Below are 72,089 nucleotides of genomic sequence, written 5' to 3'. Positions count from 1 at the left end.
ATGATACCATCTAGTCAAATTCTGTTTCAAAATACTCTTCTGAAGAAGTTGAAAGGCCTCCAAAGTGTTAAGCACCATGCAGGCTCCATGGGACATGTGGCTCTCCTCAATGTCCATCCACAGGGCACAGGCTGTCCCTAATGCGGCAGGCAAAAGGTGGGACACCAAGAACAACAGGCAGTGCCAGTAGAAGGTTGGCTGTCATCTTCTTAGACTTGCTCTGAGGAAGGTCACCCAGTCCAGGATCAGCCACCATTAGAGGCCCACATCAGCCTCACGGCACCCACAGCACCTGACACACTAGCCATGGGGACCAAGATCCTGAAAGGTTCCTGGTAGTGCAGGTATTGGGGAACATGAGAAAATGCTGATGGAAGGGCGCAAACTGCCAGAGAAAATGTGAGTAAGCACTGAGGATCAATTTGACAATAGGTAACAATGTCACCCTGTCTGTCTGAATTTGCTTAAGAAGACCTTAAATGTTCTAACACCACACAAACACAACAGACAACAATGTTATGTAATATCAAGTCAAGACAGTGTAATGTAAATATACATAATTTATTTGTTAATTATAAATCATTAATCTAAAGACAGAGGAATAAGGAGAGAGAAAATGGTGGAGGGTCCACACCATACAATTCTATCATCAAATTAGACTTTAGGAATCTAAGAATGGACCGAGAAGCTGGTGTGCTTCTACATATACAAAAAGGGATCCTGTTGAGTCTCGAGTCTCTGGTATATGGGAAATTCTCATTATATAAAGAGCTAAGGATGAATAAATAAGTACATATGTCGACCAGTACTATCATATGGATAACTGTTGATGCCTAATTAAATTTCTATGGTCATCTCTTCCACAAGAAGATCTTTGCAGGTATCTGTGTAATGCTGGACAAAAATGCAATCCATGTCCATGGAAAAAGCTTGATTCATAAATATATTTTCTTCATCTGACAAACTGACTTCCTCATACAATTGCAAGGGATGTCATTCCAGTCCCATTTGGAAGATAGATGACGTATTACAACACATTCTTCATTGTTCTTGTCATTGTTGGGCTCACCCGGGTGCCAGAACCTGGAAGGGAGGAAAGAGCATCAGGGTATTTCCCACAATAATGCTGGGAAAGAGAACACAAGAGAAAGCAAGCCTGAGGATGCAGTGGGAATTTGCAGAAATCAGATTCAGGTGTGTAAAAATCAACCATTCTCCACCACCCAAGACTGACACATCCCTGAAAAACAGGGTCCACCACACTCAATATTCTCTTAGCCTGTTACTTACCTGTTCTCCAAGAACACATCCCAGAGGCTACTTTATTCTACTTCATCCCTAGGTCTTGGTACCCAGGGACTGTCATTCCATGTGCTTCCTTACTTGACGAAAAGGTCTCTCCTTATTCTTGTGTTTTAATACAGAGGTTTTTTTTCATTTTACAAGAGTCTTATTTTAGAGACTGAAAAGATGTTTAAAATATCTAGATAATCTACTTATTTCTAATATCTAGGACAAGTAATTAAACATCCTCGATTCCTACTTTTCTTCTCTGAAGACTGAGAATGAGAATAACATTACTACCTATATCTCACAACAGAAATAAGGATAGAATGTGGGAACGTACTAAGATATTAGAGTTTATAAATACTTACAAAATTCAACACATAACAATATCAGAATGCAGGCTTTTGATTAAAAAGAAATAATCAGTTACATTCTTTTTTTTTTTTTTTTTTTTGGTTTTTTCGAGACAGGGTTTCTCTGTGTAGCTTTGCGCCTTTCCTGGAGCTCACTTGGTAGCCCAGGCTGGCCTCGAACTCACAAAGATCTGCCTGGCTCAGCCTCCCGAGTGCTGGGATTAAAGGCACGCGCCACCACGCCCAGCTTCAGTTACATTCTTGACATTAATTTTTATTATAACACTATAAATGAGAGCTGGGGAGAGGACTCAGAAATTAAAAGTGCTTGTGATTTTGCAGAAAGTGTGCAAGTTCTGTTCCCAGCACATAGATTGGTGCAGTCACACCATTGTGACCTCAGCTCTATGGAATTCAACACCCTCTCCTGGGCTCCATGGGCACCCACATACACATGGCACACACTCAAGAGAGACACAGATGTACACACAAATAAAAATAAATTAAATCCTATTGTTAAATGTAGAGAGAGACTGAAAGGATAATGAAAACCACTATGGTGTAGCACATTGGTTGGGTGCCTTGGGTACTTATCATCCTACACTCTTCAAACTCTCTCCTGGATTATCAGTGACATGTGTGTCACAGGACTCCTTGATGAGGGAATGGACATAAAGTAACTCCATTCCCAGTAGTCACACCAGGAGTGAGCTGTTTTAGTTTCATAACCAAGAGCTGGAACACCCTAAAGTCTTCTCATGCAACAGGACCCAGGACTCCTCTAGGCAACTCTGGACTCACGTGGCACTTTCATTGTATGGTGTCTGATCAACCCAGCGCCACTGTCGGTGACCTGCATCCGAAAGGCCAATATAATAAGCAGCTTGAGAATCCAGGGTCTTGGTAATGAAATCCTAAGAGGAAAGAAAGACACAGCATTCAGCCTGGATGGAATGCTTCTTTTTCTGTTATAGAATTTATATAAGATCTTTTAAAAGTTATTTTAACTATACAAAAGTATAGATCCAATGTGATGCACATATGGAAATACATAATAATCAAACCCTATTCATCTCTCTAGGTCCATCAACAGTTTTCAAATTATAGACTGAACTCAAGTATACATTTTAGAGGTACACTGTGATACTTTTACTGACTTTCTTCTGGTCACACACAGATGAGAAGACAAAGAAAGGATCAAGGAATAGAAGAGCCACCCCCACCCCCAGGAGTGCCATCTTCTCTGGCTGACCAGGACACAAAGTCATCACTCAGAGGCCTGATTTCCATGACACTGGAAACAATCTCTGTCCATGATCATAATGAATTCTCATCTCAGAATCACTCCCCTCTTTTCTTCCCCAGCACCATTCTTGAATGTTGTGCATGAGAGAATTTAGCAGATGTAAGCATTCTCCATTCACAACCTCAGATATTTCATTTCTGATGGTTGGCTGTGACTCTCCTGATTTGATATCCTTTCCCTAGTCAGCTCTGCGCCCTCCTCTGTTAGGCAGTGGGTACTACAGGAAGCATTAGAGTGCTGAAATCAAAGTGCTCTTTCAAGCAGAAACATTTCATCCTTCCCTCCACCTCAGAGGTTGCATTTCTGTTGCCATGGTTCCTTGTGAGTTGTTCGCTTCATTGAAGCAGGGACAAGGTGTAGAATGCCAAGGCTGAAGCAACCTTTCCAGCTTCCTGATGGCTTCTGCCACATCAGCAACACCCATGTCAACACAACTCCCTCTTAGTAAAAAGAGGCAGACAGCAGGCCAGGCCCAGGCCCCACTCTCTCCCAGGATGCACCTGCTCTTCCTGGCTGTGGATCACCATCAGATGAGCACCCATGCTGGAGCACTTCTCCTCACTCTCGCTCCAAGATGCTGAGTCAGTGGAAATGAAGTAGCAGTGGGAACTAAATGGCTTCCAATGCTTCGGGCAACAGCTCCAGACTTTGTCTTTGGAGGAAGAAGGAAATGTAAGTGCAATGTCATAAAGTCATTTTAAAATCTGCTTGATGTGAAGATCACATGGAAGCTGGGACTCCCCACTTTATACATGAAAACAATAAATGCCATTAACCAAGGCAGCAAAATTTCAGATTTAGAAGACAGATATTTTTAATTAGTGATAATAAAAGTGGTAGTCAATATATTACAACAAGCAAGATAACAAAACTATAGGTTTATCTAAAAACTTTAAAATGCCCATGATAGGTGTTACAAGAAGAAAACAAAAACATTCTGGAAACAACTTTTAAAAATATATAAATCATCAACAAAGAAAGATGTAAAGAACTGAATGGAAATTTTTATCTGAAAAATATATTTGAAATATTCCAGGTTGTTAATTGCATCCTGAAGGCAACACAGATATCAGTGAACACTCAAGGAAGAAAAACTGAAATGAAACAGAAAAATAAAGTCTCACGTTAAAACCTTAAATGTCTACAGATGAATGAAGTCCCCATAGGAATTCCAAGATTCTTCATCGATAAATGAACAAAACAATCTCAAAAATCATATGGAAGTGAAAAAAACCCTGGATAGCCAAAACAACCCTGAAGGAAAAAGAATGATGTTGGAGGTATCACCAGACCTGACTTCAGGCTATGCTATAGAGCATGGTACGACAACAAAAGTACACACATTGATCAATGAACACAAAAGACAGCCACAAACATGAACCCACACAGCTACAGCCACAGGACTTTTCACTAGAAATACATATTGGAGGAAGATAGGCTCTTCAACAAACTGTACTGGGAAAACTAGGTACCGATGTGCGGAAGAATGAAGCTAGATCCATAGCCATTCTGTGTTAAAATTGAATCTAAAATAGAGTCTAAATGGATTAAACACCTTACTGTGACGCTTGGAACCCTGAAATTATTACAAAAAAAAGTAAAGACAACATTTCGAGATGTGGGCATAGGGAAAGATTTTCTGAATAAGATTGCAATCTTCTTCACAGCAAAGGATCAAGTGAGTGAAGAGAGAAGAGATCTGCTGAGAAAGACAGGAACCCCAGACAAGCTCAAATGGTCTAGGGAAACATGTGTTTCCCAAAAGGTCTGTTGACAAAGACAGTAAACAAATTGTCTATTTAGGGCCAAAAGATGTATTCCAAACACACCTCAATTACAGATGTCAAAGACAGTCGAGAATCTTTGCTTATTGGAGGCCAATGTGACAGATAGTGTTAAGCACTTCTCTCTCTTTCCGAAATCTAAGTAATACTCATTCATCAGTCCACCTTCCAGCTTAGTTTACTAGAAAAACAAATTCTCTATTCAAATCTTGAGTAAATTACACTTTGTAGACACTGTAACTGAGAATGAAACAAGATCACCTCGCACACACACATACACATACACAACAAGATCATTACACACACTCATACACACACACACACAACAAGATCTTTACACACACTCATACACACACACACACACACACACACACACACACACACACACACAGAGTTATGAAAACACTTAAGGGACTACAGAAATGGCTCTGTGGTTAAGAGTGAGTACTGCTCTCACAGAGGACTGGAGTTCAGTTCCCAGCACCCACAACCTGTGACTCACAGCCACATCTAACTCCAGCTCCTGGGATCTGACTCCTTTTTCTGCCTCTGCAAGCAATGCACTCACCTACACCAACCCACACACAGTAACATGCATATATACGTATATTAATTAAAAATGAAATCTTAAACACACACCATTGAGCATGACTCCCTGGAGACGCTCACATTCACATCATCACATTGTCTTTATTCTTTCTGGAGCTCCTTTCTGTTTCTAATAAAATTCTACTCAGCCACGTATTGCTTCTCCCTCCCTGAAACTCGGCTTTATTGACACTAGGGGGGCACACATCCCAATTATGCCTGATTGGAGACCTCTAAAAATGAATCCACAGGCAGCTGATATTGAGTGTGTGATATGAAGTCTTGTCTCCATAGTGTTCATTGCTGATGGATCGAGCTGAGGATCTTGTTGGAAATGCTGATTTTAGGCACATTAAGTTTTACCTTTCAAGAGTGGATGCTGTTTTGTACACTCCAATTCAGTGTGATTCAGTTCTTTTGTAATTGCTTTTTCATCAAGAAACTGAGAATGTTTTTGAAACAAAGCTGTAAAACAGAACAAAAACAATTCATTTTCCTAGTAGTGCTAAGACTTTCTTTCTTTCTTTTTTTTTTTTACTTTTACATTCTTACATTCTTTGTAGAAACACAATCAATAAATGTCCAATTGCCTGAGTCATTAGAACCTGAGTGGGAAAGATTCCCCATCACTACAGAGTGTGGAGGCTGTGGCCCTAGGCCTTGGGAATTAGAATGAGAAAGAATGGAAGTTTCAGGTCATCCTTAACTATACAAGTTACTATACTTGGTTGGTTGGTTGGTTGGTTTAGCTAGCTAGTAAGTTTAGTTTAGTTGGATGGTTGGTTAACTTAGTTGGTAACTTAGTTGTTGGTTAGTTGATTAATTAGAAAGTTAGTTAGCTAGTTAGTTAGTTAGTTAGTTAGTTAGTTAGTTAGTTCATAGCTAGCCTAGGCTACATGAGACCTTACCACAAAGAGATATTTCTCCAATTCCTCACAGACAGTATTACCCTGCTCCTAGTGATTTATGACCACAGATATTTTCAGGAAGAGCTGGAAGGACAGGACAGAACCATGACCCTGGACACTCTTCAACATTTCATGGAGGGCACACTGAAGACTACATCTTAGGTGATAAGTTCTATTCAGTATGTGCATAGCCCAGGAATAGTGAGGGAGAAATGAGCTAATCCAGAGCAGTTCCAGGTTACCTGAGCACGGAAGTTATAAAAGCCCAACACTGATCAAAAGGACTTTGTTTTCGTCCTCTTTCCTGTATCTCCCCCCCCCCCAGCTAGTTCTGACTTCCCAGTGTCCTCACACTTTCATGGAGTTCCTAACTTAAAACTAACTCACCTTTCCTCGAGAAATTGAATTTTCTTTCTTCTCTTCCTCATCTCCCACTTGTTCCTGGAGTCACTAGATTCCGGCTTTCACTTCTGCTAATTTACCAAACATTCCTGAACTAGATGTCAATGGCTCCTCATGTCCACTGATCAGTCATCTTCCTGTGGGACTTCTCACATGACCCTGCCCATTTCTCTTCCTCCTTAACTGGTGGGAGACAGTGGCTCCCTCTGGTTTTGCCTGGTCCTGTTTGCTGCTGTTTCCTATGCTCTTTCCTACCTGTTTCCTTCTATACCCACCTCTCTTAAAACGGAACATTGCACTCAGTTCCTTCTGCATCTCTCTTTCTCCTCCAAATTCCTCTTCCTTAGTGATATTCATTGTCCTGGGTTGGCAGGGTGGGGGTGAGGAGTAGAAGTGGTTGTTTTGTTTTTTAGTCTGTTTTTGTTATCTGCTGCCTATAAGCAAAGGTCTTCTAAAATGTACACCTCTTTCCTAAAACATGTTAATATGCATCACTAAACTGTGCATCTGATATTTAGGTGAACATAAACAAAACTTAAATCATTATATGTGGGGCGTTTACCCACACCCCCACAGTTCCCCAGAGTTTTCTTGAGTGCGAGCAGCAGGAAATATTAGATAGAAAGATTTATATTGTGGAGAATCTTGCGGAGATAAACAGATAGAAAATAAAGGATAGCCTTGAGAAGGCCTGGAACCTTTTCCAATTGGCCCCGACTGTCTCTGCCCCAGGGTTTTTATAGAGACGCCAAGGGGTGGAGCAAAAGTCCTCCTCCCCACAGCACAGCCAAGTGCAGACAATCTCAGACACCTTAACTCAGGCCCATGGTCCTAATCATCCTCTATGTGGACCTGCTGGGTAAAGCTACAAGGAACCCGAGAACTGGCTCCCACAGGTCCCCCCTTCTTAATATATATATAAAAAAATAACTATTAATGGCTTACAGCAATCTCCATAGCTGTTACACCTCCCAGTATGGGAGTAAAGGATGATATAAATGGCATTTCTCTTTTGAATTAGGTCCAAGGTGACTACAGAACTCTTAGCTGCCTCAAGCCCTTTCTAAACTAAAAACTCTTAAGGCGACTACAAACTTAAAGAATCCCTTAGCTTCATCATTACCATTAACAGGTTAACATAAATATTGCTATATATAGTCACAATTCTCTCAATCTTACAACTCAAAGCAAAATCTTAACAGAACCATTTGAATTAGCATATATGGTGCTATATATAGTTAACAATTTTCTCTGTCTTACAACTTTAACTCAATCATTTGAGTTTTCTTGCTAACAGAACATAGGAAAAACTTCGATGTATTCACATCAAACTTAAATATTTCCTTAACTCCACAAAACCAGGGTGCATTAATATCAATAGGTTTCTGCAAACATAATTCAATCTCTTAACTCTTCCTTTTCTTTATAATTTTTTAAACAAAATCTCAAACCTAGTTAGAGGAACCCAAACTTATACAATTCCTACAAACCCATATTGAAAAGCAATATTTTCAATCTAACCGTTAACACTTTGAAAATTTTTAGCAAAACATCCAAAAGCAGTTTCTTAAAAAACTCTTTACATACTTTAAAAGTAGTCTCTTAGTATACCCCATTTGCATTTTGTACTAACAAAACATGACACTAATCCACTCAAAGAAAATATTTTTTAAATTAAATAGACTAAGGAATATTAACTCTCCCTTTTATAATTTTTTAAGCAAAATCTCAAGCCTAGTTATAAAACCCAAACTTCTGTTTGAACAGTTTCATTTATAACCCAATTCCAGCAAACAGTTCCTAGGTCATTACTATGAATAAACTCAAAATTGTCCCATTGCAATGAAATATCTATTGTTTACTTCATTTCTTAAGTCTTAAAATTCAAATGATAAATTCTGGTACTAGCCTTCCAAATATGAGAAATCCATAATCAAAATCTTTTTGTAATTTTATCTCATTTTAAGTTCAAAAAGTTCAAACAAGAAATAAATTCTGGTATAGGCTTTCACTTCCAAATATGAAGAGATGTTTTTCAACCAAAACTTTTGCAGTTAACAATTTTAGTTCAAACAAGTGTCTCTGCAACTTTTATTCTCAAGCCAGAGACCTTTTTAAGTACAGTAGTATTCTAAACCGCACCGTTTTTTTTGTTAGCTCAGGTTTTTCTGTGTTGTGTCGATTTTCCACGGATCTCAGCTTTAGATGCCTTGTGCTGGTTCTAGTGTCTGCCATTCTTAGCTTCTTAGCGGCTTCTGGAACTATTGAAAACCGCTCAGACTGCCTGCTTTGCCGTCTGCTAGGACACTAACTTCTGTATCTCAGGTTTTTTTTTTACCATATACATTAAGCATAGATTCACACTTAACATTTACACTTTTTTACAAACTCACATATAACATGTTTTGCCTTTCAAAGCATTTAGACTCACATTCAACATTTACACGTTTTTTTACAAACTCACATACAACGTATTAACATCTACTTATTTATACTCCTTAAGAAAGCTATAGAACTACTTTAACAAATATATTTCTTAACTACCTATATACTTATATTCATTCCATCTTATTCTTATTTAAAGTTACATTTACAACTGGCATCTTTACTTCTTACAAGCTTATTACTACATGTCTTAAGACTACCTTAGATACTTCTTGCAAGCTTATATTCTTAAAGGAACTCTATAGATCTATTTTACAAACTTATATAGGGCTACCATTAGCATATATTTAACATAGAAAACACCTAAAGATTTCTTAACACAGAGATCTAACAAGAGAATTTTTACAAACTCACATATCTTATTTTCGTCTTTCTACTTCTCTCTCTTAATTATTATCACCATGTCTATTAGAAAGATTCTCTTAACTAGACAGGAAGTATGTACATCATTTCTAAAGTTTAGATCAGCTTTGTTATAAAGCACTGGGATTTAGTGAGTGTTGTCATTATAGAGTTGTGATACTTGTTGCTAGGGGATTGTAACATTCTCAATACCAAGCCACATCCCAAAGTTGCCTAGTTCTCTCAGCCTTTCTGGGACCGGCAGAGATGCACTGTCAGTGGTAGACGGTTTTTAACTAGAGGCTGTCCCTTCACCCAAATTCATAATACTTCCCCTGAATGCCTCAATTCAGATGAATGTTTCTATTACAGCAGTACTTTTGGTTTGTTCTACCGAAAAACTTCACTTCACGCTGAGGGTGAAATTACCGTATTTAGCTGCTGTAAAGCTCTTCGCCAAATACTGCACAGCTATTAGGTGATATAAAGTATTTTTCTAAAGGAGCCAGTAAAACCAAAAGCGGCACAGCTCTGAACTCTATTTCCTCACTGTTTGCATTCACCAGTGACAAAACCTCAGAAATACTAATCGAGCCACTTTCATTTTGGTTCCTTTATAGGAAATGTCATTGGAGCTGACCCTTTCTTAGTTTCACGCTCCTTACCAGACACTCTGGTAACCACCGATCTTCATTCTCCTCTTGTGAAAAAACACAAACATGCCCTCGGCCCCATATTAACACAGGATCGGGACCCTCCCATAATCCCGAGCAGGGATCTTTCCATCTTAAACTTTTGCTATTTTGATGAAGAGCATGTGACTGTTGAGCCATTTCCACTTGGAATAATGCTCAGCCATTGCATTACCCTCAGCTAAAGGATGAGGAAGAGTGGAGTGAGCTCTAATATGGCCCACAAAGCATGGAAGCTTTCTTTTGTGAATAATGTCTTGAATTTGTTGAAACATTTTGACTTGATTGTTGCTAGTTCCAATATTTTCACCAAAACTGTTACTATTCAAAGGAGTCAAGAACATAGATGTTCTTTCATGAAACTTATCCTTCATTAGCTTACTCTGAGAAAAAGCATTTTCAGGATTTAGTATTTTCACTTCATTAGCTTTAACTCCTAATGTTATTAGCAGCTGCAATATTTAGCATTGATTTCTTATAAGGAACTTTCAGGTGAAGCAACTCTTTTGTAAGACAGCTAGTTTTTCTGAAGTTTGTTTCCCATCTAGAAAGCAGTCATTTCTTTTTTGAATGCCTGTTTCCTTGTCTCCTTATTAGATTTGCAAAGAAATTACTCATTGCAGGCAGTTTGTTCAAAAGGCAAAGAGCCTTTTTAATTTCAACATAAGTTTCTTCATATCTAAGACAACGTTCAGTGTATAAACTGCTTTCCCTTGTTTTAAGGATTTTAAAGTGCCTTGTTTGCTCTTGTAGGTAGCTTTTTTTGTCATCCAACTACCGTAAAAAACTTTGCACAACTATTAGGGTAAATAAGGCATTTTACCAATGGAGCCCCAAACCGTGAAGCTCCTAGTTTCGTATCCTTTCAATTTTTCATTGGAACTGACACTTAAACCTTTAGACGATTTTCCTCCTTATTCTTTTAAAAGCTGTATTTTAATTTTAGAGCTGACAAAAGTGTTTCAAGGCAATGTTGCCATCTTTAGCGGAAATACTACCTTTCCCAGAATGCATTTCCCTTATATCAGTCCATAATAATATCAGTCCCTTATATCATTTTCCATATTTCTTTTCGGGTCTGAGAGTCAACTGGTTCTCTTTTACTAGACTTGCCTGGAAAGTTTGAACAAAGTCTCTTGCCTTTGCAACCGGAGATTTGAACAAGCATTTTACATCTTCAGTTATGGCACATTGGGAGATTTCTATTCTCTCCTCAGCTGGCTTCAACAGGTGTCTCTCCTTCATTTGACACTGGCCCCAAATCAGAACCGCACCTGCCTCATTAGCGCGCATTGAGGCTGGCATTTCTGATAGCAACTTTCCTCGGGGCTTGTGTTTGCCTTAGCCAGTCAGTGAAAAGCAAGATCATGTACAACAGCTTTTCCATAGCTCCTTCAGAGAGATTTTCTCCCACTGATCTTATTCTCATTATTATATCCCATAACACTGGCATGCCTTTCCACTGGCAGGGCTGACCCACACTTTTGCCAAAAACTCTGTACTAAAACTATTATTTTTCTTTATCTTTAGTCCCTATTACTTTGTCTTTAGTCCCTGTTCATTTGTATTTAGTCCTCTTTTTTTTAGTTCCACCTATTTTTTCTTTAGTCCCTTTTTTTTCTTTTTTCTTTAGTCACTGTTCATGGCGCCATTCTGTGGGGCATTTACCCACCACTCCCACAGTTCCCCCAGAGTTTTCTTGAGTGCCAGCAGCAGGAAATATTAGATAGAAATATTTATATTGCAGAGAATCTTGCGGAGATAAACACACAGAAAATAAAGGATAGCCTCGAGAGGGCCTGGAACCTTTTCCAATGGGCCCAGGCTGTCTCTTCCTCAGGGTTTTTATAGAGATGCCAAGGGGTGGAGCAAAAGACCTCCTCCTCCAGCACAGCCCAGTGCAGACCATCTCAAACACCTGCACTTCGGCCTTGGTCCTAATCATCCTCTATGTGGACCTGCTGGGTAAAGGTACAAGGAACCCAAAAATGGGCTACCACAGTTATACTCCAACTCAAACCTGCTACTCATCTTCTTCCTCTTCAAATAACTTCATAATTGCTGACTTTATAAAATCAGAATATTAAAGTCATTATCTCACTCAGTGTGTCCTAATTCTCAGCTATCAATAATTGAAAAAAATGTCACCTCCTTTTGGTCCAATTTCTCTCCTCTCCTGTGCATCACTCACATGATCCTTGGATTAAATCCCTAGTGCTGCTCAAACGGATTCTGAATCAACGTCCAATTTCTCCTTCCCTTCGTTTTCACACTCTGTAAGAGCAAACTTCTCTAAGTCAGTTTTAATTTTATCACGGCCTGCTTCAGATTCTTCAGTGAATCTCCATGACTGGGACACACTGCCAAACTGGACACACTTCTTATCCTTCCATATATGAATATCCACTTGGACAATGCCTTTGCAGTTCCCTTTTCAAGAGACTGCTCTATGTCTCCATCACCTCATCTGAGCTGCCTTTAAGAGTTCTTTAGCCACTAAAATACACAAAGGGAAATGTGTGTGTGCTCCATGTTGGGCTTGGCTTACTGCCACCATCCATCCTGAAAGTCTGAAGTTACCATGGGAAGCTGGGTTGTCTGTTACTGATGTATGACTCCATGAGAATGAGTAAGTTCACCTAGGATCATCGGAATCTTCCAAGACAGACCAGTCTCAGCCAAGCCACCAAGAAAAAATAAAATAGTTGAATTAACCTACTAAGTTTTAAGTTGGTTAGTGGTTGAGCAACAGCTACTAATTAAAATAACATTAAGGGGGATGCCCATGAGATATGGTATGCACTGTTGTGTGATCTGAGTCCAGTTTTGTCTGCCCCTACAGTTTCATGCTTAGTTCTCCATTGTTGGAGCCCATGTAGGTTTCCTAGCAGCTTTACCCAGCAGGTCTGCATAAAGAGGATGATTGGATCACGGAACTTAGTACCAGGTGTCTGGGATGGTCTCCACTTGGCTGTGCTGAGGAAGCCTTTTGCTCCACCCCTGGGCATTTCTTTAAAAACTCTAGGGCAGAGCCAGTAAGGGCCCGATGGATTAGGATCCAGGCCCTCTCAAGGATGTCCTATATTTTCTATCTTTTTCTCTCCCCTCTGTCCTTCTATCTAATATTTTCCGCTGCTTCTACTCAGGAGCACTCTGGGGAAATGTGGGGGTGTGATGACCCCCACACTCCATGTAGCACTATACATGACAGTAATGTGTACTTATATTTGCCCATGTTTTCCATGCCCCCACATGTCTAGGACATTGCTGGCACACACAGGTCTAGGTGTCATCTGCTCCAAGCTTTTCTTAGCCCCTGTGTTTACATCTTACTTCTCATCTGCACAGCAATTCCCATGCAATATTTAAGCACTGGTTCACTTGACTATTCTCTAAATTTCCTGAGACTGGGAACTGTAGCTATTTCTGAACACTCTACATGCTGCCCAATATATAGTAAACGGATATTACTAATTATTGCATGAATGAATAAAATTTCTACATAAAAATATAATTTATGCTTTTTAGTTTTTGATAAATTTAAACGCCAATCTATAAAGAATTCCACTATTTTCTAAATTAGCTTTCAGGTCTCACACAATCTAGAAGAAAAAATAAATGATTAGAAGGAACTCCACTGGAGCACTGTCCCTGGAATAGCTCTGTCCATGTCTTTTAATCCCTCTTCTCATTCCAAAATACAGGTGTCTATGTGTCCAAATGCTGCTGATGAGGAAATACAGGTTTGTCCTCATTACTGAAGTCTAACACAGATGTCCCAGGATTTCAGTCTGTGACACCAACAAACAAATGCATGCTTCTCCAGTGAGAATGAATGACTTTGACAGAAGAGTTATTCTGAAACAGAGAGAAATTCCCAATATCATCCATCCCTCCAGAGAGTGTCTGTCTCAGGTTTCTGGGTCACTCATCTTCTGAGTCACTTTCCTTCTCTGTGTTTAATTCTCCCAGGGACATACTTACTGATCAGAGCAACTGAGAATAAGATTTTCAATAGCAGTAAAAGTATTATGAATGAGGTGAAGAGCAACTTGGAGAATTTCTGACAACTTTCATGACTCATGGTCTTCTTTTGAGGAGCTGAAAGACAAACCAAATTCATGTCTTGAGCTCTGTTCCTATTTCCTCTTCTTTCTCCTATTCTACTCTTTTTTGCATAATAAACACTAGTAACATGATGTTCAAATAATAGGAAAATACAAACAGGAAATACCAGGTTAATTATAGAAACATAACAATATGTACAAAATCACTCATTCCTGACCCTCAGAATGATTGTTGTCAATATTTTGGTATGGATCTTTCCAACAAGTTTAAAGCTTTTACATATAAATGTATATTTTCCACAATTGGAACATCATAAACAATAATTTGTTACCATCATTTTCTTTGACATTATATCATGATTTTTTTTATTTTATGGGGTTTTTTTGTTTTGGTTTTGAGACAGGGTCTTGGTAAATACCGCAGGCAGACTTTGAATGCATTATGTAGTCCAAGATGGCCTCAAACTCACACCAACCCCACTGACTCTAAGTCCTGATTTTTGTGACTACAGACTTGTGCCAGCACATCTGGATGAACATTATTCTATATCATCTCTTCTTTATCATTTTTATTATGGTTGCATAGTATTTTATTATATGCTTTTAAAGTCTTCCAGCTTGCTTCCAACTTCAAATATGCAATAGTCAAGAAGTCACATTTTATGATAAAGTCACCAGGGTTTTAGTCACCACTTCTAAAAGAGTTACAATACTTCCCAACCATGGATGAGGTCCTGGGTTCTGTCCCCATCACGAGAGGGAGAGAGTCAAGAAGACACTCAACACCTGGATGCCAACAGACTATGACATGTCACCAGATAGAGGGGGAAATCATTATGACATGGTTTAACTTTTAAACAATTGGCTACACATATTTATTTGTGTTTATCTGTAGAAAAGATACAATAACATGGGTGGTGGGATTTTCTCTACATGGTAGAAGACAACACCTTCCTTCTCCATTGTACAATCCCACAACCTTTCACATCTGTCTACAGGCAACACACTTGGTTGAGACTCCAGTGACCTAGAGGCTTGGCCCACAGCTAAGATCGTCTTTGTCTTTTACATCATCACTCAGTAGGAGCAGGAGAAAATGCTTTCTTACCTCGAGGAGAGTCTGCATCCATGTCTGAGAAGTCAAATTTATTCATGAGGCTCTTGTTAGTATAAATGTTTTCTGAAAACGTGTTATGAAGAAATCTTCCCCTGCCCTCAGATGTGTGCCATCCCTTCTTCAAAACAGGTCTTAAACAAGAAACAAATTATCCCAATACCAGCTAGAGATGAGAGAAAATAACAGACAGCTGCCCTAAGCGGTGTAGTCCTCTGATCTCAAAGGGAGAGTCGCAGGTGGAGAACGCACCCAGGATCATTATACAATCAGAGAAATACCAAGAACTCAATGGGGGAGAGAAGAAAACAGGAAGGAATGAAAAAGAGGAACTAGGCCGTTAGAGAAGTCAAACTCCTCACAGAGTTGAGATTCTGACACTCGGTCTGAGCTGACCTCTACAATAAAGCCTCCATTTCCCATCATGTGCTGTGATTCCTACTCCTGCCTGGTCCCTGTGAAGCTGCCTCCTGACCTCTGTGAGGCTTTAACACCACACTCAAGTCGCCCCATGCACAGAAGCATTCTTAAACTTAAAGGAACCTAGTGCACACCCTAGATTGTCCCACCTCATGGGGACAAGGTCTTCACCCTGCTCAGTCTCTTGAACACTGGTCAGCACTAACTTACTGCATCGATACTCCCCTAAACCTGCCTGTGCTCTGACACCCAGTTCTTCCACACCCCAGCAAGGATTTCCTCAATCTCTCGAAAGTCACTGAGTTCCCACCTCGTGTTTTCCACTCCCACACTCTCTACCTTGCCTGGTTCCTGGAATCCATGCCTGGTTTACCCTCTGTGAGGAACTTCCCCTCAGTCTGCTGAGTCTCCTGACCCCAACCTGATTTACAGCTAACACTACACTGGGGCCCAACCTCACCTCCTCAAGGGCTGAGGTATCACACCAGGCTGTCCTTGAGGACCCTCTGCTCACTCACTCATTCAGGGTCCTGACATCCACAAGAAGTGGCCTCAAGCATGGATGCCTTCTCCCCCTGCTTCAGCTCAAAGGCTCTGTACCTGCCCACTCTCAGACACAGCTGACCTTGTCACCTCTCAGGCTCTGAAGTCTCACATCAGGCTGCTGCTCCTAGATTCACTCCCCATTCAAGACACATTTCCCCTCACTGCTCAGGCTCCAATTCTGCTGTCAAGCCAGCCCTCCGCACAGACAGATCATTGCTTCCCCACACCCCAGCCTACCATGGACGCCTTCCCTGCCTTGTCCTGTATAATACTTTACTCGAAATTGAATCATTTAGTAAGGAAAGGGAAAGTAGTATTTTAAAGGATAAAAGAACAAGAGAATTACTAGTTCTCCATATGTCGTTCAGGGACCCAGTGATTCAATCACAGACACCCTCCAAACTGTAACCACTTATTTCAGACTCTCTATCATTCAAATTCCTTATACAAAATTGAGTTCTAAAGTTACCTCTTTCTCCCTAGGAAAAAAAATCACATTGTTCATGAACTATATTGTATCATCAACCAGTACCTAAATGGCTTACAATATCAAACACTTATTTCTTGATCACATTTTGTTTGTGCTTAGGGTCTGCTTAAGGATAACTAATTCTGCTTAGATGCTTCCGTGCATTTCCTTATTCTCGAGCCAAGACCACAGCATAGTTGAGCATGCAATGTACTCTGCTATTTTAATATTGTGGTCAGGGCTAGGAATATGGCTCAGCAGGTATAGGTGTTTGCTACCAAGCCTGATCACCCAACTTCAATCCCTAAACATAAAAGACAATTATCTCCTACAGGTTGTCCTAACTTCCACGTCCATCTACACACACACACACACACACACACACACACACACACACACACACACACACAAATAATATGGTAGTCATTAAAAAGTCACTCTTATAACATTGGTCAATAGCAGTCACTTGCACAAACCTATAAACAGGTAGAAAGACGGACTATCTACACTGTAGGTCCCACAGGAAAATATGTCAAGAGCATCAAAGTTTAATCCCTCCACAGAGAATTGTGCAAACTACTTCCAATCACTTTACATTATCTAGCTAAAGGATTACTAACAGTATCCTTTAAAATGTGGTGTAAACAGCAAAAGAAACATTTATCAGGATGAAGAGACAGCTTACAGGATAGGGGGGAAAATCTTTCCCAACAATACTCATGAACTGAACAGAGAGTTCTCAAAGGATGAGATACAGATGGCCAATAGATATGTAAAAATGTGTTTAAGCTGGGCAGTGGTGGCACATGATTTAATCCCAGCACTCAGGAGGCTGAACCAGGTGGATCTCTGAGTTCGAGGCCAGCCTGGTGTACTAAGCGAGTTCCAGGATAGGCCCAAAAATACACAGAGAAACCTTGTCTCAAAAGAACCAAAAACAACAACAACAAAATGCAAAGAAATAGTAAGTTTATGGAGCTCAAAATACATGAGGTGGTTTTTCTTCAAATTTACAGTTTAAAATGAGTATGTTTAATGTGCCATAAGAAAATATCTATATTGAGAATTTCTATGAAGAACTGAAATTCTTTAAAAGCAAATGGTGAAAGTTAAGGCTGAAGAATGCAGAGTCTGTTATCTAGTACTCAGTGGCTGGGTCATGCAACCTGCAGTCATCCTGAGATCCTTGGGCGCATCTGCTAAATGTGGAGAAGCTAGAGCACACAGGCTTTGCAGACTCCGGGTTCTGAGTGGTACTTCCTGTGAGCACAGCAACAGCAGTGGAAAGTACTAGATCCAGACTCCATTCTTGGACCTAAGCCAGTCAGAGGTTCATGGAGGAAGAGGCTGCACCTTCCTGCACAGGAAGAGCTGTTGGGATGCCAGTACAGACTGCTCAGTCCGCTGCAGCCACCCGATCCAGGGAACCCTGAGCTGGGCGCAGAGGGCCAGCAGGGTGAGGGACAGTGTACACAGTCCCTGAGGCCGCAACAGGTGCAAGTGAGAGCAGGCACACATGGCCACAGGAGCCTGGCCTGGACAGAGGGAAGCACGTCAGGCATGCAGATACCTTTGCCCTCCTCTGCTCAGCATCACTGAGGGCGCTACACCAGCTGTTCTCAACCTTTTTAATGCTACCACACTTTAATGCAGTTCTTCATCTTGTGGTGACGCCAAACTATAAAATTATATTCGTTGCTAATTCATAACTGTAATTTTGCTACTGTTATGTATAAATGTAAATAGCTGCATTTTCCAGTGGTCTTAGGCGACCCCGGTAAAGGATCTTTTGAACCTCCCAAGGATTGTGACCCACTTGTTGAGAAATCATGTGCTACATAGACCTAAAGATCTGAGTTCTGCTGGGGAGGAGGGTGACCACGCCCTTCTCCACCGGGTTCACTACTCTCCGTGCTCCCACCCAGCAGTGCTCATCCAGGACAGAGGCTCTGATGTGTTGGCAGCCACATACTACATGTTCACACAGTGCCCTTCCTGAGGTGCCTGGGGAACTGGAAATGGAGCCCCAGTGGCTGGTGCAGACACTGCAGTCTTCCCTCTCCCCACTGTGAGGACCTTAGGTACAAAGGACCCAGCCCAGTGCCCAGCACCTTCCTATCTCACTGTGCATGCTGCACATCTCGTCTGTGGTCTGAGCAGCTCTTGCTGCTGGGTGCCTTTTCAGGCATCAGGTCCAGCTGTGGCTATGCAAGACACAGAAAGCCAAGTTTCAGTATCTGACCCCAGACACTCACAGGGATGCTTGGAAATACTGACTATTCTGCAAAATGGGCAAATGAGTTGCACAGGAAGTCCCTACATTGCAGAAGCCTCTCCAATGCACAGCAGTTCAACTATTTGGACACCGGTGCACAAGTAATAACAGTCGGTCTGAGCAAACATTTCTTAGAACTCCATAACAGAAAAGGAAAACCTGGCCCAACCCCTCCCACAGATTATTCCAGAGAAGTAGGTCTAGGAGCTCAGACACTCAACAGTGCCACTGTCCCAGCCTTCCTTCGAGGCTTTGCCCTTTCTCCTGGGTTTGTTCTAGCAAGCGTCAGGGCTAAAACTGCAGGACATCATCTGCAGTTAAACCAATGTTCCGAATATTTCAGCCAGGTGTAACAGCTCCCCCACACACACCCTGGAAATAGCTACTGTGGGGAGGCTTGGGCTCCATGTGACAGGAGACTGGGCTCCTGGGATGGGCTCAGGTGATCAGAATCCTCCTGGCTCCTGGCCCTTTGCCTCCAAGAACACTAACAGCTCCTCTCTGGTCCATAGAGAAATTTCCGTGCCCTGGAATTGTGGGAATTGTCTGGGTAGGGCTGGATTAAAACAGTTCCCTGTTGTTCCAGTGTGGTTTAAATCACAAACCACAGGCACCTCTGCTGACACCTCTGCTCCACTTCTGAAGCAAAAGTGACACTTGTTTCCCATTATTTGGTGAGCACATGGTCCCAGCATTCAAGACTAGAGCAGGATAATCATGATATTAAGGGGTGTTTGGTACATTAGAAATTGTTCAACTTAGTAGAAATAGAAGATGATTGGATGTGCTTTGCACAATCTTAGGTCGAAACATATAATACAATTAAAAACTTTTTTCAGTTGAGGAGCTGATGAATTACCCAAGTCCTGGAGCTAAAAGAAACAGCTGATTCAATGTTTCTTACAGGACCATTCATTGACCTGGGCACACCTGGGTAGTTTTTAGTTTAATAATACCCTGCAAACACAGACCTTATTTAATTTTGTGACCTATCTGTGTATTTAAAAATGCTCTCAGGAAAATTAAAGAGCACATAATATACAGAATAGCATGAAGCCATCCAGCACTGAGTACTGGGGATATGCTGCAGTTCAAGTTCACTCTACTGTGCAGTCAGAGGAGCTTAGTGAAGTGGACCTTTCTGCCTCCTCCACCCAGTCTCTGTTGTAGAAACAGTAATGGGGAAAGTTCACTTTAAACAAAGTAAAAGTCCCCCAGATGTCAGGCGGTGATGGCCCACACCTTTAAAACCAGCACTTGGGAGACAGATCTCTGAGTTTGAGGCCAGTCTGCTCTGCAGAGCAAGTTCTGGGACAACCAGAGCTGCAGAGAGAAATCCTGTCTAGGGAACAGAAAAAAAAGTCCCCCCAGAATTATTGTGCACCTTCTTCTCTGGGAAGTGAACTTGCAAATCTGAAAACACATGAAACTGAAACCTGCATAGAAAGAACTTGAGTTTGATTGTGGTCAGGAAATGAGCAGCTAATGAAAGGCACAGTTGCAGGAACTCTGGGGTCACATTGGGATGGCATTTGTAGATAAGATCCCACTTCTGTGTAGAATCTACACAAAAAAATTTCACAGGATAAGGTCAAGAACAATTTCAAGGAGCTGGGTGTTGGGAGAAATAGGATGATGATGGTGAACTGAAAATTCAGATCCAAGAGAAGTTCTGGAGACCAGTGTGCACCGTGGTGACAACAGTCAATAGTATTACAGCGTGACAGGAATTTGTTTAGGAAGACCTTATGTGTTCTTTCTGCACAAACACAAATAAATGGCCACTGCCTTTAGTAATGCATATGTTGGCTAACCTGTAATCATTTCCTAGTATATACGTACATCAGATCAGCACATCGATATCTTAAGCATACAGAAGTTTATTTGTCCATTATACATCAACAAAGCCAAAGAGGAAAGACAAACAGCAGACAGGGGCAGAAGCACAGCATCCAGTCAGTGAGTAAAACCTTAGCATCAGACAGACCTTAGCAGAGAGACACAAGTGCATTCTGTGTGTGCACAAAAGGCTCTCTAGCATAGTGGTTGGTGGGGAGAAAATGCTTCTTTTATGAATGAGCAAATAAATGAATGAGGACAAATGTGAGCCAATGTTCTCATAAATGGATGAATCTCTGACCCAGCTGTCTAAAATTCTGCAGACATGGAGAATTTACTACAGTCTGGGTGCAGTGTCAAATGCCTTTAATCCAAGCATGCTGAAAGGAAAGGGAGGAGGATCTTTGTGAGTATGAGACCAGCCTGGTCTACATAGTGAGTTATAGGACAGCCAGAACTACACAGTGAGACCCTGATCCCAAGAGAGAGAGACAGAGACAGAGACAGAGACAGAGAGACAGAGAGAGACAGAGACAGAGGGAGACAGAGAGAGAGAGACAGAGACAGAGAAATTACTAAGACCCTGTTTTACTGATACAATTCCAAACACCAATGTTTGATCCCTAAAGAGGAACAAATGGGGACCTCTAGCTATCTCCATGATTGGATTCTACTCCAACCAGGTCACATGTCCATAGAGAATGTTTAATTCATAAGTATAACTGCATCATCTCACTAACTGACCTATAATAACCATCATAAGAGACGTCACTCCAGCCCCATCCTTTAACATTTGGTTGTTAATTTAGCACAACACAAAATCCCTTCTTGCCATTGGGTTCTTCTGAGTGCCAGAGTCTGAAAGAGAAAAAAATGAGGGCAATTCTCACAAAATTACTTTGAAAAGAGATAGAGGCAGTAGGAGTCAGAAAGCGAGGAGTGAACTTTGTGGAAATCAAGGTCATGTGTGCCCAAGTTATCCCTCCTCCACTACACATGCATTTCTCCTCTGCTTGAATCTCTGGCTTTCCCTTGAAAACTGAGCCCACAGCACCTTATGGTATTGTGTAGAATGCAGGCAAGTATCCCAAAGGCTCACCTCTATTTGATCATTCCTACACCCTTTCTAAGACTTTCTTATCTGATAAAAATATTTCCTGTCAGTACTATGGGCCGAAAGTTTTATCCTTTTCTAAATAACATTTTTATTTATTCTTTGAAAACTCAATACGACATCTTTTGATCATAGTCTTTCCTGTCCCCATCTTCTTCTGAATCTTCCCCAAACTCCCTACCCACCCACTTCGAGTTTTTTTCTCTCGTTAAAAGAACAAAAACCATGGAGTCCATTTGTGTTTGTCGACTACTCCTGAGCATGGGGCCTGCCCTGGAGTGTGGTTGATGTACCTAGTGACACTCCACTAGGGAAAGCTGGTTTCCCTCTTCCAGAAGCTATCATCTGGGAAGAGCATCTCCTCCGTTATGGGTGGGATTCTGTGCCCATGTCCCATCCTCCATGCTGGGATTTGGTCTGGCTTGAGCTTGTGCAGGTCTTCTGTATGCTATCACAGTCTCTGTGAGCTCATGTGTGCATCTGCCCTTCTTAATGGAATGATTTAGAACCTGAAGAACTAACTAAAATATACACACCTCTTATTTATTATACCTTAGGCAAGTCATTTAATTTCTGGTATTCTCAGCTCCCTATCTTAAAATTTGAGACTATAGTACCATGGCAATAAGTTGTCATATCACACAATTGTACAAGAGATGAGGAATTTCCTGCTGGGATATACCACAAGAGAATAAGAATCCATGGAATCACTTGGGCCACATACAGAGATGCAACATCTTAAAACAAGGAGATAAAAATTGTAGCATTCCAGACAGGCCTGGCGGGGGAGGCCGACAGGGACCTACAGGCCCGGTGGCAGCCGGCAGAGACATACAGGCCTGGCGGCGGTCCACAGAGGTAGACAAGCCTGGGGGAGGAGACAAGCAGACGGAGGTAGGCCCACGGCGGCGGCGGCCAGCAGAGGTAGACAGGCCTGGCAGCGGGGCCCAACAGGGACATACAGGCCCGGTGGCAGCCGGCAGAGACATATAGGCCCGGCGGTGGCCTGCAGAGGTAGGCAGACCCTGCAGAGGAGACAAGTGGACACAGGCAGGCCCACGGGCGGCAGCTGGCAGAGGCAGGCAGGCCTGGAGTGCAGGCAGGCAGGAACAGCAGGCAGCGGCCGAAACACAGTCGTAATAAAGACCAGAAATAGAGCTATTACCCGCTGAAGAGCTAGTGAAAACAAACTCTTAATCAAAAGCTTGGAACAGGGACGCCACTAACTCCAACACCTGGGGAAGAAGCTATCTTCGTGGGACAGAACAAGAACGAATCTGAACACTCCATCTGAGGCCAACCCAGGGCCCAGCTGCTGATCCTGCGAAAACCCAACAACTTGGAGGTGTTGGTGAGACTACCCCGCTCAGCTGAAATCCATCCGGGAGAGGATTCAGATCCCTACAGTTTGAAGTCTGAAGAAACAAGATCAGCTGAGGAGTTGACGAATGAACAAAATGTGACCTGGGAACGCAGAAGAAGATGCTGCCCAGCCACAAAACTAGATCACCAGAATCATAAGTAAATACTTCACTGACTGAGATCAGCTGTCCCTGAAGAAACAGCCCAACAACACCAATTTAACCAAGAACTCCTACTGAACCAAGACTAAAAATTAGAACAAGAGAGGCACTCTCAGACACAGACACCACTTGCACCGAGCAGAGGAAGAGATGAGTAGATGCCAGTGCAAAAATATAGGCAACAACATAAAGACCTATATGGCAACATCAGAATGTAGTGAGTCTATAGCTGCAAGACCTGAACATATCAAGACAGAAGAAACAGAAGAAATCAACCCTAAAAATGACTTTAAGAAGATGATAGAGGTCCTTAAAGAAGAAATAAAACATTCCCTTAAAGGGGAAATAAAAACTTCCCTTAAAGAGGAAATGAAAAACTCCATTAAAGAGGAAATTAAAAACTCAAAGAAATGGAAGAGATACAGGCCCAGCGGTGGAGACAAGCGGCCGCAGGGGTGGACGGGTCTGGGGACGGAGACGGACAACCGCAGCTTGGAACGGGGACACCCCTAGCCCCAACACCTGGGGAAGAGGCTATCTCCGTGGGTCGGAACCAGGGTGAGTCTGGGCACTCCGTCTGGGGACAATCCAGGGCCCAACTGCTGATCCTGTGAAACCCAACAACTTGGAGGTGTTGGTGAGACTACCCTGCTCAGCTGAAACCCATCTGGGAGAGGATTCAGATGCCTACAGTTTGAAGTCTGAAGAAACAAGATCAGCTGAGGAGATGACAAATGAACAAAACATGGCCTGGGAACACAGAAGAAGGCGCTACCCAGCCACCAAACCAGATCACCAGAATCATAAGTATATAATTCACCGACTGAAATCAGCTGTCCCTGAAGAAACAGCCAATAGCACCAATTTAACCAAGAACCCTTACTAAACCAAGACTAAAAATTAGAACAAGAGAGGCACTCTCAGACACAGACACCACCTGCACCGCACAGAGGAAAAGATGAGTAGACGCCAGTGCAAAAATACAGGCAACAACATAAAGACCTATATGGCAACATCAGAACCTAGTGATTCTACACCTGCAAGACCTAAACATACCATGACAGAAGAAACAGAAGAAATCAACCCTAAAAATGACTTTAAGAAGATGATAGAGGCCCTTAAAGAAGAAATAAAACATTCCCTCAAAGAGGAAATAAAAACTTTCCTTAAAGAGGAAATGAAAAACTCCATTAAAGAGGAAATAAAAAACTCCCTTAAAGAGGAAATGAAAAACTCCATTAAAGAGGAAATAAAGAACTCCCTTAAAGAAATGGAAGAAAAAACGAACAAAAAATGGGAAGAAATCAAATCAAGCCAAGAAAAAGCAATTAAACAGATGAAAGGAACATTCCAAGATCTGGAAAATGAATTTGAGACAATAAAGAAAACACATGCTGAGGGAATGCTGGAAATAGAAATCCTGACTAAATGAACAGGAACTACAGAAACAAGCATAACCAACCGATTGCAAGAGATGGAACAGAGAATCTCTGACACTGAAGACACGATAGAGAAAATAGATTCATCAGTCAAAGAAAACACTAAAGACAAAAAAGTCGTAACACAAAACGTTCAGGAAATTTGGGACACCATGAAAAGACCAAACCTAAGAATAATAGGGATAGAAGAAGGAGAAGAATACCAACTCAAAGGCACAGAAAATATATTCAACAAAATCATAGAAGAAAACTTTCCTAACCTAAAGAAAGAAATACCTATGAAGATACAAGAAGCTTACAGAACACCGAATAGGCTGGATCCAAAAAAAAAAAAAAAGTCCCCTCGCCACATAATAATCAAAACACTAAACACACAGAACAAAGAAAAAATATTAAGAGCCGCAGAGGAAAAAGACCAAGTAACATATAAAGGCAAACCTATCAGAATAACACCAGACTACTCAATAGAGACTATGAAAGCTGGAAGATCATGGACAAATGTTATGCAGACACTAAGAGACCACGGATGCAAACCCAGACTATTATACCCAGCAAAACTCTCAATCACCATAGGCAGACTAAACAAAATATTCCAGGATAAAACCAGATTTAATCAATACCTGTCCACAAACCCAGCCCTACAGAAAGCACTAGAGGGGAAAAATCCAACCCAAAGAAGCTAAACACATCCATGAAAAATCAAGCAATAGATTATCCCACACCAACATACACCAAAGAAGGACAACACAACACAACCATAAAAATAACAGGAATTAACAATCACTGGTCATTAATATCCATCAATATCAATGGTCTCAATGCACCTATAAAAAGACACAGGCTAACAGAATGGATAAGAAAACAGGACCCATCCATCTGCTGCATACAAGAAACACACCTTAACTGCAAAGACAGACACTACCTCCGAGTAAAGGGCTAGGAAGAGGCTTTCCAAGCAAATGGACCTAAGAAACAAGCTGGTGTAGCTATCCTAATATCTAATAAAATAGACTTCAAACTAAAATCAATCAAAAGAGATCAGATGGACATTACATATTTATCATGGGAAAAATCCACCAAGATGAAGTCTCGATTCTAAACATTTATGCTCCAAATACAAAAGCACCCACATTCATAAAAGAAACACTACTAAAGTTTAAAACGCACATCAAACCCCACACTTTCTAACTACTTCTGTGAGTGAAAACTCTGTGTTCATTATCTCTATGGAAAGCTCTCAAGTGACAATCTCTTGGATGCTGCCCATCACCCTCCCACGTCGTCCACTAAGCTGCCTGTCTCTCCAGGATGGGCTCAAGCCCTCAGGTCAAACCTGTGTCCCTGAACTGATGCCTTCCTTCCTTTAGCTGGATGTTCCCTCTCAGGGCCAGACACAATGCTGAAGTTCTCAGGTCACAATGGATGGAGCCTCTACACTAGGCTTGTGCTCTGACTCCTTCTGCAAATCCCTGAGGAGCCTCCATTTACCTGCTGAGGCTTTAATACTCCACCAAGGCCACCTCCATGTGCAGAAGCCCTCATCCCCCTGGAAGGTACTGAGTGGCCACACAGAGCTATCCCACCAGGTAGACAGCATCCTTACCTCGCCAGTCTCTGAAATCCATACCAGCTCTGCCTTCTGCACAGACGCTCTCCTCAGCCTCTATGACCACTACACCCAATGCCAGGACATCCACAACCAGGCAATGATGCTCTCCTTACCCTACTAGACACTAAGATCCCACACTGAGGTCCACCATAGGAATACACTTTAAACATGCCTGGTCTACCCTCTGCAATGATGCTCCTTTAAACCATCTATGTCTCTGAATCCCAGCCCAATATGGAGCCAACACTATGCACAGGTGCCCTCTTTACCACAAATACTCTCCTCACCAAGCAGATGAGCCCGCATCACTCTGCAAAGGTACCCTCCTCAATAAGCACAGTTGCCCTCCTCACCCTGCATGGATGCACTCCTCACCATGCACAGGTACCCTCCCACCTATGCATGGGTAACCTCCTCACTCTAAACAGGTGTTCTACTCTGTAGGCAAAGTTTTCTTGTCCTGACTGCCAGTCCCCAAATAACAGACAGCCACTTCCTAAATAACTGACTTGGGGACTTAATACAAATTATAAATGCTCCACCAATAGCTCAGGCTTGTTAATAACTAACTTTTACAACTTCACCCATTTCTATTAATCTATGTGCTTCCCTGAGGCCCATGGCTTTTTACCTCTGTCCCATTTTGTGTTCAACTCATTCTTCTGGAGACTCCTCTGATTCCACCCTTCCTCATTCCATCATTATCAGGTCAGCTTTACCACCTAAATTTATCTTGTTAAGATATTGGTCAGTCAGTTTGTTTATTGAACCAATCATACTGACATATCTTCACAGTGTACAAAACGATTATACCACATCACTCTTCACACTGCATAGGTGTCCTCCAACTCTGCACAGATGCCCTCCTCACTCTGCACAGGTGTGATCCTTACCCTTCTGAATACCCAGTTCCTCCATCAGGACCCTCTCCTCCCCTTTTCCAGTTCTGACTCCCCACAGGAAATGACCTAATGAGTTGATACTCTCCTCACAATGCTGGAGCACAGACTCCCTACAAGTGACCATTCCACATCATAGCTGCCCCCTCACCTCTCAGGCTCTGAAGTCTCACACCAGACTGTTGCTTGTAGACTCTCTCTTGAATCCAGACACTTTCTCACCAGCATGCTGACATTCCCTCACTGCTTGGGCTCCAGTTCTGCTGTCAGGCCAGCCCTCAGCACTGTTACACTGACCCAGGTCCAGATCATTGCTTCCCCACACCTGACCCTTCCATAGACACCTGCCTTGCCCTCCCTACACCATTCTTTATTCAGTAAGTTACTAAGTAACTGAAGTACTCCAAGGAAAGAAACAAGATATGACAGAATATGAACTCCTGTGTAATTATTAAACCAATTGACTATTTCCATGGTGATAAATATACCTACACACCACTTCATTCCAGTCACAGATGTTCAGGGGTCTTACCTTCTCAGCAAAATATATTTCTAAAGCTATCATATATCACATACAATATTAACATCATGCACAATATTCAAGTGGCTTAAACAACAAATATTTCTCATTTGTGTATGTCCTAAGGGTTTGGCTATGGGTCACTGAAATGCTGGTCATCTTCTTCATACATATATCAATTAGGAACCAGAATCATAGAGAATCACAGCTTCTTTTAAGTTGAATGTGTAGTATCCTCCTGTATTTAGATAATCAGATTTATTCTCATCCTATGGGCCAGTGAAAGTGACCTGGACAAATCAGTCAATTAGGGTTGACAACATACTCTATATAAAGGAAGATGGGTCAAAGGCTTTAAAGCAGTCCTTTTACAGAGGAGTATGAAAGTACTTGGGAACCAGCATAGCATCTACACCCTTTACTGTTTACTCAGGAGATATATGTTATTGAGTTTTAAAATGGAGCATTAGTCCCAGTGATAGAAAAGAAGATAACATTGCAACACGGGCAGAAAATACCAAAAACTTGCCAGGAGATGGCTCAGCGATTAAGAGCACTGGCTGTTCTTCCAAATGTCCTGAGTTCAATTCTCAGTGACCACATGGTGGTCTCTACTGGCAGAAAGCCACACATGCAGATAGAGCTCTTATACACATAAAATTAATAAATAAAATACTCAAAAGTGTGCTTCATTTATCTCTGGTATTGAACTAAATTAGTGTCATATGGGTTGAATGTTGGGTGTCTGTCATGTAGTTTCTCTGGACTTTTACCCAGTTCATAGGCTGTTACCTCTCTAATTCTTTGGGATCCCTGAAGCTATTGGGAAGTCTGTTTTATCATGGTAGGCCATGATGCTTTATGCTGCTCAGTTTTCTCATAGTTCACGCTAACAAGACAATTTTTGTTGGGAACTCACCATTTCAGAAACACTGACCATGTTATTAAAGTGGGGAACCTTTGAGCCATGAGATGCTCACCCTGGCAGGGAAGTGATGTAGAAGACAGAGTTCACTCTCTTATCAAACAAACACTCACACCTATATAATGAACCCTGGTAAATCTCTGAATATCAGAGCTCAGATGAGTGCCCCCGATTGTCTTATTCTGTATAATGCCAATCATTAACATTCTGGAAAATGATGCACGTGTGGGGTCAATGGAAGTTAACTATTTAGGACCCTCCCTGACCTCGCCTGGTATGTCCCTCCCATTTCTGCTCTGTATCTTTCTACATAACAAATCTATAATCCTAATAGAGCAGAATAATTACTTCAGTGTGTCATCCTGCAACTTATAAATCCGCAGTTATCATGGGGTCCAGGGACACGGCAGACAGATGACTTGAAGTAATGGCATCCTTGGGAACTCCTGAACTTGAAGCTTGAGTCTGAAATGAGGGAAGTCTCGTCAAGGCAAGGCTTGAACTTGTAGAACAATTTAATTCGTAAATGAAAGGTTTGCAGCTATGGATAACCAGAACAGCCATAAGAAACATTTTGAGAATGGCTGAGGAAATACAGGCAATGTCACGTACCATATCAGAAAAGAAATGTTAAGTATTTTCTAAGAGTGATAATGGTATAGTTTTTTGTGCAATGACAATTTCAGATGATATATACTGAAATATTGACTTTCGTCTTATGTATCAAACTAACTCTCAAATGCCCTATCAAATAACATGTGCATATGTATGCATATACACACATATATATCAAATTATCAAATAGTCAACAATCATCATTATAGATGGTAGTTATATGAGTATTGATATTACCAAAGTCAACTTCTGTTTCAAAATATTTGTGACAAGAAGTTGAAAAGGCTTCTAAAGTGTTAAGCAGCATACAGGCTCCATGGGATATGTGAGTCTCTTCACGTCCATCCACAGGGCAGAGGCTGCCCATAATGTGACATGCACCAACCTGAGACACCAAAAATCATGGGGGTTCCAGTAGAAGGTTGGCTATCATCTTCTTAAACTGCTGTTGATGAAGATAACCCAGCCCAGGATCAGCCACCATTAGAGGCCCACATCAGCCTCACGGCACCCACAGCACCTGACACACTAGCCATGGGGACCAAGATCCTGAAAGGTTCCTAATAGTGCAGGTATTGGGGGACACGAGAAAATGCTGAAGGAAGGGCACAAACTGCCAGAGAAAATATGAGTAAGCACTGAAGATCAAAGTGACAATAGGTAACAATGTCACCCTGTCTGTCTGAATTTGCTTAAGAAGATCTTAAATGTTCTAACACCACACACACACAAACAGACAACTAGGTTAGGTAATAGAGGGTGTTGTTAACCTGATTGTGGTATCCACTGCCCAATGCATTTACATATCAAATCAAGACAATGTAATGTAAATATACATGATTTATTTGTCAATTATACATCAATAAATTCAAATCAGAAGAACATAGAGAAATTGGTAGAGGCTCCACACCATAAAATTCTATCATCAAATTAGACTTTAGGAATCTAAGAATGGACATAGAGGCTGGAGTGCTTCCACATATTCACAAAGGATCCTGTAGAGTCTCTGGTATATGGGAAATTCTCATTATATAAAGAATAAAGGATGAATAAATAACTATATAAGAGGACCAGTATTATCATATGGATAACTGTTGGCTGCCTGCCTAAATTTCTAAATTTCCACAAGAAGGTCTTTCCAGGTGTCTGTGTAATGCTGGATAAAAATGCAATCCATGTCTATGGAGAATGCTTGATTCATAAGTATATTTTCTTCATCTGACAAACTGACATCTGTTCACCACTGCAAGGGACATCATTCCAGCCCCAACTAGAATATTGATGATTTATTATAACGCATTGTTCATTGTCATTGTCGGGGTCACATGGTTGCCAGAACCTGGAAGGGAGGAAAGAGCATCAGGGTGTTTCCCACAGTGATGCTGGGAAAGAGAAAACAAGAGTAAGCAAGAAGAGGATGCGGTGGGAATTTGTGGAAAGCAGATTCAGGTGTGTACAAACCAACCATTCTACACTACCCATGTCTGACATGTCCCTGGAAAACAGGGTCCACTGCACTCAATATTCTCTTAACTTGTTACTTAACTGTTCTCTCAGAACACATCAGAGAGATTAATTCATCCCTAGATCTTGGTATCCGGGACTGTCATTCCATGTGCTTATTTATTGCTGAAAAGGTCTCTCCATAGTCTCGTGTTTTAATAAATTTTTTTCCATTTTACAACTCTTTTTTTAGAAACTGAAAAATTATTTAAAATATCTAGATAATCTACATATTTCTATCATCTGGGACAAGAAATCTTCAATTCCTACTTTTCTTCTCTGAAGACTGAGAATGAGAATAACATTACTACCTATATCTCACAACAGAAATCAGGATAGAATATGGGAACATACTAAGATATTAGAGTTTTTAAATAATTATATGAATATAACACATAACAATATCAGAATGTGGGCTTTTGATTATGAAAAATAATTAGTGATGGTCTTGACATTAATTTTTATTATAAATATGTTAATGAAAGTTGGAGAGATAGCTCAGAAATTAAATGTGCTTGTGCTTTTCCAAAAAATGTGAGAGATCTGTTCCAAGCACACATATTGGCACATTCATACCACAAGTGACCCTAGACCCAGAGAATCCAACACCCTCTCCTGGGCACCATGGGCACCAACATACACATGGCACACACTCACAGAGAGACACAGATGTACACACAAACAAAAATAAATTAAATCCTATGGTTAAATATATAGAGAGACTGAAACATAATAAAACCCACCATGATGTAGCACCTTGGTTGGGTGCCCTGGGTACTTATCATGCTACACTCTTCAAAATCAGTTTCCTCATCTCTCCTGGAATATCAGTGACATGTGTCTCACAGGACTCCTTGATGAGGAAATGGGGATAAAGTAACTCCATCCCCAGCACTCACACCAGGAGTGAGTTCTTTTAGTTTCATAATCAACAGCTGTAACACCCTAAAGTCTTCTCATGCTACAGGACCCAGGACTCCTCTAGGTAACTCTGGACTCACGTGGCACTTTCATTGTATGGTGTCTGATCAACCCAGCGCCACTGTCGGTGACCTGAATCTGAAAGGCCAATATAATAAGCAGCTTGAGAATCCAGGATCTTGGTGATGAAATCCTAAGAGGAAAGAAAGATAAAGCATTCAGCCTGGATGGAGTGCTTCTTTTTCTGTTATAGAATTTTTATAAGATCTTTTGAAAATTATTTTAACTATACAAAATTTTAGGTCCAATATGATGCACCTATGCAAATACATAATAATCAAATCCTAGTTCATTTCTCTAGGCCCTTAAATAGTTCTCAAATTATAGATAAATACACAATAATTATACCTTTTAGAGGTACACTGTGACACTTTGACTGACTTTTTTCTGGTCACACAGAGATGAGAAGACAAAGAAAGGATCAAGGAACAGAGGAGCCATCCCCACCCCAGGAGTGCCATCTTCTCTGGCTGACCAGGACACAAAGTCATCACTCAGAGGCCTGATTTCCATGACACTGGAAACAATCTCAGACTTACTCCCCTCTTTTCTTCCCCAACACCATTCTTGAATGTTGTGCATGAGAGAATTTAGCAGATTTAAGCATTCTCCATTCACAACTTCAGATATTTCATTTCTGATGGTTGGCTGTGACTCTCCTGATTTGATCCCCTTTCCCTAGTCAGCTCTGCGCCCTCCTCTGTTAGGCAGCGGGTACTACAGGAAGCATTAGAGTACTGTAATCACACACTGCTCTTTCAAGCAGAAACATTTCATCCTTCCCTCCACCCTCAGGCATTGCATTTCTGTTGCTATGGTTCCTTGTGGGTTGTTCAGCTTCACTGAAGCAGGGGCAAGGTGTAGAAAGCCAAGGCTGAAGCAACCTTTCCAGCTTCCTGATGGAAAGGCTTCTGCCACATCAGCAACACCCATGTCAACAAAACTCCCTCCTAATAAAAAGAGGCAGAGAGCAGGCCAGGCCCAGGCCCCACTCTCTCCCAGGATGCACCTGCTCTTCCTCGCTGTGGATCACCATCAGATGAGCACCCATGCTGGAACACTTCTCCTCACTCTCTCTCCAAGATGCCTCATCAGTGGAAATGAAGTAGCAGTGGGAACTAAATGGCTTCCAATCCTTTGGGCAACAGCTCCAGACTTTGTGGGAAGAAGGAAATGTAAGTGCAATGTCATAGAGTCATTTTAAAAGCTGCTTGATGTGAAGACCACATGGAAGCTGGGACTCTGGACTCTCTGTCAGGTGCCAAGAAACCCCAGTCTACCACTGTCGACACCAATGTCAGGGCCCCTTTATCCTAACGGGTTGCCATCAGGAAAACTGAGTGTATAGAACCCTCAGATGCCCAAGACATAATGCAAAACATTCTGGGTCTCCAAAGAATAGAACTCATCATACCAAGAACCAGAAAGTTCTCATATTACATAAATATATACATATTTACACATGAAAACAATAGATGCCACTAACCAAGGCAGCAAAATTTCAGAGTTAGCAGACATTTTTAATTAGTGATGATAAAAGTGGTAGTCAATGTATTATAACAAGCAAGATAATTAATTATAGGTTTAATCTAAAAACTTTAATACCCATGATATTTTTATTTTCAGGATGGAAATAAAAAGATTCTGGAAAAGGTTTTAAAAATATGTAAACCAACTCTGTGAGTTCAAGGCCAGCCTGGGCTACAGAGCAAGATGGAAGACAGGCACCAAAACTACATAGAGAAACCCTAACTCAGAAAAATATATATATATGTAAACCATGAACAGAAAAAGATGTAAAGAGCTGAGTGGAAATTTTATATCTAAAACACATATTTTAAGTATTCCAGGATGTTAATTGCATCTTGAAGGCAACAGAGATATCAGTGAACCCTCAAGGAAAAAAAAAGTGAAATGAAACAAAAAAATAAAGTCTCATGTAATAACCCTAAATATCTACAAATGAATGAAGTCCTCATAGAAATTCCAAGATTCTTCATAAGATAAATGAACAAAACAATCTCAAAATTTATAAAGAGAGCACAAAAAAACTGGATAGCCAAAGCAACCATGAAGAAAAAAGAATGATGTTGGAGGTATATCCAAACCTGACTTCAGGCTACACTATAGAGCATGGTACCACAACAAAAGTACACACATTGATCAATGAACACAAAAGAGAACCACAAACATGAACCCACACAGCTACAGCCACAGGACTTTTCACTAGAAATACATATCTGAGGAAGATAGGCTCTTCAACAAACTGTGCTGTGAAAACTAGGTACCGATGTGCAGAAGAATGAAGCTAGATCCATAGCCATTCTGTGTAAAAATTGACTCTAAAATAGAGTCTGAATGGATTAAACACCTTACTTTGAGGTTTGGAACCCTGAAGTTGTTACAAAAAAAGTAAAGACAACATTTCAACATGTGGGCATAGGCAAGGACTCCCTGAATAGGACTACAGGCTTCTTTACAGCAAAGAATATAGTGAGCAAAGAGAGAGAGATCTGCTGAGAAAAGCAGGAACCCCAGACAAGCTCAAATGGTCTAAAGAAACAAGTGTTTCCAAAAGGTATCTTGTCAAAGACAATAAACAAACTGCCTATTTAGGGCCAGATGGTGTATTCCAAAGACATCTCAATTACAGATGTCAAAGACAGTCGAGAATCTTTACTTACTCAGGGGCAAACTGATGGATAGCGTTAAGCACTTCCCTCTCTTTCCTAAACCTAAACAATACACATTCATCTGTCCACCTTCCAACTTAGTTTACTAGAAAAACAAATTCTCTATTTAAATCTTGAGTAAATTACACTTTGTAGACACTGAAACTGAGAAAAACACAAGAACATACACAGACCAGCATAAGAACACTCACAAACACACACACACACACACACACACACACACACACACTTATGAAAACACTTGAGGGACTACAGAAATAGCTCAGTGGTTAAGAGTGTGTACTGCTCTCACAGAGGACTTGAGTTCAGTTCCCAGCACCCAGAGCCTGTGACTCACAACCACATCTAACTCCAGCTCCAGGGATCTGACCCCCTCTTCTGCCTCTGCAGACACTGCACTCATGTACACCAACCCACACACAGGCATGTGCATGTATACATGTATTAATTAAAAATGAAATCTTAAACACACACCATTGAGCATGACTCCCTGGAGATGCTCACATTCACACCAGCAGATTTGCTTTATTCTTTCTGGAGCTCCTTTCTGTTTATAATAAAATTCTACTCAGTCCAGTATTACTTCTCCCTCTCTGAAACTCTTCTTTGTTGACACTAGGCTGCCACACAATTCCAATTATGCCTGATGGGAGACCTCTAAAAAGGACTCCACAGGCAGCTGGTACAGAGTGTGTGGTATTAAGTCATGTTCCCATAGTGCCCATTGCTGATGGAGCTACCCCAGAATCTTGTTGGAAATACTGGTTTTAAGCACATTAAGTTTTGTTTTTTTTTTTTTTTTGGTTTTTCGAGACAGGGTTTCTCTGTATAGCTTTGCGCCTTTCTTGGAACTCACTTGGTAGCCCAGGCTGGCCTCGAACTCACAGAGATCCACCTGCCTCTGCCTCCCGAGTGCTGGGATTAAAGGCGTGCGCCACCACCGCCCAGCTGCACATTAAGTTTTACCTTTCAAGAGTGAATGCTGTTTTGTACACACCAACTCAGTGTAATTCAGTTCTTTTATGATTTCTTTTTCATCAAGAAGCTGACAATATTTTTTAGACAAAGCTGTAAAACAAAATAAAAACAATTCATTTTCCTGGTAGTGCTAAGACTTGACTTTTTACTTTCACTTTGTTACATTCTTTGTAGAAACGAAATGTATAAATGTCCAATTACCCGAGTAGTTAGAGCCAGCCTGGGGAAGATTCCCCATCACCACAGAGTGTGATGGCTTTGGCCCCAGCACTTGAGAATTAGAATAAGATATAGAAAAAGAATCAGGTCATCCTTACCATACAAGTTAGTAGAGTTGGTTGGTTGGTTTTACTAGTTAGTTGGTTGGCTTAGTTAGTTGATTACTTAGTTAGTTCATTACTAGTCTGGGCTACATGAGACCCTACCACAATAAAGACAATTTTCCACCGGGCGCTGGTATTGCACGCCTTTAATACCAGCACTCAGGAGGCAGAGCCAGGCGGATCTCTGTGAGTTCGAGGCCAGCCTGGGCTACCAAGTGAGTTCCAGGAAAGGCACAAAGCTACACAGAGAAACCCTGTCTCAAAAAACAAAACAAAAACAAAAAAAAAAGACAATTTTCCATTACTCCACAGTCAAGATTACCCTACTCCTAGTGATTTATGACCACAGATATTTTTCAGGAAGAGCTGGAAGGACAGGACAGAACCATGACCTGGGGACTCTTCAACAATTAATGGAGGGTACTATAAAGACTACATCTTAGGTGATAAGTTCTATTCAGTATGTGAGCACCCCAGGAAATGAGGTGAGAGATGAGCTAATTCAGAGCAGTTCCAGGTTACCTGAGCACGGAAATAAAAGCCTGACACTGATCAAAAGGTCTTTGTTTTCATCCTCTTCTTTCCTGTATCTCCCTCCACCCCAGCTGGCTCTGACTTCCCAGTGTCCCCACACTATCACAGATTCCTAACTTAAAACTAACTCACCTTTCCTAGAGAATTTGTCTTTCTTCTCTTCCTCATCTCCCACTTGTTCCTGGAGTCTCTAGATTCTGGCTTTCCCTTCTGCTCATTTACCAAGCATTTCTGAACTAGATGTCAATGGCTCCTCATTTAGTGATCAGTCATCTTCCTGTGGGACTTCTCACATTTCCCTGCCCACTTCTCTTCCTCCTTAACTGTTGGGAGACAGTGGCTCCCTCTGGTTTTGCCTGGTCCTGTTTGCTGCTGTTTCCTGTCTTTCCTACCTTTTTCCTTCTACACCCACCTCTCTTAAAACGGAACATTGCACTCAGTTCCTTCTGCATCTCTCTTTCTCCTCCAAATTCCTCTTCCTTAGTGATATTCATTGTCCTGGGTTGTTGGGGTAGGGGTGGGGAGTAGAAGTGGTTGCTTTGTTTTTCAGTCTGTTTTTGTTATCTGCTGCCTATAAGCAAAGGTCTTCTAAAATGTACACCTCTTCCCTAAAACATGTTAGTATGCATCAACTAAACTCTGCATCTGAGATTTAGGTGAACAAACAAAATTAAATCATCATATTCCAACCCAAACCTCCTGCTCATCTTTCTCTTCAAATTACTTCATGACTGCTAACTGTGTGAAGTCAGAATATTAAAGTCATACCTCACTCCTCTGTGTCCCTTATTCTCAGCTATCCATATTGACCAAAAAGTCACCTCTTTCTGTCCAAGTTATCTCCTCTCCTGAGCATCACTCACATGATCCTTGGATCAAACCCCTAGCGCTGCTCAGATGGATTCTGAATTAGTGTCCTAATTTCTCCTTCCCTTCGTTTTCACACTCTGTAAGAGCACACTTCTCTAAGTCAGTTTTCATTTTATCATGGCCTGCTTCAGATTCTTCAGTGACTGTGGCATATTTGAAACACTGGACACACTCCTTATCCTTTCCCATGTGAATATCCATTTAGACTATGCCTTTGCAGTTCCCTACTAAAGAAACTGGTCTGTGTCTACATCACCTCATCTGAGCTGCCTTTAAGAGTTCTTTGGCCACTAAAATACACAAAGGCAAATGTGTGTGTGCTCCATGTTGGGCTTGGCTTACTGCCACCATCCATCCTGAAAGTCTGAAGTTGCCATGGGAAGCTGGGTTGTCTGTTACTGATGCAGACTCCATGAGAATGAGTAAGTTCACCTAGGACCATCGGAATCTCCCAAGAGAGACCAGTCTCTGTGAAACCACCAAGCAAGAATAAATAAATAGTTCAATTAACCTACTAAGTTTTAAGTTGGTTAAGAGCTACTAAATAAAATAACATTAGAGAGGATACCTGTGGGATATAGTATGAGCTATATTGTGATCTATGTCCAGTTTTGTCTGCTTCCTACAGTTTCATGCTTAGTTCTCCATGTATCACTATACATTACAGTAATGTACACCTATATTTGTTCCTATTTCCCATGCCTCCACATGTCTAGGACATTGCTGGCACACACAGTTCTAGGTGTCATCAGCTCCAAGCTTTTCTTAGCCCCCTGTGCTTACTTCTTACTTCTCACCTGCACAGCATTTCCCATGCAATTTGATAAGCACTGGTTCACTTGACTGTTCTCTACATTTCCTGAGACTGGGGACTGTTGATCTTTTTGGACTCTCTGATATATGGCCTAATATATTAAATGGATATTATTAATTATTGAATGAATGAATAAACATCTACATAAAATATAGTTTATGCTTTTAATTTTTGATAAATTTCAAAGCCAATCCATAGAGAAATCACCTATTTTCTAAATAGCTTCCAGATCTCACATGATCTGGAACAAACTCCACTGGAGCACTGTCCCTGGAATAGCTCTGACCATCCCTTCTCCATCACCCTGATCATTCAAAAATATAAATATTTGTGCAGCCAATGGATCTGGCTTCTAAATACTGCTGAGGAAATACAGATTCATCCTCAGTACTGGAGCCTAACACAGATGCCCCAGGATTTCACTCTGTGACACCAACAAACACATACTTGCTTCCCAGTGAGATTGAATGACTTTTACAGAAGAGTTATTCTGAAACAGAGAGAAATTCCTAAAGTCATCCATTCCTCCAGAGAGTGTCTGTCTCAGGTTTCTGGGTCACCATCTGTCTAATGAGTCCCTTTCCTACTCTGTGTTATATTCTCCCAGGGGCATACTTACTGATCAGAGCAACTGAGAATAACATTTTCAATAGCAGTAAAAATATTATGAATGAGATGAGGAGCAATTTGGAGAATCTGTGACAACTTTCATGAGTCCTGGTCTTCTTTTGAGGAGCTAAAAGACAAACCAAATTCATGTCTTCAGTTCTGTTCCTATTTCCTCTTCTTTCTCCTATTTTACTCTTTGTGCATGATAAACAATAAAAACATGATGTTTGAAATAATAGGAAAATATAATTGGAAATAATTATATTCCTTATATATTATATTTATATACTATATACATACTATATACATATATAATTTATGTTAATTATAAAAACATTACATTGTACATAAAATCATTCATTCCTGACATTGAGAATGATTGTTCTCAGTCTTTTGGTATGTATCTTTCCTAAAGTTTAAAGCTTTTACATATAAAATACGTATTTTCCATAATTAGAACACCATCAATACAACTTAGTGACCATCATTTTCATTGACATTATATCATGATTTTTTTCCATTATATTTTTATGTTCTATTTTGAGACAGTGACTGGTATGTACCCCAAGTTGACTCCAATTCATTTTGTAGTCCAAGCAGGCCTCAAACTCACAGCAACTCCCCTGTCTCTAACTCCTGAGTTTTGTGATTACAGGCTTGTGCCAGCACAACTGGATGGTAATTTTTCTGTATCATCATGTCTTCTTTATTAGTTTTATTATGATTGCATAGTATTCCATTATATACTTTTAAAGCTTCCAGCTTGCTTCCAACTTCAAATATGCAATAGTCAAGAAGTCACATTTTATGATAAATTCACCACGTTTTCAGTCACCACTTCTAAGAGTTACAATAATTCCCAACCATGGATGAGGTCCTGGGTTCTGTCCCCATCACAGGAGGGAGAGAGCGAAAGAAGATACTCAACACCTGGATGCCAACAGACTATGACATATCACCAGACAGAGGGGAAATCAGTATGTAATGGTTTAGCTTTGAAACAATTTGTTACACATGTATGTATCTGTTTATATGTAAAAAGGATACCATAACATGGGTGGAGGGATTTTCTCTAGATGGCAAAAGACAACACCTTCTCTTCTCCATTGTACAATCCCACAACCTTTCACATCTGCCTACAGGCAACACAGTTGGTTGACACTCCAGTGACCCAGAGGCATGGCCAGTGACTAAGATCATCTTTGTCCTTTACACCATCACTCACTAAGAGCAGCAGAAAATGTTTTCTTACCTGGAGGAGAGTCTGCATCCATGTCTGTGGAATCAAGTTTATTCCTGAGGTTCTTGTTAATATAAATGTTTTCTGAAAACGTGTTGAGAACCTGCCCTCACAAAGTGTATGCCATCCATTCTTTAAAATAGATCCTGAATGAGAAATAAATGTGGCAGCAATTGTCCCGATACCAGCTAGAGATGAGAGGCAGCAACAGACAGCTGCCCTGAGCGTACACCATGAGGTGCAGTCCTCTGACCTGCAAAGGGAGAATCACAGATGGAGAACACACCCAGGATCTGTATACAGTCATAGAGATACCAAGAACTCAATGGGGGAGAGAAGAAAACAGGAAGGAATGGAAAAGAGGAACCAGGCCGTTAGAGAAGTCAAACTCCTCACAGAGTTGAGATTCTGACACTCGGTCTGAGCTGAACTCTACAATAAAGCCTCCATTTCCCATCTTGTGCTGTAATTCCTACTCCCACAACCTGAAGAGCTGCCTCTTAGCCTACCTGAAGCTTTAACACCACACTCAAGTCGCCCCCATGCACAGAAGAGTTCTTCAACACAAAGACACCTAGTATACAACCTAGACTGTCCCACCTCATGGAGACAGTGTCTTCGCCCGGCTCAGTCTCTGGAACCCACACCATCTCTATCTGAGGCATGAATACTCCCCTTAACCTGCCTGTGCTCTGACACCCAGTTCTTCCTCACCCTATCAAGGGTTTCCTCGTTCTCTTGAAAGTCACTGAGTTCCACCTGTGTTTTCCACTCCCACACTCTGTACCTTGCCTGGTCCCTGGAACCCACTCCTGGGTTACACTCTGCAAGAAAGGTCACCTCAGACTGCTGAGTCTCCGGATCCCACCTGACTTGAGCTAACATTGTGCACTGGGGCCCACCCTCACCTCCTCAAGTGCTGAGGTGTCACACCAGGCTGTCCGTGAGGACCCTCTGCTCACTCACTCATTCAGGGTTCTGACATCCACAAGAAGGGGCCTCAAGCATGGATGCCTTCTCCCCATGCTTGAGCTCAGAGGCTCTGTACCTGCCCATTATCAGACACATTGTCACCTCTCAGGCTCTGAAGTTTAACATCAGGCTGCTGCTTGTGAACTTACTCCCCATTCAAGACACATTTCCCCTCACTGCTCAGGACCAATTCAGCTGTCAAGCCAGCCCTCCGCACAGACAGATCATTGCTTCCGCACACCCCACCCTACCATGGATGCCTACCCTGCCTTGTCGTGTATAATACTTTACTCAAAATTGCATTATTTAGTAAGGAAAAGGAATATAGTATTTTTAATGGATACAAGAAGAACAAGAGAATTAGTAGTTCTCCATATGTGGTTCAGGGACCCAGTGATTCATGCACACACATCCTCCCAACTGTAACCACTTATTCCAGAGTCTATCATTCAAACTCAGTTTACAAAATTGAGTTCTAAAGTTACCTCTCTCTCCCTTGGGAAAAAAACCACAATGTGCATGAACTATACCATGTCATCAACAATTCCAGGACCTAACTGGCTTACAACACCAAACACTTATTTCTCAATCACATTTTATTTGTACTTAGGGTTTAGCTAAGGCTAATTCTGCTTGGATCCTTCCATGCATTTCCTCATTTTGGAGCCAAGACCACAGAGTAGTTAAGCATGAAATATACTCCTCTATTCTAATGCGACATTCAAGGCTAGTGATATGGCTCAGCAGGTATAGGTGTTTGCTACCAAGCCTGATCACCCAACTTCAATCCCTGAATATGATAAGAGAAACACACACACACACACACACACACACACACACACACACACACACACACACACACACACAAGTAATGTAGTGATCATTAAAAAGTCACTCTTATATTACTAGTCAATGGCAGTCACTTGCACAAACCTATAAATAGGTAGAAAGACAGACAACCTACACTGTAAGTCCCAACCGAAAATGTGTCAAGAGCATCAAAGTTTAATCCTTCCACAGAGAATTATGCAAACACACTTGATCAATTATGCAGACCACTTCCAATCACTTTACATTATCTAGCTAAAGGATTGCTAGTAGCATCCTCAAAAATGTGGTATAAACAGCAAAACAAACAATTAACAAGGTGGAGAGATAGCTTACAGGATAGGTTTTAAAAAAAAATCTTTCCCAACAGGACTCATGAACTGAGCACAGAATTCTCAAAGGAATAAATACAGATGGCCAATGGATACCTAAAAATGTGTTCAAAATACTTAGCCTTAAAGGAAATAAAAATATAAACAGTTTTGAGATTCTATTTTGCACCAGTTAAAATGAAGTGGAGACATAAGAATCCCTGGAAGAATATTGGGCATATACCCAAAGGATGATCAATCATTCTAAAAGGACAATTGCTCAACTATGTTCATAGCAGTTTTATTCCTAATAGCCAGAACCTGGAAACAACCTAGAGACAGGTTTTCTCCCATGATAGGGTTTGGTATGACTTGGGCTTGTGCATTCTTTAACAACCACTGTGAGTCCTATATTCAGGTGTCCTGCTCTGTCCAAAATACACTGTTTCCTTATAGTCATCCATCACATTTGGCTCTTAAACTTTCTGTTCCCTCTTCCACAATGTTCCTTGAGCTTTGTATAGAAGGGAGTTGTGGTATATATGTCTGTAGCTAGAAGTTGTCCTATGCCCCGCCTGGTCCACAGCTGCTCAGACCCAAGTAAACACACAGAGGCTTATATTAATTAAAACTGCTCAGCCATTAGCTCAGGCCTACCACTGACTAGCTCATAGCATTTAAACTCAGCCCATTTCTGTTAATCTATATGTTACCACTTGTTCTGTGGCTTAACCTGTGTGCCATTACATGCTGCTCCCTGAACAGCAGGATGGCATCTCCTGACTCAGCCTTCCTGGTCCCAGAATTCTCCTGGTCTGCTTATCCATGCTATACTTCCTGCCTGGCTACTGGCCAATCAGCATTTTATTAAACCAGTGTACAAAAGCATTATCCCACAGCATTTCCCCCTTCAGTTTAATTAAAAAGGAAAGTTCTAACTTTAACATAGTAAAATTATATATAACAAAAGAGTTATCAAACAAGAATTACAGTTACAATATCTAGACTATTTATATTTGGCAAATTCAAAGAAAATATTCTATTTATCCTATATTTGTGAGTCTAAAGTTTCATATCTAATTTATCTTTTATCATAGCTAAGGAAAATTATAACTATATAGTCTTCACCTACATCAAAGACCTCCGAAGGATATAATATTACCTAATAAAAGGGAATGGATAAGTATAGGATATTAAGGTAGATTATTGTATATACTAGTAAACTAATTTAGTAAAATATCAGCCTTAGATAAATTGTACTGTTAGGGATTTTTGTATATTGATACAAATGTAAACTATGTTTATATTCTTATTCCAGATAATTTGTATATTGATACAAATACAGAACCATATTTGTTGTAATGTACATATATTTCTACTCTTATTTGAAATGTTTTGTATATTGATACAAATGTAAAATTATATTTGTTATACTGTATGTATGTTCTACCTCTGCTTAGGATATTTGGTATATTGATATATATTTAGGATTATTGTCATATTGCATATTGTTCTATACATTTCTACCTCTGCTTTATCTATTTTGTGTATTGTCACAATTTTGAAGCCATTGTTCTTTTACTGTACATTTGCTTACAAACTGTTTACCCTGTTTACGTAAGGCCTTAGTACTTAGGTTATCTGGGTAGATAAGACTTACAGATTTATAGTCACCTATGTTTGTCATTTCTATTGTTATTTTAGATAGGTTCTCCAGACTTACAGAAACATATGTCAGACAGATAAGTAATCGTCAAAACTTTATAAACCTGAAGAATATGGCATTTAAATGTTTCTTATTGCTCCTGGCAGAACTGATCTGATCCCAAGACAATGATGGGCTTCTGAGACATTTCCATTTGGAAGTTTGTCTTCATCTTGGTACAAAATGGCCTACTAGGCAAACACCTGCCCTTGCCTCGACTGCTGACAGTAAAATGGTCTGACAGGTACTCTAAACCTGTAGCCAATTTGAATGCACCAGCAATGCTGAGTAACTTCAGGTGACCGTCCAGGCGGCCAGCTGTCTCTGTCTACTCTCACAAGACTCCTAAAAGTTGCATGTGTCCTTCTCCCATTTCTCAGATATTATATTCCTTCCCAGGTCTTTGATAGGTTTGAAGACTAACAGTTATAGTTACAATCTTTTTGTATCTTAGCTAGACCATATTAAGTATTAGATTTAGGTTCTTTAGGATAGGACAGCTTTTGGAATGGTCTTTGTAACATGCCATTTATCTATGTTCCAGACTTCTCTGGATTTTAGTATGTGTCTGTTTGATATTGTTCATGTTGGTTGTAGTTCCATCTTGTCTAGGTCATTATCCCTTATTCCTCATGGACAATATTTGATGATCATTCCTATTGTGAATAGTTTTATATTAGGTTAGAACTTTCTTACTTAGACAACAGGGGGGCATGTAGCGGGTAGCTTTATCAGCTTTGACCTGGAAGTTCTACCCCCAGTGAGGCTTCCGGTAACTTGTCACCCCTACCTAAGACCCGAGATCTGGATGTGCCAGCTCTTTTGGTTCCTGGTGATCCTGGGTGTTGGATGGTAGACCGAGCAGAGTTCTCCAGAGAAAACCGCTGGACTGCACTTCACCTCTCCCGGATCTTGTAAACTATCCATTTACATGTTGTAAGTTACTCCAAAATAAACCTCCCTTCTAACTACATGGAGTTGCCTTAATAAATCCCCCATTACATGTCCCACTTAGGGGTGAGCATTCTGCTTATTCACTGTACCTTGGCCAGTTGTGGGTCTCTGTATTAATCATCATCTATAGCAAACTAAAGCTTCTCAGGAGAGGGCTGATACATTGATTCAGATTTAATGGTAAGTCTTTAAGAGCCAGTATATTATGTCCCTTTAGCTAAATAATAGCCATAAATTCTCCCCTATGGCCTATGATCACTCTAGCCATAGGTTCTTAGCCCAATAATAGTTTCAGGTGTGTGCTTCATCTTATGGAGCTAAACTTAAATCTAATCAGAGAGTTGTTGGTTGCTGTCATGATGTTGCAGCCACTATTCCACCAGTGGGCAGGTCTTGCCAAGTCAAATCATACTTGTAGCTCCCAGGGTTCAGAGCTGGATAAGATTGATGAATCTTTTCTTCTCTGGTAGCATGGACAGCACCTCCCAGCACTATGATAGCTAGACAACAGGGATGAATGCTTCCAGCTTCATTCATTTGCCTGAAATTTCATTATTTCATCTTTCTGAACAACTGAATAATATTCCATTGCATACATATACATTTCATTATTCATTCATCAGCTGATGGACATCTAGGCTTTTTTCTCCTGGCTATTGTGACCAGAGCATCAATGAACATGGATGAGCATGTGTCTCTAGATTAGGATACCAAGTCCTGTGGGTGAATGCCCAAGAGGGGTATAGCTTGAACGTGTGGCAGACATTATTTTTAGCTTTCTGAGGAATGTCCACACTGATATTTATAGTCGTTACTCCAGTTTGCACTCCTGCTGGCAATGAATAAGTGTTCCCCTTTCCCACATCCAGCTCAGCATTTGTTGATGCTGGGTTTCACCATTGTGTGGGCACCCACTTCCCTCTCAGCTGTCTCCAGCAGGGGGAAGGCAAAGCTCACATCCTGTTTTTTTCTGAAGCTGCTCCTCTGAGCTCTCTGCTTCCCACTGTCTTCATAACTCAGTCATGGGCACTCACCACTCACTGTGCCACTGGCCACATCCTGACACAGCTCTGGTTAGCAGCTGTGGGAGGAGGCTGTCTCTCTCCTCATGCCTCTCTTCCCTTGATCCCTGCACTGCTCAGCACCAGTCTTGAATCTTTTGGGTTCACAGCACTGTTGCAAACATTTGGGAGAATTAATGGATCACTATGTACCAGAGGGGAACTTAAACTAGCTGCTAATAATGGGATCATTTGGGTTCCTCCTACAGACGTCTTCCAGCTCACACCCACATGCTCAGCCTCCAACTCTTCCAAACACTTCCCTTCTTGAAATCTCCCCTGACTACTCACATTCAGACACATAACAAGCAAACAGCACATGTTTTGCTGCCTTGAGTTCCAGCCTCCAGCAGCTCAGGGCTTGATGGGGAGGCTACGGATCCAGGAGACCTGGACCTTTTATCTGAGGGAGTAAAACCTAACTGTCTCAGGCCTTCTAGAGGTGGAACGCACACACACACACACACACACACACACACACACACACTTACGATATTTCTATCATCTCTCTCAGTTCTTCATTTCTCTTCTGACCTCTATCCATAAATATCCCTTCTGTCTCTCTTGATATCTTCATTCTAATTAACTTGATTTTTTCCCCTTACAGCTTATATACCCCAGCAAAATCTTTCAGGCAATATAAAAATTACAATATAATTACATTTTATTTTTCAAGTGAATGTTTACAATGAATACAGGTTAGAAAAATATGTTTCACATTTTCCTTACATGATAAAAACAAAATCATCCCCAGAACCCACATGCATTCATCTCTACGTAACTCCTTATAGATTAACAGAGTGTAAGCAAGCAGGGCATTTTCTCAGCTAGTTCTTTTGCTGGCAGGCTGTATACTGTGGTTACAGAGAAAGGACCAATCATTTTATTATTTATCTCTAAATTTAACTTATAAGAAATCTTAGAATAATCACAAATCTAAACTTTTATATATGAAAAACAATCAGTCATCTCTACTTTAAATCTTTAGGATGCATACCCATACATCAACAGGAAATTAAGGGCAGAAATGGGCACAAGGAATTAATCATCACCTTTGGTCATCAACCAATCCTAGCAAGAAAGGCATGTGAGCTAGTAATAATTTATTCTTGTTCCCTAACCTTAACGCGTCCTCACTCAACTATGTGCCTTTTTAAACTTTAGGTTGTTTCCTAGCACTTTCCCCTCAAAGCTATTCACAAAAATTTCACAATCTAACCTTAAGTTACTTTTCAAAGCTTTGTTTCAGCTGTGATGCACTCTGAAACCTATGAACACATTTTTCAACACTAAGATTAAAGGAATTTAAGCCACCTAGGCTACTAGGACTCAATTGTTCTTCTTAATCATTAACCTAAGCTACAGTCTATATGGCTGTTCAAGAGAAATAGTTGTGTGACATTTCCTTGTTTTATTTTTTATCCTCTGCAGGCTCTGCTTTATCAGAGGCATTAGCAACATTTTATCCTCCCTTTACCTATGTTAATTTTCCCACTAAACTGATTTCTATCATAATCCTTATTATGTTGATTAAAAACTCTCAATCATCAAACTTCTATTTACAGTAACACTATTAGTGTATAAAATCATTGTCTCAGTTAAACAGTACAGCTCAGAAGGAAATCATCTTCATAATAATCCTCAGGTAAAACTGTCCAGTAGAACGGGATATTACCAAGAGATGATCACACTGCATTAAGGGCAGTGGGGACTCCCCAGGCCCATTCTCACCATGCCAGATACCAGAGGAAGACGGCAGCAGCAAAGATGGAAATGCACAGCAGTAGCAAGAGACGTTCTGCGGCTGAGTTCTTGGAGCTATGCCTATCCCAGATTCACCAATCAGGGTGTTGTTTCCTGGTGGGCCAGCTCTCGGTACCTTAACTGCTACCTGCTGCTCCTCTGACACGGCCACGGGCACACGTTCATGCAGAACACATACATGCACACGCACACGCGCACACAGACACACGCACACGCGCACACAGACACAGTTCATGTTTCTAGGTTTTCTCTTACTTTTGTATCCAAACATCCTGAAAACCATGGGTTCACACTATTACCCCATTTTAATGTAATGCCACCACGGGTGTCAATTCTTTCCAAATTTCAGCATTTCTAACTACTTCTGTGAGTGAAAACTCTGTGTTCATTATCTCTATGGAAAGCTCTCAAGTGATAATCTCTTGGATACTGCCCAGCATCCTCCCACGTCGTCCACTAAGCTGCCTGTCTCTCCAGGATGGGCTCAAGCCCTCAGGTCAAACCTGTGTCCCTGAACTGATGCCTTCCTTCCTTTAGCTGGATGTTCCCTCTCAGGGCCAGACACAATGCTGAAGTTCTCAGGTCACAATGGATGGAGCCTCTACACTAGGCTTGTGCTCTGACTCCTTCTGCAAATCCCTGAGGAGCCTCCATTTACCTGCTGAGGCTTTAATACTCCACCAAGGCCACCTCCATGTGCAGAAGCCCTCATCCCCCTGGAAGGTACTGAGTGGCCACACAGAGCTATCCCACCAGGTAGACAGCATCCTTACCTCGCCAGTCTCTGAAATCCATACCAGCTCTGCCTTCTGCACAGACACTCTCCTCGGCCTATTTGACCACTACACCCAATGCCAGGACATCCACAACCAGGCAACGATGCTCTCCTTACCCTACTAGACACTAAGATCCCACACTGAGGTCCACCATAGGAATACACTTTACACATGCCTGGTCTACCCTCTGCAATGATGCTCCTTTAAACCATCTATGTCTCTGAATCCCAGCCCAGTATGGAGCCAACACTATGCACAGGTGCCCTCTTCACCACAAATACTCTCCTCACCATGCAGATGAGCCTGCATCACTCTGCAAAGGTACCCTCCTCAATAAGCACAGTTGCCCTCCTCACCCTGCATGGATGCACTCCTCACCATGCACAGGTACCCTCCCACCTATGCATGGGTAACCTCCTCACTCTAAACAGGTGTTCTACTCTGTAGGCAAAGTTTTCTTGTCCTGACTGCCAGTCCCCAAATAACAGACAGCCACTTCCTAAATAACTGACTTGGGGACTTAATACAAATTATAAATGCTCCACCAATAGCTCAGGCTTGTTAATAACTAACTTTTACAACTTCACCCATTTCTATTAATCTATGTGCTTCCCTGAGGCCCATGACTTTTTACCTCTGTCCCATTTTGTGTTCAACTCATTCTTCTAGAGACTCCTCTGATTCCACCCTTCCTCTTTCCATCATTATCAGGTCAGCTTTACCACCTAAATTTATCTTGTTAAGATATTGGTCAGTCAGTTTGTTTATTGAACCAATCATACTGACATATCTTCACAGTGTACAAAACGATTATACTACATCACTCTTCACACTACATAGGTGTCCTCCAACTCTGCACAGATGCCCTCCTCACTCTGCACAGGTGTGATCCTTACCCTTCTGAATACCCAGTTCCTCCATTAGGACCCTCTCCTCTCCTATTTGCAGTTCTGACTCCCCACAGGAAGTGACCTAATGAGTTCATACTCTCCTCACCATGCTGGAGCACAGACTCCCTACAAGTGACCATTCCATAGCATAGCTGCCCTCCTCACCTCTCAGGCTCTGAGGTCTCACACCAGACTGCTGCTTGGAGACTCTCTCCTGAATCCAGACACTTTCTCACCAGCATGCTGACATTCCCTCACTGCCTGGGCTCCAGTTCTGCTGTCAGGACAGCCCTCAGCACTGTTACACTGACCCAGGTCCAGATCATTGCTTCCCCACACCTGACCCTTCCATAGACACCTGCCTTGCCCTCCCTATACCATTCTTTATTCAGTAAGTTACTAAGTAACTGAAGTACTCCAAGGAAAGAAACAAGATATGACAGAATAAGAACTCCTGTGTAATTATTAAACCAATTGACTATTTCCATGGTGATAAATATACCTACACACCACTTCACTCCAGTCACAGAAGTTCAGGGGTTTTACCTTCTCAGCAAAATATATTTCTAAAGCTATCATATATCACATACACTATTAACATCATGCACAATATTCAAGTGGCTTAAACAACAAATATTTCTCATTTGTGTATGTCCTAAGGGTTTGGCTATGGGTCACTGAAAGGCTGGTCAACTTCTTCATACATATATCAATTAGGAACCAGAATCATAGAGAATCACAGCTTCTTTTAAGTTGAATGTGTAGTATCCTCCTGTATTTAGATAATCAGATTTATTCTCATCCTATGGGCCAGTGAAAGTGACCTGGACAAATCAGTCAATAGGGGTTGACAACATACTCTATATAAAGGAAGATGGGTCAAAGGATTTAAAGCAGTCCTTTTACAGAGGAGTATGAAAGTACTTGGGAACCAGCATAGCATCTACACCCTTTACTGTTTACTCAGGAGATATATGTTATTGAGTTTTAAAATGGAGCATTAGTCCCAGTGATAGAAAAGAAGATACCATTGCAACACAGGCAGAAAATACCAAAAACTTGCCAGGAGATGGCTCAGCGATTAAGAGCACTGGCTGTTCTTCCAAATGTCCTGAGTTCAATTCTCAGTGACCACATGGTGGTCTCTACTGGCAGAAAGCCACACATGCAGATAGAGCTCTTATACACATAAAATTAATAAATAAAATACTCAAAAGTGTGCTTCATTTATCTCTGGTATTGAACTAAATTAGTGTCATATGGGTTGAATGTTGGGTGTCTGTCATGTAGTTTCTCTGGACTTTTACCCAGTTCATAGGCGGTTACCTCTCTAATTCTTTGGGATCCCTGAAGCTATTGGGAAGTCTGTTTTATCATGGTAGGCCATGATGCTTTATGCTGCTCAGTTTTCTCATAGTACATGCTAACAAGACAATTTTTGTTGGTAACTCACCATTTCAGAAACACTGACCATGTTATTAAAGTGGGGAACCTTTGAGCCATGAGATGCTCACCCTGGCAGGGAAGTGATGTAGAAGACAGAGTTCACTCTCTTATCAAACAAACACTCACACCTATATAATGAACCCTGGTAAATCTCTGAATATCAGAGCTCAGATGAGTGCCCCCGATTGTCTTATTCTGTATAATGCCAATCATTAACATTCTGGAAAATGATGCACATGTGGGGTCAATGGAAGTTAACTATTTAGGACCCTCCCTGACCTCGCCTGGTATGTCCCTCCCATTTCTGCTGTGTATCTTTCTACATAACAAATCTATAATCCTAATAGAGCAGAATAATTACTTCAGTGTGTCATCCTGCAACTTATAAATCCGCAGTTATCATGGGATCCTGGGACACGGCAGACAGATGACTTGAAGTAATGGCATCCTTGGGAACTTCTGAATTTGAAGCTTGAGTCTGAAATGAGGGAAGTCTCGTCAAGGCAAGGCTTGAACTTGTAGAACAATTTAATTCATAATGAAAGGTTTGCAGCTATGGATAACCAGAACAGCCATAAGAAACATTTTGAGAATGGCTGAGGAAATACAGGCAATGTCACGTACCATATCAGAAAAGAAATGTTAAGTATTTTCTAAGAGTGATAATGGTATAGTTTTTTGTGCAATGACAATTTCAGATGATATATACTGAAATATTGACTTTAGTCTTATGTATCAAACTAACTCTCAAATGCCCTATCAAATAACATGTGCATATGTATGCGTATACACACGTATATATCAAATTATCAAATAGTCAACTATCATTACTATAGATGGTAGTTATATGAGTATTGATATTACCAAAGTCAACTTCTGTTTCAAAATATTTGTGACAAGAAGTTGAAAAGGCTTCTAAAGTGTTAAGCAGCATACAGGCTCCATGGGATATGTGAGTCTCTTCACGTCCATCCACAGGGCAGAGGCTGCCCATAATGTGACATGCATCAACCTGAGACACCAAAAATCATGGGAGTGCCAGTAGAAGGTTGGCTATCATCTTCTTAAACTGCTGTTGATGAAGATAACCCAGCCCAGGATCAGCCACCATTAAAGGCCCACATCAGCCTCACGGCACCCACAGCACCTGACACACTAGCCATGGTGACCAAGATCCTGAATGGTTCCTAATAATGCAGGTATTGGGGGACAAGAGGAAATGCTGAAGGAAGGGCACAAACTGCCAGAGAAAATGTGAGTAAGCACTGAGGATCAAAGTGACAATAGGTAACAATGTCACCCTGTCTGTCTGAATTTGCTTAAGAAGATCTTAAATGTTCTAATACCACACACACACACACACACACACACACACACACACAAACAGACAACTAGGTTAGGTAATAGAGGGTGTTGTTAAACTGATTGTGGTATCCATTGCCAAATGCATTTACATATCAAATCAAGACAATGTAATGTAAATATACATGATTTATTTGTCAATTATACATCAATAAATTCAAAGACAGAAGAACATAGAGAAATTGGTAGAGGCTCCACACCATAAAATTCTATCATCAAATGAGACTTTAGGAATCTAAGAATGGACATAGAGGCTGGAGTGCTTCCACATATTCACAAAGGATCCTGTAGAGTCTCTGGTATATGGGGAATTCTCATTATATAAAGAGTAAAGGATGAATAAATAACTATATAAGAGGACCAGTATTATCATATGGATAATTGTTGGCTGCCTACCTAAATTTCTAAATTTCCACAAGAAGATCTTTCCAGGTGTCTGTGTAATGCTGGATAAAAATGCAAGCCCATGTCTATGGAGAATGCTTGATTCATAAGTATATTTTCTTCATCTGACAAACTGACTTCTGTTTACCACTGCAAGGGACGTCATTCCAGCCCCAACCAGAATATTGATGATTTATTATAACACATTGTTCGTGGTCACTGCTGGGCTTACCTGGGTGTCAGAACCTGGAAGGGAGGAAAGAGCACCAGGGTGTTTCCCACAGTGATGCTGGGAAAGAGAAAACAAGAGTAAGCAAGAAGAGGATGTGGTGGGAATTTGTGGAAAGCAGATTCAGGTGTGTACAAACCAACCGTTCTCCACCACCCATGTCTGACATGTCCCTGGAAAACAGGGCCACAGCACTCAATATTCTCTTAGCTTGTTACTTAACTGTTCTCCCAGAACACATCCCAGAGGCTACTTCATCCCTAGGTCTTGGTATCCGGGACTGTCATTCCATGTGCTTATTTATTGCTGAATAGGTCTCTCCACATTCTCGTGTTTTAATAAATTTTTTTTCCATTTTACAACTCTTATTTTAGAAACTGAAAAATTATTTAAAATATCTAGATAATCTACATATTTCTATCATCTGGGACAAGAAATCTTCAATTCCTACATTTCTTCTCTGAAGACTGAGAATGAGAATAACATTACTACCTATATCTCACAACAGAAATCAGGATAGAATATGGGAACATACTAAGATATTAGAGTTTTTAAATAATTATATAAATATAACACATAACAATATCAGAATGTGGGTTTTTGATTATGAAAAATAATTAGTGATGGTCTTGACATTAATTTATTATACACATGTTAATGAAAGTTGGAGAGATAGCTCAGAAATTAAATGTGCTTGTGCTTTTCCAAAAAAATGTGAGAGATCTGTTCCAAGCACACATATTGGCACATTCATACCACAAGTGACCCTAGATCCAGGGAATCCAACACTCTTTCCTGGGCACCATGGGCACCAACATACACAGGGCACACACTCACAGAGAGACAAAGATGTACACAAAAATAAAAATAAATTAAATCCTATTGTTAAATATATAGAGAGAATAAAAGCATAATGAAACCCACCATGGTGTAGCACCTTGGTTGGGTGCCCTGGATACTTATCATGCTACACTCTTCAAACTCAGTTTCCTCATCTCTCCTGGAATATCAGTGACATGTGTCTCACAGGACTCCTTGATGAGGAAATGGGGATAAAGTAACTCCATCCCCAGCACTCACACCAGGAGTGAGCTCTTTTAGTTTCATAACCAACAGCTGTAACACCCTAAAGTCTTCTCATGCTACAGGACCCAGGACTCCTCTAGGTAACTCTGGACTCACGTGTCACTTTCATTGTATGGTGTCTGATCAACCCAGCGCCACTGTCGGTGACCTGGATCCAAAAGGCCAATATAATAAGCAGCTTTAGGATCCAGGATCTTGGTGATGAAATCCTAAGAGGAAAGAAAGATACAGCATTCAGCCTGGATGGAGTGCTTCTTTTTCTGTTATAGAATTTTTATAAGATCTTTTGAAAATTATTTTAACTATACAAAATTATAGGGTCAATATGATGCATGTATGGAAATACATAATAATCAAATCTCAGTTCATCTCTGTAGGCCCTTAAATAGTTTTCAAATTTAGATTTTAGATTAATGCATATTAATTATACATTTAGAGGTACACTGTGATATTTTGACTGACTTTTTTCTGGTCACACAGAGATGAGAAGACAAAGAAACAAACAAGGAATAGAAGAGCCATCCCCACGCCCAGGAGAGGCATCTTCTCTGACTGACCAGGACACAAAGTCATCACTCAGAGGCCTGATTTCCATGACATTGGAAACAATCTCTGTCCATGATCATAATGAATTCTCATCTCAGATTCACTCCATCTTTTCTTCCCCAGCACCATTCCTAAAAGTAGTGCATGAGAGAATTTAGCAGATGTAAGCATTCTCCATTCATAACCTCAGATATTTCATTTCTGATGGTTGGCTGTGACTCTCCTGATTTGATCCCCTTTCCCTAGTCAACTCTGTGCCCTCCTCTGTTAGGCAGTGGGTACTACCGGAAGCATTAGAGTGCTGAAATCACACACTGCTCTTTCAAGTAGAAACGTTTCATCCTTTCCTCCACCCTCAGGCATTGCATTTCTGTTGCCATGGTTCCTTGTGGGTTGTTCGGCTTCACTGAAGCAGGGACAAGGTGTATAATGCCAAGGCTGAAGCAACCTTTCCAGCTTCCTGATGCAAAGCCTTCTGCCACATCAGCAACACCCATGTCAACAAAACTCCCTCTTAGTAAAAAGAGGCAGACAGCAGGCCAGGCCCAGGCCCCACTCTCTCCCAGGATGCACCTGCTCTTCCTGGCTGTGGATTACCATCAGATGAGCACCCATGCTGGAGCACTTCTCCTTACTCTCTCTCCAAGATGCTGAGCCAGTCGCAATGAAGTAGCAGTGGGAACTAAAAGGCTTCCAATCCTTTGGGCAACAGCTCCAGACTTTGTCTTTGGGGGAAAAAGGAAATGTAAGTGAAATGTCATGAAGTCATTTTAAAATCTGCTTGATGTTGCCGGGCGGTGGTGGCGCACGCCTTTAATCCCAGCACTCGGGAGGCAGAGCCAGGCGGATCTCTGTGAGTTCGAGGCCAGCCTGGGCTACCAAGTGAGCTCCAGGAAAGGCGCAAAGCTACACAGAGAAACCCTGTCTCGAAAAAACCAAAAAAAAAAAAAAAATCTGCTTGATGTGGAGACCACATGGAAGCTGGGACTCTCCACTTCTCCAGATAGGACATGAACCCTCCCAATCAGATGCCAATCAACCCCGGTCTACCTCTATCAACACCAACATCAAGGCCCCTTTGTCCTACTGGGGTGCTGTCAGGAAAACAGAGTGTAAGGAAACTTGGACCCTGAGGACATAATGCCATACAGACTGTTCTCCAAAGAATAGAACTCATCATACCAAGAACCAGAAAGTTCTCATATTAAATAAATATATACATATTGATACATGAAAACAATAGATACCATTAACCAAGGCAGCAAAATTTCAGAGTTAGCAGACAGATATTTTTAATTTGTGATGATAAAAGTGGTAGTCAATATATTACAACAAGCAAGATAACAAAAGTATAGGTTTATCTAAAAACTTTAAAATACCCATGATAGATGTTTCAAGAAGAAAATAAAAACATTCTGGAAACAAGTTTTTAAAATATGTAAATCATCAACAAAGAAAGATGTAAAGAGCTGAATGGAAATTTTATGTCTTGAAAAATATATTTTAAGTATTCCAGGGTGTTAATTGGTTCCTGAGGCAACAAAGATATCAGTGAACCCTCAAGAGTTGCTGGGGGTGGTGGGTGTCAGATTGAAATCAAACAGAAAAATAAAGTCTCATGTAAAGATCCTAAATGTCTACAGATGAATGCAATGCTCATAGAAATTCCAAGATTCTTCATAAGATAAATAGACAAAACAATCTCAAAAATCATATAGAAAGTGTGTGTGTGCATGCACACACACACACACACAAACACACACACACACACATGCATGCATGCACGCACGCACGCACGCACGCACGCGCACACACACAAGAAAAAAAAACCTGGATAGCCAAAGCAACCCTGAAGAAAAAAGAATGATGTTGAAGGTATAGCCAGACCTGACTTCAGGCTACACTATAGAGCATGGTACCACAACAAAATTACATACATTGATCAATGAACACAAAAGAGAACCACAAAAATAAACCCACACAGCTACAGCCACAGGACTTTTCACTAGAAATACATATCAGAGGAAGACAGGCTCTTCAACAAACTGTGCTGAGAAAACTAGGTACCGATGTGCAGAAGAATGAAGCTAGATCCATAGCCGTTCTGTGTAAAAATTGACTTCAAAATAGACTCAAAAAGGATTAAAAACATTTATGTGAGGCCTGCAACCCTGAAATTGTTACAAGAAAAAAAATAAAGACAACATTCAAGATGTAGGCATAGGCAAATACTCCCTGAATGGAACTGCAGGCTTCTTCACAGCAAAGGATACAGTGAGTGAAGAGAGAGAGATCTGCTGAGAAAGGCAGGAAGCCCAGACAAGCTCAAATGGTCTAGGGAAACGTGTTTTCCGAAAGGTCTCTTGGCAAAGACAACAAACAAACTGTGCCTATTTAGGGCTGGAAGGTGTATTCCAAAGACATCTCAGTTACAGATGTCAAAGACAGTCAAGAATCTTTGCTTACTCAGGGCCAAATTGATGGGTAGCCTTAAGTACTCTTCTCTCTCTTTCCTAAATCTAAGTAATACACATTCACCAGTCTGCACTCCAGTTTAGTTTATGAGAAAAACAAATTCTCTATTCAAATCTTGAGTACATTACACTTTGTAGATTCTCAGTTACAGAACTGAGAATGCAACAAGATCATCACACACACACACACATACACACACACACACACACACACACACACACACACACACACTTATCAAAACACTTGAGGGACTATGGAAATGGCTCAGTGGTTAAGAGTGTGTACTGCTCTCACAGAGGACTGGAGTTCAGTTCCCAGCACCCACAACCTGTGACTCACAACCACATCTAACTCCAGCTCCAGGGATCTGACACTCTCTTCTGCCTCTGCAGGCAATGCACTCACGTACACAAACCCACACACAAGCACGTGCATATATACGTATATTAATTAAAAATGAAATCTTAAACACACACCATTGAGCATGACTCCCTGGAGACGCTCACATTCTTGGCATCAGATTTGCTTTATTCTTTTTGGAGCTCTTTTCTGTTTCTAATAAAATTCTACTCAGTCCAATATTGCCTCTCCCTCCCTGAAACTCTGCTTTATTGACACTAGGGGGCACACATCCCAATCATGCCTGATGAGAGACCTCTAAGAAGGACTTCACAGGCAGCTGGTACTGTGTGGTAGGAAGTCCTGTCCATATAGTGCCCATTGCTGATGGAGCTACCTGAGAATCTTGTTGGAAATGCTGGTTTTAGACACATTAAGTTTTACCTTTCAAGAGTGGATGCTGTTTTGTACACCCCAACTCAGTGTAATTCAGTTCTTTTGTAATTGCTTTTTCATCAAGAACCTCAGAATGTTTTTTAAACATAGCTGTAAAACAGAATAAAAAACAATTCATTTTTCTGGTAGTGCTAACATTTGACTCTTTACTTTTACTTTCTTACATTCTTTGTAGAAACAAAACCTATATGTGTCCAATTACCTGAGTCGTTAGAACCTGCCTGGGAAAGATTCTCCATCACCACAGAGTGTGGAGGCTGTGGTCCTAACACTTGGGAATTAGAAAGAAGAAAAATGGAAGTTTCAGGTACCTTAACTATACAAGTTAGTATAGCTAGTTCGTTGGTTTAGCTAGCTAGTTACTTTAGTTTAGTTGGCTGTTGGTTAACTTAGTTAGTTAGTTAGTTCATGGCTATCCTGGGCTATATAAGACCTTACCACAAAGAGAGATACCTTTCCAATTCCTCAAAGCCAGCATTTCCCTACTCCTAGTGATTTATGACCACAGATATCTTCAGGAAGAGCTGGAAGGACAGGACAGAACCATAACCCTGGTCACTCTTCAAAATTTCATGGAGGACACACTGAAGACTACATCTTAAGTGATAAGTTCTATTAAGTAGGTGTGAACCCCAGGAATAGTGAGGGAGAAATGAACTAATTCAGAGCAGTTCCAGATTACCTGAGCACGGAAGTCATAAAAGAACAGACACTGATCAAAAGGACTTGGTTTTCATCCTCTTTTTCCTGCATCTCCCTCCCCCCAGCTAGTTCTGACTTCCCAATGTCCCCACACTTTCATGGAGTTCCTAACTTAAAACTAACTCACCTTTCCTCTAGAAATGGAAATTTCTTTCTTCTCTTCCTCATTTCCCACTTGTTCCTGGAGTCACTAGATTCTGGCTTTCCCTTCTGCTCATTTACCAGACACTCCTGAACTAGATGTCAATGGCTCCTCATGTCTACTGATCAGTCATCTTCCTGTGGGACTTCTCACATTACCCTGCCCACTTCTCTTCCTCCTTAACTGGTGGGAGACAGTGGCTCCCTCTGGTTTTGCCTGGTCCTGCTTGCTGCTGTTTCCTGTGCTCTTTCCTACCTGTTTCCTTCTACACCCACCTCTCTTAAAATGGAAGTTTGCATCCAGTTCCTTCTGTATCTCTCTTTCTTCTCCAAAATCCTCTTCCTTAGTGATATTCATTGTCCTGGGTTGTTGGGGTGGGGATGGGGAGTAGAAGTGGTTGTTCTTTTAGTCTATTTTGTTATCTGCTAAAAAGATCTTCTAAACTGTATTTCTGTATCTTAAACATGTTAATATGCATCCAACTAAACTGTGCAACTGAGATTTTGGCGAATATAAACCAAATTTAAATCATCATATTCCAACTCAAACCTGCTGCTGCTCATCTTCTTCCTCTTCAAATAACTTCATGACTGCTGACTTTGTGAAATAGAATATTAAAGTTGTACCTCACTCCTCTGTTTCCCCTATTTTCAGTTATCAATATTGACCGAAATGTCACCTCCTTTTGGTACAACTTCTCTCCTGTCCTGTACATCACTAGCATGATCTTTGGATCAAGCCCTTAATACTGCTCAAATGGATTCTGAATTAGTGTCCTAATTTCTCCTTCCCTTCGTTTTCACACTCTGTAAGAGCACACTTCTCTAAGTCAGTTTTAATATTATCATGTCCTGCTTCAGATTTTTCAAGGAATCTCCATAACTGTTGCACATTGAAAAACTGGACACACTTCTCACCTTCCCTGTATGAATACCCACTTGGACTATGCCTTTGCAGTTCCCTACAAAGAAACTGGTCTAATCAACATCACCTCATCTGAGCTGCCTTTAAGAGTTCTTTGGCCACTAAAACACACAAAAAGGCAAATGTGTGTGCACTCCATGTTGAGCTTGGCTTACTGCCTCCACCCATCCTGGAACTCTGAAGTTGTCATAGGAAGCTGGGTTGTCTGTTACTGATGTATGACTCCATGAGAATAAGTTCACCTAGGACCATGGGAATCTCCAAGAGAGATCAGCCTCGGCAAAGCCACCAAGCAAGAATTAAATAAATATTTCAATTAACCTACTAAATTTCAAGTTGGTTAGTGGTTGAGCAATAGCTACTGAATAAAATAACATTAAGAGGGGATGCATATGTAAGATGGCATGCACTATTTTGTGATCTGAGTCCAGTTTTGTCTGCCCCTACAGTTTGATGCTTAGTTCTCCATTGTTGGAGCCCATGCAGATTTCCTAGGGCTTTACCCAGCAGGTCTGCATAAAGAGGATGATTGGATCACGGAACTGAGTACCAGTTGTCTGAGATGGTCTGCCCCTGGCCATGCTGGAGGTCGGTCTTTTGCTCCATCCCTTTGTATTCCTTTGACACAGTCAGGGCGTGATGGATTAGGATCCAGGCCCTCTCAAGTCTATCCTGTATTGTCTATCTTTTTCTCTCCCCTCTATCCTTCTATCTAATATTTCCTGCTGTTTATACTCAAGAGTACTCTGGGGAAATGTGGGGTGTGATGACCCCCACAGATGGCAACAGTGAACAGAAACTAAGACATAAAGAAAAAAATATAAAAATATTTTCTGTCCCCTCTATCCTTCTGTCTAGTATTCCCTGCTGCTCCTACTCCAGAGCACTTGGGAAAGTAGAAGTTTAGACTCTGGCAGTAAGCAGTTGGTCTGATCCAGTTTTGTAGTGAAAAAAAAATTAAATGAGGCGGGGGGTTTTATCCTCAGAAGAAAAAGAAAAAAGGGACTGGAAGGAGTCCGAATATAAGGCTGCAGCATAGAATCTTCTGTATCAAGATTTCTCTCCTTCTGTCTCTCTCTTAATTTACCTATGAAAAATAAGGAAAGTAGGAAATAGAAATATAGTGTAGGAGCCAGAGGTGAGTGACTCTGTTCACACCCAGGGAGGCCTGCCCCTAGGACCACCCCTGGGACCCAGCTGTTTCCCGAGAACACCCACCCAAATCGGCCCCAGTGGCCAGTCAGCTGGCAGGGCTCCTGCAGAAAGGTTCCCCTTCCCCAAGACCCCCCAGCAGACCCTGCAATCTACACACCCTGCCCCCATAACCATCCGCCCCAGACACCCGCCACTTCCTGAGGCTTGGAAACAAACCCCCAGCTCTCATGAGGCCCAGAGAGAGAGCTCTCGTTGGACAAAGAGCTGTCTTTTGACCAAGAGTAACTTCAGCAAACAGGGAACCTGCCAGTCCTCCTTAGACCAAGAGTGGCTTTCTGAGAAGTAGAATCTGCCACCTCTTATTGGACCAAGAGAGGCTTCCTGAAACACAGACTCTGTCAGCTCTGACTGAACCAAGAGCCCTGATAAGAACAAATCCGTAAGTCACAGAATCAACTAGCTTGGGTTGACCCAGGAACAGCTCCCTGAGACACAGAAGCTGCCTGCTCCAATTAGACCAAGAGCTAAGATTAGACCCAGAAGGGCCCCCTGAGACACAGACACAACAAGCACAGAGTGGACCAACAGCAAATAGCTCAAACACAGGCACCTCTTATACCTATTAGAAGAGGAGATGGGCAGATGTCAAGGCAGAAGTACATACAACAACATAAAGAGCAATACTGCATCACCAGAACCTAGCCCGCATCCAACAGCAAGACATAAACATCACAAGGTAGAAGAAGCAAAAAAGGAGACAGGCCCGGCCGCAGCGGCCGGCAGGGACATTCAGGGCCAGCAGCGGCCCACAGAGACAGACAGGCCCGCCGACAGACACAAGCAGACACAGGTAGGCCTGCAGCGGCAGCCCGCGGAGGTAGACGGGCCCGGCAGCAGCGGCCGACAGGGACATACAGGCCCGGTGGTGGCCCGCAGAGGCAGACAGACCCAGCGGCAGCTGACAGGGACATACAGGCCAGGCGGTAGACCGCAGAGGTACGCAGGCCCAGGGACAGAATCAATCAGACACAGCTTGGAACAGGGACGCCCCTAACCCCAACACCAGGGGAAGAAGCTATCTCCGTGGGTCAGAACCAGAACGAATCTGAACACTCCATCTGAGGACAACCCAGGGCCCAGCTGCTGATCCTGTGAAACCCAACAACTTGGAGGTGTTGGTGAGACTACCCTGCTCAGCTGAAACCCATCTGGGAGAGGATTCAGATGCCTGCAGTTTGAAGTCTGAAGAAACAAGGTCAGCTGAGGAGTTGACGAATGAACATGACCTGGGAACACAGAAGAAGGCAATGCCCAGCCACCAAACCAGATCACCAGAATCATAAGTATATAATTCACCGACTGAAATCAGCTGCCCCTGAAGAAATAGCCCAATAGCACCAATTTAACCAAGAACCCCTACTAAACCAAGACTAAAAATTAGAACAAGAGAGACACTCTCAGACACAGACACCACCTGCACCGCACAGAGGAAGAGATGAGTAGACGCCAGTGCAAAAATACAGGCAACAACATAAAGACCTATATGGCAACATCAGAACCTAGTGATTCTACACCTACAAGACCTAAACATGCCATATCAGAAGAAACAGAAGAAATCAACCCTAAAAATGACTTTAAGAAGATGATAGAGGCGCTTAAAGAAGAAATAAAACATTCCCTCAAAGAGGAAATAAAAACTTTCCTTAAAGAGGAAATGAAAAACTCCCTTAAAGAGGAAATAAAAACTTCCCTTAAAGAGGAAATGAAAAACTCCATTAAAGAAAAAATAAAAAACTCCCTTAAAGAAATGGAAGAAAAAACGAACAAAAAATGGGAAGAAATCAAATCAAGCCAAGAAAAAGCAATTAAACAGATGAAAGAAACATTCCAAGATCTGAAAAATGAATTTGAGACAATAAAGAAAACACATGCTGAGGGAATGCTGGAAATAGAAATCCTGACTAAATGAACAGGAACTACAGAAACAAGCATAACCAACCGATTGCAAGAGATGGAACAGAGAATCTCTGACACTGAAGACATGATAGAGAAAATAGATTCGTCAGTCAAAGAAAACACTAAAGACAAAAAAGTCGTAACACAAAACGTTCAGGAAATTTGGGACACCATGAAAAGACCAAACCTAAGAATAATAGGGATAGAAGAAGGAGAAGAATACCAACTCAAAGGCACAGAAAATATATTCAACAAAATCATAGAAGAAAACTTTCCTAACCTAAAGAAAGAAATACCTATGAAGATACAAGAAGCTTACAGAACACCGAATAGGCTGGATCCAAAAAAAAAAAAAAAAAAAAGTCCCCTCACCACATAATAATCAAAACACTAAACACACAGAACAAAGAAAAAATATTAAGAGCCGCAAAGGAAAAAGACCAAGTAACATATAAAGGCAAACCTATCAGAATAACACCAGACTACTCAATAGAGACTATGAAAGCTAGAAGATCATGGACAAACCTCATGCAGACACTAAGAGACCAAGGATGCCAACCCAGACTATTATACCCAGCAAAACTATCAATCACCATAGGCGGAGTAAACAAAATATTACAGGATAAAACCAGATTTAATCAATACCTGTCCACAAACCCAGCCCTACAGAAAGCACTAGAAGGGAAAATTCAACCCAAAGAAGCTAAACACATCCATGAAAACTCAGGCAATAGATAATCCCACACCAACATACACCACAGAAGGACAACACAACCACAAAAAATAACAGGAATTAACAATCACTGGTCATTAATATCCATCAATATCAATGGTCTCAACTCACTTATAAAAAGATGCAGGCTAACAGAATGGATAAGAAAACAGGACCCATCCATTTGCTGCATACAAGAAACACACCTTAACTCCAAAGACAGACACTACCTCCAAGTAAAGGGCTGGGAAAAGGCTTTCCAAGCAAATGGACCTAAGAAACAAGCTGGTGTAGCTATCCTAATATCTAATAAAATAGACTTCAAACTAAAATCAATCAAAAGAGACCAGGATAGACATTACATATTTATCACGGGAAAAATCCACCAAGATGAAGTCTCGATTCTAAACATTTATGCTCCAAATACAAAAGCACCCACATTCATAAAAGAAACACTACTAAAGTTTAAAACGCACATCAAACCCCACACTTTAGTAGTGGGAGATTTTAACACACCACTCTCACCAAAAGATAGATCTACCAGACTGAAACTTAACAAGGAAATAAAGGACCTAACAGATGTTATGACTCAAATGGACCTAATAGATATCTACAGAATATTCCATCCTAACACAAAGAATATACCTTCTTCTCAGCACCCCATGGAACCTTCTCAAAAATTGACCACATGCTTGGACACAAAACAAATCTCAACAGATACAAAAAATTTGGAATAACCTCCTGTATCTTATCAAACCACCATGCCTTAAAGTTAGACCTCAACAACAAAAATTATAGAAAACCCACAAACTCATGGAAACTGAATAATGCCCATCTGAAACATCAATGGGTCAAGGAAGAAATAAAGAAAGAAATTAAAAAGTTACTAGAATTCAATGAAAATGAAAGTACAACATACCCAAACTTATGGGACACTATGAAAGCAGTGCTAAGAGGAAAATTCATAGCTCTAAATGCAAACATAAAGAAGATCGAGCAGTCCCATATCAATGAACTAACAGCACAACTGAAAGCTCTAGAAAAAAAGAAACAAACTCACCCAGGAGAAATAGATGCCAGGAAATAATCAAATTGAGGGCTGAAATCAATGAAATAGAAAACATGAGAACAATACAAAAAATCAATGAAACAAAGAGTTGGTTACTTGAGAAAATCAACAAGATAGACAAACCCCTAGCCAAATTAACCAAAAGGCAAAGAGAGAGCACCCAAATTCACAAAATCAGAAATGAAAAAGGAGACATAACAACAGACAACGAGAAAACCCAGAGAATCATCAGATCATACTTCAAAAACCTGTACTCCACAAAAATGGAAAACCAGGAAGAAATGGACAATTTTCTGGATAAATACCACATACCCAAATTAAATCAAGACCAGATAAACCATTTAAATAGACCACTAACCCCTAAAGAAATAGAAACAGTCATCAAAAGTCTCCCAACCAAAAAAAGCCCAGGACCAGATGGTTTCAGTGCAGAATTCTACCAGACTTTCAAAGAAGAACTAATACCAATCCTCTTCAAAGTGTTCCACACAATAGAAACAAAAGGAACACTACCAAACTCTTTTTATGAGGCTACAATTACCCTGATACCCAAACCACACAAAGATGCAACAAAAAAAGAGAACTACAGACCAATCTCCCTCATGAACACTGATGCAAAAATACTCAACAAAATATTGGCAAACCGAATCCAAGAATACATCAAAACAATCACCCATCACGACCAAGTAGGATTCATCCCAGGGATGCAAGGATGGTTCAACATATGAAAATCAGTCAATGTAATACACCATATAAACAAACTGAAAGAAAAAAACCACATGATCATCTCCTTAGATGCTGAAAAAGCCTTTGACAAAATCCAACACCCCTTCATGATAAAGGTCTTATAAAGATCAGGAATACAAGGAACATTTCTAAACATAATAAAAGCAATTTATAACAAGCGAAAAGCAAACATCAAATTAAATGGAGAGAAAGTCAAAGCGATACCACTAAATTCAGGAAAAAGACAAGGCTGTCCACTCTCCCCATATTTATTCAATATAGTACTAGAAGTTCTAGCTAGAGCAATAAGACAACAAAAGGAGATCAAAGGGATACAAATTGGCAAGGAAGAAGTCAAACTTTCACTATTTGCAGATGATATGATAGTATACATAAGTGACCCCAAAAACTCTACCAGGGAACTCCTACAGCTGATAAACGCCTTCAGTAAAGTGGCAGGATACAAGATCAACTCAAAAAAATCAGTAGCCCTCCTATACACAAATGATAAAAGGGCTGAGAAGGAAGTCAGAGAAACATCACCCTTTACAATAGCCACAAATAATATAAAATACCTTGGGATAACACTAACTAAACAAGTGAAAGAACTTTTTGATAAGAACTTTAAGTCTCTAAAGAAAGAAATTGAAGAAGATATCAGAAAACTGAAGGATCTCCCATGCTCATGGATAGGTAGGTTTAACATAGTAAAAATGGCAATCTTACCAAAAGAAATCTACAGATTCAATGCAATCCCCATCAAAATCCCAACACAATTCTTCACAGACTTGGAAAGAAAAATACTCAACTTTATATAGAAAAACAAAAGACCCAGGATAGCTAAAAGAATCCTATACGATAAAGCAACCCTTGGAGGCATCACCATCCCTAACCTCAAACTCTACTATAGAGCTATAGTAATAAAAACAGCTTGGTATTGGTATAAAAACCGACATACCTACCAATGGAATCGAATTGAAGACCCTGACATTAATCCATGCACATATGAACACCTGGTTTTTGACAAAGGAGCCAAAACTATACAATGGAACAAAGAAAGTATCTTCAACAAATGGTGCTGGCATAACTGGATTTCAATATGTAAAAGATTACAAATAGATCCATATCTGTCACCATGCACAAAACTCAAGTCCAAGTGGATCAAAGACCTGAACATAAATCCAGTTACACTAAACTTAATAGAAAAGAAAATAGGAAGCACTCTTGAATGCATTGGCACCAGAGACCATTTCCTAAATAAAACACCAACAGCACAGACCCTGAGCACAACAATTAATAAATGGGACCTCTCGAAACTGAGAAGCTTTTGCAGGGCAAAAGACACAGTCAATAAGACAAAAAGACAGCCAACTGATTGGGAAAAGATCTTTACCAACCCCACATCTGACAGAGGATTGATCTCCACAATATATAAAGAACTCAAGAAACTAGACATCAAAGTACTGAACAGTCCAATTACAAAATGGGCTAAAGAGCTAAACAGAGAATTCACAAAACAAGAACTACAAATGGCTGAAAGACATTTAAAGAAATGCTCAACATCATTAATCATCAGAGAAATGCAAATCAAAACGACTCTGAGATACCACCTTACACCTGGTAGAATGGCTACGATCAAAAACACCAATGACAATGTGACAATGTTGGAGAGGATGTGGAGCAAAGGGAACACTCCTCCACTGTTGGTGGGAATGTAAACTTGTACAACCACTGTGGAAATCAGTATGGCGGTTTCTCAGAAAATTAGGAATCGAACTACCTCAAGACCCAGCCATCCCACTCTTGGGCATATACCCAAGGAATGCTGATTCATACCATAAAGATACATGCTCAGCTATGTTCATAGCAGCACTATTTGTAATAGCCAGAACCTGGAAACGACCTAGATGCCCATCAACGGAGGAATGGATGAAAAAAATGTGGTATATATACACAATGGAGTACTACTCAGCAGAGAAAAACAATGAAAGCATGAAATTTGCAGGCAAATGGATGGAACTAGAAAGAAATCATCCTGAGTGAGGTAACACAAACCCAGAAAGACAGTTATGGTATGTACTCACTCATAGGTGGATTCTAGATATAAAATGAAGAACAATCAGACCACAACCCATAGAACCATGGAGGCTATAAATATAGCATGGAGGTCCCTAGGATGACTGTGGCATATAATAAATTTCAGTTTTACTCAATTATTGAAAAAAATAGCCAAGTGAATGGAAACACATGAACTATGAACCAAAGACTGAGGGGCCCCCAGCTGGATCAGGCCCTCTGAATAGGTGAGACAGTTGATTGGCTTGATCAGTTTGGGAGGCAACTAGGCAGTGGGACCAAGTCCTGTGCTCATTGCATGAGTTCGCTGTTTGAAACCTGGAGCTTATGCAGGGACACTTGGCTCAGTCTGGGAGGAAGGGACTGGACCTCCCTGGACTGAGTCTACAAGGTTGATTGCAGTCCTCGGGGGAGGACTTGTCCTGAGGTGGGAATGGAGGGTAGGCTGGGGTTAAGGGGAGGGGGTGGGAGGGGGGAGAATAGGGGAACCCATGGCTGATATGTAGAACAGAATGGTATTGTAAAATAATATATATATATATATATATATATATATATATATATATATATATATATATATATAAGCAAAAAAGAAAAGTGACTTTAAGAATAGCATCATGAAGAAGCTAGAGGCCTTTCAAGAAAAAATGAAAAATGTAATTGAGGAAAAGATGAACAAAAAAGTGGAGGATATCAATAAAGAAATTGAGAAAAGGTCAAACAAAAAATTGGAAGAAATCTATAAAGAAAGAGAGGGTAAAAAATTGGAAGAAAGCAATAAATCCCTTAAAGAAAACCATGAAAAAGCAATTAAACAGGTGAGGGAAACAGTTCAAGACCTCAAAAGGGAAATAAAAACAATGAAGAAGACACAGAGGGAAGGCTGGAAATAGAAAATCTGAGTAAATGAACAGAAAACACAGATGCAAGCATAACCAACAGAATACAAGAGATGGAAGAGAGAATCTATGCTGTAGAGGATACAATAGAGGAAATGGATTCGTCAGTCAAAGAAAATACCAAAGCCAAAAAAATCCTAACACAAAATGTCCAAGAAATCTGGGACACCATGAAAAGACCAAATCTAAGAATAATAGGGATAGAAGAAGAAGAATACCAACTCAAAGGAACATAAAATATATTCAACAAGATCATAGAAGAAAACTTTCCCAACTTAAAGAAGGAAATACTTATGAAAATACAAGAAGCATATAGAACACCATAAAGAGTGTTAGACCCCCAAAAGAGTCCCCCTGGTGCATAATAATTAAACAAATAAACCTACAGAATAAGGAAAGAATATTAAGAGCAGCAAAGGAAAAAGGCCAGGTGACTTATAAAGGCAAAACCATCAGAATAACACCTGATTTCTCAATGGAGACTTTGAAAGCCAGAAGGAACAGGACAGGTGTAATGCAGACACTAAGACACCATGGATGCCAGCCTAGACTAATATACCCAGCAAAACTTTCAATCATCATAGAGGGAATGAACAAGACATTCCAAGACAAAACCAGATTTAAACAATACTTATCCACAAACCAGCCCTACCTAAAGCACTAGAAGGAAAATTCCAACCTAAGGAAGTCAGATACACCCACAAAAACACAGGCAATAGATGACCCCACAGCAGTAAACCCCAAAGAAGAGAAGTACACACACACTACCACCAAAAGATAGCAGGAACTAACAATCACTGGTCATTAGTATCCCTTAATATCAATGGACTTAATTCACCTTATAAAAAGACACAGGCTAAGCCGGGCGGTGGTGGCGCACGCCTTTAATCCCAGCACTCGGGAGGCAGAGCCAGGCGGATCTCTGTGAGTTCGAGGCCAGCCTGGGCTACCAAGTGAGTTCCAGGAAAGGCGCAAAGCTACACGGAGAAACCCTGTCTCGAAAAACCAAAAAAAAAAAAAAAAAAAGGACACAGGCTAACAGAATGGATACGAAAGCAGGACCCATCTTTCTGCTGCATACAAGAAACACACCTCAAATTCAAAGATAGACTCTACCTAAGAATAAAAGGCTGGGAAAAGTCTTTCGAATGAAATGGTCTTGAGAAGCAAGCTGGTGTAGCCATCCTAATATCAAGCAAAATAGACTTCAAACTAAAATCAATCAAAACAGATCAAGAAGGACATTACATACTCACAACAGGAAAGAGCCACCAAGATGAAGTTTCAATTCTGAACATTTATGCCCCAAACACAAGAGCACACACATATGTAAAAGAAATATTACTAAAGCTTAAATCACATATAAAAGCCCACATATTAATGGTGGGAGACTTCAACACCCCACTCTCACCGCTGGACAGATCTGCCAAATTGAAACTTATCAGAGAAATAAGGAACTTAACTGATGTTATGAATCAAATGGACTTAATTGATATTTACAAAACATTCCATCCTAATAAAAAAGAATATACCTTCTTCTCAGTACCCCATGGAACCTTCTCTAAAATCAACCACATACGTGGCCACAGTCAAATCTCAACAGATACAAAACAATTGGAATAACCTCCTGTGTTCTATCAGACCACCATGGTTTAAAGTTAGATTTCAACAACAACAAAAACTACAGAAAGCCTACAATCTCATGGAAACTGAATAATACTCACCTGAATCACCAGTGGGTCAAGGAAGAAATAAAGAAAGAAATTAAAGACTTCCTAGAGATCAATGAAAATGAATATACCACATACCCAAACTTATGGGACGCTATGAAAGCAGTGCTAAGAGGAAAATGCCCACATAAAGAAGTTGGAGAAATCTCACACTAGTGACTTAACAGCACAACTGAAAGCTCTAGAACAAGAAGCAGAAAAGTCACCCGGGAGGAATAGACGCCAGGAAATAATCAAATTGAGAGAGGAAATCAATAAAATAGAAACAAAGAGAACAATACAATGAATCAATGAAACAAAGAGTTGGTTCTTTGAGAAAGTCAACAAGATGGACAAGCCCTTATCCAAACTAACCAAAAGGCAAAGAGAGAGCATCCAAATTAGCAAAATCAGAAATGAAAAGGGAGACATAACAACTAACATTGAGGAAATCCAGAGAATCATCAGGTCATACTTCAGAAACCTCTACTCCACGAAACTGAAAAATCTAAAAGAAATGCATAATTTTCTGGATAGGTATCATATACCTAAGTTAAAATCAAGACCAGATAAACTATTATAATAGACCAATAACCCCTAAGGAAATAGAAACAGTCATTAAAAGTCTCCAAACCAAAAAAAAAAAAAAAAAAAGCCCAGGACCAGATGGTTTCAATAGAGAATTCTACCAGACCTTCAAAGAAGAGATAATACCAATACTCTTCAAATTGTTCCACACAATAGAAACAGAAGGAACGTTACCAAATTCCTTCTATGAGGCTACAATTACCCTGATTCCCAAGCCAAACAAAGATGCAACAAAGAAAGAGAACTACAGACCAATCTCCCTCATGGACATTAATGCAAAAATACTCAATAAAATACTGGCAAACAGACTCCAAGAACACATCAAAACAATTTGTCCGGGGCTGGAGAGATGGCTCAGAGGTTAAGAGCATTGGCTATTCTTCCAGAGAACCTGAGTTCAATTCCCAGCAACTACATGGTAGTTCACAACCATCTGTAATGAGATCTGGTGCCCTCTTCTAGCCTGTAGGCAGACATACAGGCACAACACTGTATACATAATAAATAAAACTTAAAAAAAAATTATCCACCATGATCAAGTAGGCTTCATCCCAGGGATGCAAGGGTGGTTCAACATATGAAATTCTGTCAATGTAATGCACCATATAAACAAACTGAAAGAAAAAAGAACATGAGTATCTCACTAGAGGCTGAAAAGGCATTTGACAAAATCCAACACCCATTCATAATAAAGGTCTTGGAGAGATCAGGAATACAGGGAACATACCTAAAAATAATAAAGGCAATTTACAGCAAGCCAACAGCCAACATCAAATTAAATGGAGAGAAACTCAAAGCAATTCCACTAAAATCAGGAGCGAGGCAAGGCTGTCCACTCTCCTCATACTTGAAGTTCTAGGCAGAGTAATAAGACAACATAAGGAGATAAAGGGAATACAAATTGGAAAGGAAGAAGTCAAGCTTTCCCAACTTGCAGATGACATGATAGTACACTTGAGTGACCCCAAAGATTCAACCAAGGAACTGATACAGCTTATAAACACCTTCAGCCATGTAGCAGGATATAAGATTAACTCAAAAAAATCGTTAGCCCTCCTATATACAATTGACAAATGAGCTAAGAAGGAAATCAGAGATACATCACCCTTTACAATAGCCACAAATGATATAAAATACCTTGGGGTAACTCTAACTAAGCAATTGAAGGACCTGTATGACAAGAACTTTACGTCCATGAAAAAAGAAATTGAAGAAGATGTCATAAAATGGAAAGATCTCTCATGCTCATGGATAGGAGGACCAACATAGTAAAAATAGCAATCTTAACAAAAGCAGTCTACAGATTCAATGCAATCCCCATCAAAATCCCAACACAATTCTTCACAGACCTAGAAAGAAAAATACTCAAATTCATATGGAAAAACAAAAAACCTAGGATAGCCAAAAGAATCCTGTACAAAAACAACCACTGGAGGCATCATGATCCCTGACTTCAAGCTCTACTATAGAGCTACAGTAATAAAAACAGCTTGGTACTGGCATAAAAACCGACATGTGGACCAATGGGACCAAATTGAAGACTCTGACATTAATCTGCACACATATGAACATATGATTTTCAACAAAGGAGCCAAAACTGTACAATGGAAAAAAGAAACAATCTTCAACAAATGGTGCTGGCATAAATGGATGTCAACATGTAGAAGATTGCAAATAAATCCATATCTGCCACTGTGCACAAAACTTAAGTCCAAGTGGATCAAAGACCTCAACATAAATCCAATTACTCTGAACCTAATAGAAGAGAAAGTTGGAAGTAGTCTTGAATGCATTGGCAACGGAGATCACTTCCTAAATATA

The 72,089-nt window shown here is 40.8% G+C and overlaps 2 protein-coding genes across 2 annotated transcripts; both read right to left on the bottom strand.

Moving 5' to 3' along the window:
- Positions 1–542: 542 nt before the first annotated feature.
- On the bottom strand, positions 543–15,430 carry LOC102921035 (C-type lectin domain family 4 member A-like; the record flags this gene model as incomplete). The annotated part of the gene is made up of 6 exons (XM_076567953.1): positions 543–1,083; positions 2,442–2,554; positions 3,447–3,598; positions 5,682–5,783; positions 14,092–14,208; positions 15,283–15,430. Coding segments are annotated over 6 exons (780 nt in total), but the record flags the coding sequence as incomplete, so codon positions are not given.
- A 14,873-nt stretch (positions 15,431–30,303) lies between these two features.
- LOC102925169 (C-type lectin domain family 4 member A-like) lies at positions 30,304–41,141 on the bottom strand. Its single transcript, XM_076567915.1, has 6 exons — positions 40,039–41,141; positions 38,797–38,913; positions 35,625–35,726; positions 32,975–33,120; positions 31,986–32,098; positions 30,304–30,820 (listed from the first exon to the last, which is right to left on the bottom strand). The coding sequence occupies exons 1-6, from the start codon at positions 40,058–40,060 to the stop codon at positions 30,679–30,681; spliced, it is 642 nt and encodes a 213-aa protein (XP_076424030.1). The 5' UTR covers positions 40,061–41,141; the 3' UTR covers positions 30,304–30,678.
- Between the last annotated feature and the right edge of the window lie 30,948 nt (positions 41,142–72,089).

Source organism: Peromyscus maniculatus, chromosome 3 (genome assembly GCF_049852395.1).
Source record: "Peromyscus maniculatus bairdii isolate BWxNUB_F1_BW_parent chromosome 3, HU_Pman_BW_mat_3.1, whole genome shotgun sequence".
Classification (NCBI taxonomy): Eukaryota; Metazoa; Chordata; class Mammalia; order Rodentia; family Cricetidae; genus Peromyscus; species Peromyscus maniculatus.
Note: the sequence above shows the minus strand (reverse complement) of the source record. Positions and strands in the feature narration are given on the sequence as shown.

What these genes read in the sequence shown, in the direction of transcription:
- LOC102925169 (XM_076567915.1), bottom strand. Translation starts at nt 40,060, where the DNA reads ATGGATGCAGACTCTCCTCCAG. An exon ending in ACAGCATTCACTCTTGAAAG is followed by an intron (nt 33,121 to 35,624) that starts GTAAAACTTAAT and finishes CTTCCCACAAAG; the next exon opens with TCTGGAGCTGTTGCCCAAAG. An exon ending in TCCACAGCGAGGAAGAGCAG is followed by an intron (nt 32,099 to 32,974) that starts GTGCATCCTGGG and finishes CTTTCCTCTTAG; the next exon opens with GATTTCATCACCAAGATCCT.